The sequence below is a fragment of the Monodelphis domestica genome, chromosome 2, assembly GCF_027887165.1.
Source record: "Monodelphis domestica isolate mMonDom1 chromosome 2, mMonDom1.pri, whole genome shotgun sequence".
Lineage (NCBI taxonomy): Eukaryota > Metazoa > Chordata > Mammalia > Didelphimorphia > Didelphidae > Monodelphis > Monodelphis domestica.
In genome coordinates, this window is record NC_077228.1 from 393,150,024 (window position 1) to 393,222,112 (window position 72,089).

At 36.2% G+C, this 72,089-nt stretch overlaps 2 protein-coding genes across 4 annotated transcripts; both read left to right on the forward strand.

Moving 5' to 3' along the window:
* The first annotated feature begins 16,181 nt into the window (after positions 1–16,181).
* FABP7 (fatty acid binding protein 7) lies at positions 16,182–20,844 on the forward strand. Its single transcript, XM_001369562.4, has 4 exons — positions 16,182–16,558; positions 17,101–17,273; positions 18,245–18,346; positions 20,502–20,844. The coding sequence occupies exons 1-4, from the start codon at positions 16,486–16,488 to the stop codon at positions 20,550–20,552; spliced, it is 399 nt and encodes a 132-aa protein (XP_001369599.1). The 5' UTR covers positions 16,182–16,485; the 3' UTR covers positions 20,553–20,844.
* Positions 20,845–24,028: 3,184 nt separating this feature from the next.
* SMPDL3A (sphingomyelin phosphodiesterase acid like 3A) lies at positions 24,029–55,828 on the forward strand. Of its 3 annotated transcripts, none has more exons than XM_001379980.4 (9): positions 24,062–24,400; positions 32,008–32,221; positions 33,557–33,701; positions 37,729–37,825; positions 47,710–47,888; positions 49,147–49,327; positions 50,764–50,888; positions 54,090–54,407; positions 55,655–55,828. In XM_001379980.4, exons 1-8 carry the CDS (start codon positions 24,277–24,279, stop codon positions 54,405–54,407), a joined length of 1,383 nt encoding a protein of 460 aa, XP_001380017.2. In that variant the 5' UTR covers positions 24,062–24,276; the 3' UTR covers positions 55,655–55,828. The 3 variants fall into 3 exon arrangements, with proteins under 3 accessions (XP_056674672.1, XP_001380017.2, XP_056674673.1); XM_056818695.1 differs by lacking the exon at positions 24,062–24,400 and adding an exon at positions 24,626–24,711; XM_056818694.1 differs by having other exon boundaries at positions 24,029–24,400; positions 54,090–55,828.
* Positions 55,829–72,089: the final 16,261 nt, after the last annotated feature.

Genomic DNA, 72,089 nt, shown 5'->3' on the forward strand with positions numbered 1-72,089 from the left:
GAAGGTTTGAGTAATGGGCTCCTAAAACTCTGTTTATTAGACTGCTTGACCTACTTCAGTCATCCTGTGGTAGTGAGGGAGTCATGGAGACCTCTTTCACTTTATTGGTTATGCCAGCCTAACCAACAAACCTGATACAAATACTAAACATATTTTTAACCAAAAATCAGTCTCTTGAGATAATTTTAATCATAACAAAAACTAGATTAGGAAACAATTTTCTACAATAATTCAACTTGTTAATTTGACTACCTAATCCTTTTTTGAACTGGTCACTTTTCCTGAGCACCTATATTTCACATGATTGAAATGTCCTTTTCATTTGTCATACCATTTAATATATCAGAGTGTTTTATTAAAATATCGTTAAAATGCCAAAATAGGACATTCATCAGGGACATGATGGAAAACAGAATACACAGGGCACTAGAAATCATTGGTCTGGTTTGTTCTTAAAAAATGTAAGGAGTAAGGTACAGTGAAGAGAACAATAATTCAAATCCCTTTCATTTTGCAGATGATACAACTAGCAAGCAATAGAGCTAGGAATAGCATATCTTGAATTCCTTAAAGCCAGCGGTTATTAACCTGGGTTCTGTTAATCAACATTTTTTATCATATAATTGGTTTCCTTTATAATCCTATATATTTTATTTTATGCATTAAAAATATTCTAAAAAAGAGTCCATAGGCTCCATCAATTGCCAATGGGATTCATGACACACAAAAAAGTTAAGAATACTTACACTAAGCTATAAAAAAAAAACAGATAATGTATGTGAAGGGATTCGAACATGATTGAAATGACGGATCCTTGAAGTATTCAATTAACAGCATTTTATCTTCACTAAGGACTTATTCTGATGCTTCATTAATGTCTAGAAGTAAGCAAGGGCACTTAAAGGCTAGTCTAGTGGAATACAAGCCCTGGTAGCTTCTATCAGGTTGAAAGTATATGAATATGGGCTGGTAATGGAATATGTGTGTCATTTGAGGGCCAGCCCAATTAGGTTTGGAAAGGTTAAGTAATTCAACTCAATACAATTAAACAAGTGCCTACTTTGTGTCAGACACTGTGGAAGATACTAGGGATACAAAGATAAAAATAAATAGCTTCAGCCCTTAAGGAACTTATATCCTACTGGATTAAAAAACATATAAAGAAATTAAATGCAAAATATATACAATGTACATGTATGCCTGGCTTCTAGCTTGTTACATATACATATTAAAGGCAAGAATGTGCTTAGGGAGAAGTAATTTGTCCTTGAATCAAGGCACATATTTTTGTTCTTATACCTTTCCCCCTCTCCTTCATTTGCATTGGAGACCAAGAGTTTGATACTGAGAAACTGGCTATTTGAGGGTGCCTGAATCTGAAGAACACATTGTTCTCAACTGGGTCCTGACTAGGTGCAATTTAGCTTAAAGAAATAAAGCCAAGAGCCACAAGGCGTTTCTTAACCTAAGTAAATATGAAGCTTTTGTCAGAGATAATATCTTTAATCAGGAACTTATGGCTAAAAATAGACAAACTTGAAGATGCCATCTTTCTGAGGTGGTTCTATTGAAAAACATTTGGAACCATTTTCCTTTGTGCTGCCCTTTCTCCACTAAATGCTCTGCTAGGGCCATACTTCTTCATGCTTTGTTAGCAAAAGCAGAAACTCTACAGAATTTATAGTCCTGCTCCACTGGATGAGTTTTGAGGTAGAATTACACTCATTCAACCAAAGTAGAAAATTCTAAAATTGAGATCTGCAGAATTTCTCTATGTCTATTCCCTCCAGAGGTGGAAAGTAAAAGTACAAGGGAAAGCAAAGGGAAAGCTTGCCTTCTTCCACACTTTTCTTTCAATGAATGGCAATACAGACTGAGGTTTCTTCTCAGTCCCTATTGAAGGTCTCTCCTAATTTCAAATCAGATTAGATCAGTTCTTCTGAATTCTCCTAAACTCTCTATTCTACTTTGGATTCAAAGCAGGATGCCTTTGATGAGATGACTCATTTATATCTCATTATAAACCAAAATCCTTATTTCTGCCATCTATTCTATAACCAGGAAAAACATTTATCCCATCATCCTTATCCCCATTCTCTCAAGTCTCCCACTCCAGGGTTCAAATCAAATACCATTCAGCCCTTCTGTGTCCTCTGGAATGCCTGTTCTATTGGCAAAATCTTCCCTTCCATTCTAAATATTTTTCTTCCTCATCCCTCCCATCTACTACTTATTACTGAAACCTAAAGACACCAATTCCATGACCACTCTTTCCAATTCTGACTAAACTCATTCCCCTTAACTCATTGTTCAGAGTGAGAGTTGAAATACTCATTGGTCCCCATCGCCATATCTAGATTCTCTGTTTACCTCCATCACTTCTCTCCTTCTTTGAGATTTATGCTCTTCATATCTAACTACCAAATTAAAATCCCGGTACCTAATATCTCTAGGCCTGCAGATCACTCCCTGGTCTTCATGAATTTGGTACATGGTTCACAGTTTTTATCTCTTCTCCAACTCCTATCCTTCTAGTAAATGATTTCAACAGTTTAGTAGAAAGAACTTAGGATTTAGATTTAGAAGACCTGAGTTTGACTTGCTGACTCTGCCATAGACTAGTCTGACTGACCACAAGCAAACAATTTAACCTCTGGGGGGCATGGGGACTCAATGCATGTTGACTCTCTCAAACACTGTAACCACTAGTCCCTCAACCTATTCACTTCCCATGATCATTTCTCCACTACATCTCAGCTACACACAAAATGTAATACACTTGACAATGCCATCACCCATGATCAAGAATTCTGAAATCCTCATTTCTGACTATGATCTATTAGACTATCTTTTTTGCTTTCCCTTCCTAAGCTCAATTTTTATTCACACCTTGACCCCTCAATTTTCTCCCAGATCACCTCTTCTTCACTAGCCTTTTCCTCATATATTCACCAATGGGTAAATTAATTCAAAGCTACACTATCTTTTCTTGAACTTCTTTAGCATTTCACTGACTATATTATGCCAAGTCTGAGCCTTGGGTCATTCCCATCATTTGTCACCTTCATTCCTACCTACATGCTGCTGAATTAAGGTGGAGAATAACATACAACCATTCTGACTATGTTCACTAAAACTTTTGTTTCTCTTGCAAATTACTTCATACCTATCAAATTGGCCAATATGGCAGTAAAAGAAAGTGGTAAATGTTGGAGGGGATGTGGCAAAATTGGGACACTAATGCATTGTTGATAGAGTTATGAACTGATCCAATCATTCTGGAGGGCAATTTGGAACTATGCCCAAAGAGATGTAAAACTGTACATACCCTTTGATCTGGTAATATCACTAGTGGGTCTATATCCCAAAGAGATAATAAAAAAGGAGAAAAGAACTACTCATACAAAAATATTTATAGCACCTTTTTTTTTGCAATGGCAAAGAATTAGAAATTGAGGGATGTCCATCACTTGGGGAATGGCTGAACAAGTTGTGGTGCATGTTGGTGATGAAATACTATTGTGCTATAAGAAATGATAAGCAAGATGATTTCAGAAAAAGCTGGAATGATCTGCATGAACTGATGCAGAGTGAAATAAACAGAACTGGGAGAACATTGTACACAAAAGCAGCAATATTGGATGATGATTAGTTGTGAAAACTTGGTTATTCTCAGCAATGCAATGATCTCAGACAATCCTGAAACTTACGACCTCCAGATAAAGACTGTTGGAGTTGTCTTTCATATTAGTTTTTTATGAGTTTATTTTGAGGTTTTGTTTATGTATGAGTTTGTCCTTACAACAATGATCAATATGGAAGTATGTTCTGCATGACAATAAAATAAAATAAATAAATTAGTTAATTAATTGAAAAGACTCTTTTGTTTCTCAACCTCAACTTGGCCTTCACTAGTGCCAGGCAATCCTACTATATCTCCTACATTAATTAATTATCCTACTAACTTTACTTTGATGGTGCTGCTTTTTTTCCTCTAGTGTTCTTAGTATTTCCTCAGTTTCTTTGTCTTACCATTAGCCGAAATGTCCAAATCTGTAAAAGATAACTTCTTAGACTTCTATTAGGATCTATGTGCAAGTCCTAGTACCCGTATAGTCTCTACACACTATATAAATGCAAGTGATTTCATGAAGGAAGTACTAATACCTAGAAAATAATCAGAAAGGACTTCATGCAAGCAGGAGCTGGCACTTGAACTGAATTTTAAAAGGAGTGAAAGATCCAAGAAGCAGAGATAAATAGAGCGAGCATTTTGGGGATGAGAGATAGCCTGCCCAAAGGCATAGTGAATTTTTTAGACTAGGTGGAGTGCTAGGCTTTGCCCCCACCCCACCCCCAAGACTGAGTGCCATGCCTTTCCCCTTCCTATGACCAGGTGCTGTTCCACTCCCCTCCACTGAGTGCCAGGTGTGCCCTGGTCCCCCTCCTAATCTACACAGGGAAGGGGGAAAATGCTCCCATTGGGATGCTGGGCAGAGGGGTAGATGAAGTGAGGAATGTCCTCAGCAAGTGAAGTGTAGTGGGGAAGGGATGTGGTCTGAGCACTCCAATCCCCTCTAGCTCTGCTACCTATGATCTACCCACCCTACCCCATGTGCATTCCCATTGGGCTGCTGAGCAGAAGGGTAGGTGAAATGAAAAAATTTCATCAGGTGCAGTGGAGAGGGGGAGGGGAGCAGCTTCACCCAAGTCACTCGGCCTTTCTAGTAACCAAATCTGTGTGTGTGTGTGTGTGTATGTGTATGCGTGTGGGGGGGGCATGTGCCCACAGAGAGCACTCCACATGCAGTCTTTGGTACCTATGCCATATGTTCACCATCACTGAGGTAGGATATATAATGCCATGTACAGGGAACAGCAAGTAGATCAACCTGGCTCAAATACAAAGTACATAATAAAGTAAACTAAGTTCAGAAAGATAGATTGGAATCAGATTATGGAGGGCTTTGAATGCTGACTAGAGTAGTCTGTATTTTATACTAAAGTCAATGGAGAAACATTGAAGTCTCTCTCTCTCTCTCTTTCTCTCTCTCTCTCTCTCTCTCTCTCTCTCTCTCTCTCTCTCTCTCTCTCTCTGTTTCTGACTCTCTCTAATGAAAGTAAAAAAATTTTACTTTCATTAGAGAGAGTTTCTTGGGAAACATTTCCCTAGATAAAATAAGAATTGAGAATAAAGCAATAGAATTGTGTGTGTGTGTGTGTGTGTGTGTGTGTGTGTGTTACTTCCTTATTGTCAACAACAGGATAAATAAGAATGATTCTGTTTTTTAAAAGGCCTCTCCCATCTTAGAGATATATTACCAACACAAAGAATTATAAGACTAACCATTGAGAAATGTATTTCCCTTCAAAACAAAACTGACTTAGCAATTTCTGTGGCCACAAGACTTGCACATTCTTCCTATTTCCTTTCTACTGCAGAATGCCACTGATTGGCTATGGCATTCTTGCTTCCTGTGAGGAAGCCTGGAAAGCTAAAAAAAAACCCAATCTGTACTCTAAGTTGAAATTGCTACCAGGAAACTGTCTTCCTCAATGCCCTAATAAATTTATTTTTCTTTCCATCTGGCTACTCTCTTCCAGATAACCAGTTTTTCAAACCTCTTGGTGAGTGAAATTTCCCCCAGGCTCTCAAGGAAATCAGCCTCGGAAACTTCTATAATATTTCTAACTCTCTCTATATGAATTTATTATCTAATGATCCTAGTCAATCTTAATAAGTTTACTGAAAATCAACTAAGTCTAAGTTAATATTCTATATTCCTTACACTAAGAACCTACCCACTCCCCAAACACACACACACACACACACACACACACACACACACACACACACAGACATACCAACACACACCAGCACATACACACATATACATGCTTCTTTTTCTTATCTCTTCATTAAAGTCAAACTTTGTCATCATAATTACACAGAATTCTGTTTGGGTCATTCTTTCAATTTACATTGCTGGGGTCAATGTCTATGTTGTCTTCCTGGTTCTGTTTACTTCATTTTATATCAGTTAATACAATCTCTGAATTCTTCACATTTTTTCATATCTTATATTATAGCAATATTCCATTACATTAATATACTGCATTTTATTTAGTCATATCCCAATCAATGGGTATTTGTTTCCAGTTCTTTGCTATTATCAGTACTGCTATAAACATTTTAGGAGGTAACTAGGTGGCTCAGTGGATAGAGCAATGAGTCTGAAGTCAGGAAGACTGAAGTTCAAATCCAGCCTCAGACACTTATTTGACCATGGGCAAGTCATTTAATCTCTATTTGCCTTAATCCACTGGAGAAGGAAATGGCAAACCATTCTAATATATTTGCCAAGTGTGATATTGAAATCACTTTTAAAAGACTGATATATATTAATTTAAGGTCACCAAGGATTTTACTTATGAAAATTCTAAATGAAACACTCAAGTCAGAATGGAGTTTTATGGTAGTTTAATCACAACGGGAGTAAGAAAGAAGGAGAGGGAGAGAAGGAAAGAGGGGGACAAGGAAAGAGGTTAACTCAACCTTCTGGCAGAGCCAGAGGGAGTTTAGGCCTTGGAAGACCAAGGTAGAGAAGGGAATCAGTCCTTCACTCATGTGACTGATCTGAAGGAAAGCTGCCTGTGGGCCTCCTCCCTGCTGAAGCTCCTAGAATGAACTGGCCCTAGCCCTGTCCATAGGAAGTGAGCGAACTCCAGAGGCTGTTCTTTCCCTCACTTCCTGCACCTCACACATGCCAATGGTGGCTCAAGCTTGGCTTAGGACAGCCCAGGTGGGCAGTTAGTTATTTCTGATTTGTCATTGACTAGCACATGCCCATGTAGTGTGGGTGTGCACAATTTTGGATGCTAGACCAAGCAAGATGAAAGAGATTTAAAGATCACACAAGGAAACCCCATAGACAGTATGATCCACAGGGTCATGAAGAATAGGCATTACTGAATTGCAACAAGTATTTTGGCAGATATGGAACCTTTACTTTGACTCATGGCTCATTTCTCATTTCCTGAACAATTTTTGACAAATAGAGAGTCCTTCCCAGAGCAGTTTGTTCCCCTAAATTTATAGAATAACCCCATTAGACTTGTTGGGACAGAACTAGAACCTAATGATTCTGTGTTCTCCTAATGCCAATCCAGTGATTAATAAGTATTTAAGTTGAAGCTAAGTAATATTAGGGGTGCCTTAAATAAAATTCAGGGTTTAGGTGGAGAATGTGCTAGATCAGAGATGTTGAACTCTTGGTCCTTATAATCCATTTCTATTTGAATTTGACACTACTATACTAGATGGCTTCTCTGATCCTTCTCAACCATGTTAATTATTGTATGTTTTTTATATTCTATAGACCATGTTCTCATGCCATTATATTCTGATTTATGTGTGTAATGCCTCCTCTAGAGGGGAAAAGTAGTAGAAAATTACATGGTTTGGAGTCTGACCTTCCCTTCCCCACCTCCCCCCAAAAAAGTCCTTTAAAGGCAGAAAGAGAAGAGAGAAGGAAGGCACTTCCCTTGCAACCCAGTGATACAGTGAAGTAGCAGAAACAGAATGATGAGAGTATGGTGGGGGGCAGTGGTTCACATGGCTTGTGAAGCAGGAGCTGGTATGACAGTTTGAGCATCAGACAAAAATGAATCTTTTTTCTCTTCCTAGCCACTAGGAGAGGATAACAAAAGGAGGAGAAGGACAGTCTATTCTATGATGGGAATAAAAGCAATTCAGTTTGTAGTTGACCTGCATTGATTAGTGCAATCAATGCCTGCTTCACCATCTTACTCTCTTCAGCCCTTCCAACTCTTGCTTGCTCACTTTACCTTTCTTGTCCAGGGCTTGGGGGCGGGGGGAGAAACAATTTATCTCTGGCTCAAATTAACCAACTAGCTCCAGATCCTCTCTCTCCAGTACTTGTGCCATTCAGTTATGATCCTAGACCACAAGAGGAAGCATTGTGCCCCCTCTCTGTACATCCTTTTTTTTTTTTGAAGATTCTTTTCTAATCCTTCCATAGTTTCAAAAAATGTAACAATTTTTTTTTGCATTAGGATTTCAACATAATCTGCAAATCTTAGCTGACAATGTGGAATCAGACTATTTCTAAAATAGAGGCATTATTATGACAGTTACCAATTTGAAGAAGTAACCAATAGCATCAAAAAGAAAAAGAAAAAAATTTGATGATAGAGTAAGTCATTTCATCTCTATTAACATTTGTGAAAAGTTAAAGGTTCAATAAGTGCATGATGCCTAAACTAGTATTTTCTGTCTGGATTTCTTTACTTTTTTTTATAATATTAGCAGCCACATTCAGATAAGATGTGAAAGTGCAGTAAGAAGGAAAATGTGCAATTAAAGAGGGAATCAAATCAACAAAACCATCAGAAAAACTGAATTTACAACAAAATTAGAACTTTAGAAGCTTGTGTTTACTTAGAAGAAAGTCACCAATGTGTTTATTACAGATGGTTTCTCTTCTGAAGACTGCTTTCAGAGGGATTTTTCAAAGCAGCTGGACGCCTTGTAGAGATGACATTTACAAAAGAGCTGCTTTTGGTATGATTTTTTTTAAAATGTGAATTTCATTTTTTTTCTCTATAGTACATATTACCATCTGCTTTGCTGCTGTACCCTAAGCATCATGGGGCCTTCCCATCTGCCTTAAGATGAAATTTCTTTTGTGTGTTGTTTCATCCTAATAGAATGTTAGCTGCTTGAGAGCAGGGACTATGTTACTTTTGTACTGATACCCCTAGCTCAGGGCTTTAAACATAAGTGCTTGTTGAATGGTTTTTCATTCATTCATGATATTATTTAAAAAGAATTGGATAATACATGATTGAAGTTCCTTTTTCCCATTTTTTTATTCCTGTCCAACACTGTAATTCACAAAATGGATTGGGTGGTTGGTTTGAACTTGTTTTTGATTAAAATACAGAAAGAACGAAGGTAAAATAATATATGGCCTAGTGTTGAAGCCCTGAAAATTTAAGAAGCACTGCTCATACCTGTATCACACACCCATACCCCACATTGTTACAAATGTAATAGAGGACAAAAAGCTTCCAGAAGTCTTTAATAAATGTGGGGAAGAATGCAAGATATATGCAAGAATCAGACTTTAGCTCTTCAGTAAGAAAGAAGATCAGGTTTTTTAATTCTGGAGACATTTTTGACATATTATTGTGGTCTATAATGATATCAGTTTTTCCCTAGAGTACATAAGCTTTTACTTCTGTATAATAGATTTCATCATCAAGTTCCACAAAAACCTCCACTGCTGACAATCATATAATAAACTTGATATGACAATATATTCTCTGATAGGTCATATTCTTTTACTAGAAATTGAATCATTTTCAAATGAAATAAAGCATGTTGGGAAAAATAGTGTTATTATAATTACCATTTTGTTTGACAAAGTCAGGAACTAAAAGTATGGAAAGTAATGAAAAATACTTCATCTCTCTTAATGGATTAGGAAACTTCCCACCTTACTCTCTAGAGACTTAATAGTTTCTTTTATAAAGTCTTCTAGAAGGCAAATATAAAGCATTTATCGATATGTACGATTAAGAGAAAACATTAAAATTATTCTAGATACATAGGACTTTACTCTAGGTCCTCTATTTTAAAACAAATTTGTTTTCATTCAAAAGAAAGAAAAAAAGTTTCTCATAAAGGTGCCTGAATTATGCAATCTACCCAAACTGATGAAGATATTTTATACCTTCTCTTCAAAATATATCTACCTACTGCCTCTTAACTTCCTATTATTAGTTAGTTGATAATTATTATTCAGAGATGACTTCTGTTTTGAGTTTGCAGAACAAATGGCATAGTTCTGCAAAGCTTGGGATAACAAACAAATCTGTCCTGCTTTCCAATTCACAAATGCTAATTAACTACTGTAAGCAAATCAGGAGTCTCATTGGAAAGAATATTTCTATGAATTCATTTTGGCAGTAGGAACATTCCCACAGATGGCATAGTAAGAATCTGTCATATTCTTGTTAATAAAACTCTCATATCTGAATTAACATCAAAGTGTCCATTCTTTGCTTTTATTTTCTTCTTCTTTCTTCTTCCTCTATTTTGAATAGAAAAGTAAGAATGATTTTTGAGAAAAGTCTAACTTCCCCAATAATCCAAGAAAGGAGAAACCTGGATACTGTAATGAAAGTAATATGGATATAAGTTCAGTTCAATTTAGTAGTATTTGTTAAACACATGCTATATGCTAGATACTGTACTAGATTCAGGGATTCAAAGATGTAGAACATGTACCAGATTATGCCTTGATCAGGAAATACAAGGACAAAATATGAGTCAATTTCCAGATCACGTTTGCATAGGGAGACATGTTGGCATATATGGGACAGGGTCAAACCAGAAAGGTGTCAAGAGGAACCTTCCAACTCAGAGACTGAACTAAGCCCTTGGGCTATATACTAGGACAAGAAGAGGTCTGTGGGGCAATTAGGTGGATAGAAAGCCAGGTCTGGAGTTGGGAGGAGGATCTGTAAAGATTAAAATTTAGGGGAGACTGAGGCAGGTAGAAATTAGTTTCTCTCTGCAAAGAGTATTATATTTTTAGAGGTTTATTAAAGGTTATAGATTAAAGAATATACAAGTAAGAAACATGTGCCTAGGCCAGAGGCCTAGACAAAATAACCTCACATCATGCAAGAGACGCCCCCGCTCCAAAACGGAAGTCCAAAAAGAGCCAAGCCCCTTCAAAAGCCTTTGAATCAACTTAAATCCCTTCTCGATCTCGGCCCAGGTGAGATTACAAGGCATTCTGGGGAAGTGGAGCAAAGGCTCATGGGGATTGTAGTCCTGTATTCGAGTCTATTTTTTACATTCCCCCCTTTGATCGTTTGCAAAAAATTAATTTTTTTCCAAAGGATCATGAAAACATAATCAATTTAAAGATTACAATAATTGAGGATAAGAGAAAGAAAGAATAAAACCAATAATTACTGGACGCGTTGACAGAAAGCCAGTTAGGGGGCAGTCCCCTTTGGCATGAAAGTATGCATGCAAATAAATGTTCATTAACCACACCCAAAGTTCATTTTGTGCAGTTCGTGGTCTGGAGGCTTCTTCATGATGGCTTCTCCAACAGTTCAGTTTCTGGATTCAGGGAAGTAGCATCTTCTTTACCTAAAATTCTTCTCAAAAGGAATTTAAATTTTGCAATTTAAATAATGATATTTTTTTACATTCCCCCCGTTAAGAGGGTGATATAAAAAAAAAGGATCACTTAGGGATGCATGGCTGAGGTATGAGGTATATGAATCAATTGGCAAGAGATATTAAAAAGACATCAGAAAATCCAAAAGAAAAGAAAAATTTCTGGATGAAAATATAGACTATCAAAGTCTTATGTGTAAAAATTCCAAGTAGAAGAAAAATAAATCTATAACAGGTCCTTCAATCAGGGCCCAATCAAAATGATCTAGGTAATGATGCATTTACCCAGTCAGTGCCAGGACTACAGAAAGGTACCACACTATGAGAGGCAGAAAAGGGGACCAGATTATAGAAGCCAAGTAGGAGCCAAGGTTTTGGGGATACTCATCTGTGAGTATCCCATCTTGCTCCTATTGTAATTAAACTCCAAAAAAGGCTGACGGCTGACTTGAGTTTTTCATTTAGGAATTACATAGCTGATTCCTTGGCGACCTTAAATTAATATATATCAGTCTTTTAAAGTGATTCCCTTGTAACAGATCCAGGTTCAAATCTGACCTCAGACACTTTCTAACTGAATGATCTGGCCAACTCACTTAACTCCAAATGTCTAGCCCTTACTGCTCTTCTGTCTTGGATACTTAATATTAGTTCTAATACAAAAAGGAAGGGTCTTTAAAAAACGAGAAGTATAAAAGATCTGAGATCTAGTACAGAGGAGCAAGACATTGTGAAGATGACAGAAATATATACTAACTGACAACTCTGTGTATCACAGGCTGGATTACAGATCGAGTAGGATTCAGGAGGACACTGGTATTTAGAGATGTTAGATGAAGGCAAGAAGAGGTTGCAGGCTTAAGGCTATGTTCTGGGCAAGGATTAGGAACAGAAGCAAGAGCAATTTTGTTTCTCTGACTTCAGATGTAGAAGAAGTCATAGATCTAGCCTCTGATTTAGTATGAATTCTAAACCAGAGTAACCAGCACAGGTTGCTTTTACTTAGGGGGTATTTGTTAAAAACCCTTACCTTCCATCTTAGATACTGGGTAGGTTCTAAGGCAGAAGAGTGGTAAGGGCTAGGCATTGGGGGTTAAGTGACTTGCCCAGGTCACACATCTAGGACATGTCTGAGGTCAAATTTGAACCCAGGACCTCGCATGTCTGGGCTTGACTCTCAATCCACTGAGTCACCCAGCTGCTGTTCATCTTAACCTGCAGAACCTTCCAACTTGTTGAAGGCATTGGGTAGATAGTAGTCTACCAGAATTTTATCTAGGGACAAACTCCAAGTTGTATTGTTCAAACCCAAATCCAGGTCAGGATCTTGCAAAACTCAGACTAAGAGGGCAATATTCAAAACTGGATAAGACCTCTTTTGGGGTACACTGAAAACTTTCAGGTCTCCAGACTGAGCTGCTCCTAAGATACTTAAATAGCCTAGGACCTAATGCCCAATGAAAGGAGTAGAACTTAAGAGAATAAAAAACAAGGCTAAGCAAAACCCAGACATTCTCTCCAGAAATGCACAACTTGTTCCAATATAAAGTCCAAAATTAAAGTGAAAAAATGAATATACAAGGAAAAAAGAACCCTATCATTAAGAATAATTAATTGACAGGAAGATGAAAGACACAAACTGAGAAGAGAAAGACTCTAAGTCATCTACAACTAAAGCCTCCTAGAAAAACACAGCTTGAGCACAAATTCAACTAGAATTCCTGAACGAAATAAAACAAAAGCTTAAAAAACAAATGTATAAATGAAATGAGAGAACTAGAGAAGTATAACAGAAACAAGAACTATGAAGAAAAGACTTGGATAGAAATGTAACTGCTTAGCACAAGTGGCAACCTTGTACCACTCTGATGGCTTCCTATCACCTCCAGTATCAAATACAAAGTACTGTGGCATTCAAAGCCCTTTAAAAATTATTCCTTTCCTACCTTTCCAGTCTTCTTATACTTCCTGCCTGTCATGTGGTTTTTTTGGGGAGTGGAGGATAGATCATAGTTTATTTATTTATGGTTTATGGTTATATTTTTTCCCCCTTACATGTAAAAACAATTTTTTTAGCATTCATGTTTTGATATTTTGAGTTCCACATTCTCTCTCCCTCCCATCTCATCCCAGTCCCTGAAATTTGCTATTGGCATATATGTGTTATCATGTAAAACATTTATATATTAGTCATATTGTGGAAGAATATATATATTTAAAAAATCATAAGAAAAAGTCAAACATGGTTTCCTTTGATCTGCATTCAGACTAGCAGTTCTGTCTCTGAAGGTAGATGTCATTTTTCATCACAAGTCCTTTGGGTTGCCTTGGTGGAGTGGGTAACTAAATAAGCATTTTAGCAACACATGAAAGGGTTAAATATATCAACTCACATAATTATGTTATATCTTATTGCCTTTTCCTATAATTTTCCTGTAAGTTTCATGTAAAAACCAATATTCTTTACTCATCCCTAAATCCTTATTCAAGCACTGGCAAACTTGTAAGTGCTGCCTAAGAGGAGAGGTGAAAAGGTAGTCATCATATTCAGGGTCCAGCCATAGTTTTTTTCTATTAGTGGATCATCTTTTCATGTTTCTTTTATCTTTGAAAAATCCTATCTTAAAAGAAAAGACAAATTACAAAAGGGGATAAAATTGGATCCTAATGTGCTTCTTATAATAATCCTCTTGGATAGCATTTTACCATTCTGCTCTTGTGTTATTGTAGAATGGAACATGAAAATTATTTACATCTACTAGGGTCAGCTAACTGAGAAATGCTTACCTACAGAGTTGTTCTGTAGCAATTTGTACTTCTTAGGCTGCAGGAAGATATCACCCTCACACATCTTCAGAGACTAAGACAATGTAATCCAGAAAGACAGTATTCAATGTCTTTCAGTAGATATAATGTATCTGGATTTCAAAGGCCTTCGATATTGTTATGATGTCCTTCCAGGCAAGATGAATAGAAGATATTTTCCTTGCTCCTAACAGTCCTGTGAGGTAGTTGCTATTGTTACCTTTATTTCATAGATGAGGATACAGAGGCATAGAGGTTAAATAATTTTCTCAAAGTCACACTGCTTGTAATATAAAATACTTGAGAGGGGCAACTATTGGCAGAATGACAGAAGAAACTCTATTAGTACATTTCAGAGCATAGTTTCATCCACTGCAATATTTTTTTTGTCATTTCCTTATGTAAAGAAACAAGATTTTTTTTTTACTTTATTGTACACTGACAAAACTGGCCATCATAAGGGGCACACGTTTGACAATGGAAGGTTCAACCCCTTTCCTCAAAATTTCTGGAACTGCTCAGGAGATCTAAATCAAGAGTTCTTAATCTGGAGTCTGGTAAACTTTTTTTTTTTACATTTTGGTTAACAATATTTCTATATTATTGGTTTCCTTTCTAATTCTATGTATTTTATACATTAAAAAATAATCCTGAGAAAGACTTCATAGACTTCACTAGCCTGCCAAAGGGGTCCATTACATGGAAAGGTTTTGTTTTAAGTGAATCGTTCTAGTTTATTGACAAATCAGAGTCTGTTCCTATGCAGGACCAATCCTGACGATTTGGGAGACTCATTGCATAACATGATCAACCTTGGGTCTCTGCTGATTGATGAAAGCTCATACTTTTGACTCATCTCAGTCACTTGATCATAAAATCTTCCTTTTATGGCACCCTGACTCCCCTATCTCCACCTCTCATCTTTCCTTGGGAGTGAAATAATCAAATAAATACCATTGCATCTGGGAAGGAGGCATATTCATTTGCCATATGGTTCTATTCCCTCTCCCTGTTCACCTTTTTTTTAGCTCTTCATCAGTCATGTGTGTTGTCTCCCCCTATTAGAAAGTCAATTCCTTGGGCACAAGGGTATCTCTTTTTCTGAATTTGTATTCCCACTCTTAGCATAGTGCTTCAAACACAATAAAGGCTTAATAAATACTTTCCCCTTCATTCATGGTGATTTTGGAGCCCCTGGGGAATACTAATAGCTGCTCAAAATTCTCAAGTAGTCTTAGAAATATTTTGTTTTAACATAAGTCAGCTTGACTTTTTATAAGCTCTACTTTTCTTGAGTAAGGGCTTGAAGGGGAGGGCTACATTTGCAGTTAGACACCCGGCAATAGCTATAGTATCTTTAACTTCTATTCTCTCTTTGCTGACTTAGCCTGATGGCCTTGGAGAAATCATAGGGTCCTATAGAGAAGGTTTGTTAGGATTTGATGTTTAAAATGCCTATCATTATGATACCCTTTCCTGCTAGTTCTAGACAGTTTTTACTGTATAGTCTGGGAAAAGAAGGGAAAGTAGTACACTTTGCCCAGACCTCTTATTTCCTTTTTCTCCTGGTAACGAACACACTCATCTTATCCTTTCTTGGCTGATTTCTTAGTGCAATTTAGCTCTCTCTTTCTTGCTAAGGACAATGATAGCTCTAAAATTTGTTTGCTTTGTGTTGGAAGGGTGCCAAAATAGCTTTAGCTCATTAATACTCAGGGCAACATTCGACATATAGGAAAAAAGGCCTTTTATCCCTTTCTTGTTTAACTTTATTTCATCTCATATTTGACACACACACACACTCCCCTCCCCCTCCATGAAATAAAATAAAATTAAAACCAGGAGGGATAAATGTCCTTTTTTCCAATGGGGGGGGGGGCAGACAGAGAGAAGTCTTTAATATCCTTTGTTTTAAAAAAAAATTGCCATTACTGTAATTTTCTTCGTGGGACTCTCATTTGTCACCATCTTCACGTTCAGCGGAAATCAATCTGAATGTCCTATTGTGAGTTTTTCTTTTCCCTTTTCAGAGCCTTAATGTTACTATTGCCAAATTTTCAAGCTAAACCTGAAAGACCCTCTCTCATTTTTTTCCCTTCCTTCCCTTCCCCCCAGGGCTAAGAAGGCCTCCCCTGCCTAGCCCCATCAGGGATAAGGGCTACAGTGTGCAGGGTGGGTGGTGCCTGCCCTACTCTGCTGACCTAGTGGCCTGAGCCAATCACAAAGAGGATTGGGCCCCTTGCTCCTCGATTCCATTCCCCCTCCCCATCTCCAGGCTCCTAGAAAGAGGGACAGAGGAAGGGTGGGGATTGCTGCTCTAACACTTGCTCTTTGCCTGCCTCTTCTACAAATAAGAAGCCAGAGCTGAAGTGCTGGGGGATTTTCTAAACCGTAGGGCCAGGAAAATCAGGCAGATCTTAGTTGTCTCAAGCTAGAGAGGGAGGAAAAATAAAAGAATGGTGGAGGCTTTCTGTGCTACCTGGAAGCTGACCGACAGCCATAACTTTGATGAATACATGAAGGCATTAGGTAGGTAAAAGAAGACTCTGAAAATCACTCTGTGTGTGTGTGTGTGTCTGTGTTTGTGTTTGTGTGGCTTCAAATTCCTTTTTTAAAAACTATTGTTATATGTGGAAGATTTTAAAACAAAAAAAAGGCAAACCTCAGGTTTCCAAATCGGAGACTGGTTTTTTTTTTTTTTCCCAGCAGATTAAAGGACTGAAGGGATATTAAAAACCCTTATTATCGCCCTCTTTCTTCCTAAGACTTGACTCTTCTGATTGGATTGTGTATTCCACTTCAGGCTAAAAAGAGCTTGCAGATGTTTGAATTTTATCCTCTTTTCATCAGTTTCAGTTATTTTAGCAGATAATGTCATGTTACATGATTAAATAACTGGTTTGCCTTAGGATGTGTTGATTTCCAAATGATATTTGGGAATGAGGTGGGAAGGAATCGGGAAAAATATGTACAGGTTTTGAAAGTTGACTGTTAGGGTAAGCTTTCATTACAAATCCAGTAGCTTTTAGAGATCTGAGAGTAACCAGTATTGTTTCTCCTTGGTGCTGAAGGAGTGGGCTTTGCCACGAGGCAGGTGGGGAATGTGACTAAACCAACAGTGATAATCAGTCAAGAAGGGGACAAAGTGGTGATCAGGACCCAGAGCACCTTCAAGAATACGGAAATCAGCTTCCACTTGGGAGAAGAATTTGATGAAACTACTCCAGATGATAGGAACTGCAAAGTAAGTAATTCAACTTCTTCCCAGAAAGGGAATAAAGGAGGTGGTGGGGGTGGTGAGGTTGTTAAAGAAGGAAATTTAAGCTTTAAGATATCAGGATAATTAACTTAACTTTCTCAAAATAAGAACTGTCCAAAAGTAGAATGGGCTGCGTTGGAAGTGGAAGTTTCTCCATTTTCCAGAAGAGGCTGAATGACCACTTGTTGGATAAATCTATATCCATCCAACAAGCAATTATCCCTTTATGTATGTATATGAATGTGTATTAATACCATATATATATCTGTACGTATAAAATATTATATATATATATGTGATATTCCAAGGTTTAGGTAGGATTAGATGCTTGCAGAACTCTCAACTTTGAAATTCTGTGTTTAAAAGCTTCCCACCTATTTCTTTTCATGAAGGATTTAATTTTGCTGGCGGGAAGCACTGAAAGGAATAATTCTTTCATGGGAAGACTTCCATTCCACTTCTGGTGCTTGGGGTACAGATTAATTTCCCTTGTCCATGACTTATTTTGAGTTTTATCTCCAGTTCAAATTTTCTCTTTCCATTGAGGACATAACCTATTCTTTCTCCTCATTTTCTGCATGAGCCATATTTCTCAAACAGTGCAAACTCTGAAGTGTATACTCAAAAGAAAGGATGCATTCTTCCTAACCTCTCTGAGAAGATGATATGAGCAATAATATAATATTTGTTTTATTTCAAGGCTTCATTTAGATGTAAAGGGCATAGAGGTGAATGATTTGGTATGAGATTTTAATATCTGATACATGAAGGCATTGAATTTTTTTGAGTTGTATATTTTTAGATGTACCAATATATGCCAGAATAGTAATGCATGTGATTTGTTATAAATATATACTTTTCTGTTTGCTTCCTTTTAAGCTAATGTATTCTACCAGACCAGATACCTTAACCATTTCTATTGTTGTCTTGGTTCTTTGTGTTTTTATTCTTCATAGTCTGTTGTGAGCCTGGATGGTGACAAGCTAGTTCATGTTCAAAAATGGGATGGCAAAGAGACGAACTTTGTAAGAGAAATCAAGGATGGCAAAATGGTCATGGTGAGTAATAATAAAACATTTTCTGTGGAATTTCTTTGGTTTATAATGTGCAACACGGGTAGCAAAATCATATTTGTGTAAAAAGAATTTATTTCCATAACTGTTGTGGGTAAATCAGGAGAAAAGGTAGTATGTGAAAAGTCAGTGCAGTTGTATATTGAATATAGTGAACTTGCTCTTGTTAGTAATTGTTACAATGTGCAAGTAAAAGGTCTTTGGTAGAAGGAAGTGTCTAAACCTTAAATGAAATAAAATTCTACATATGAAGTGTGAAATGAAGTATCAAAATATGAAAGAGATTGGTAATTATTTTGTAATTAGAAGAATAGGCTAGTTGGTTGCCATAAAAATTAAAATTTACCTATCCAATGCAATGCTTAATGAGAAGCAAGAAAAATTTATCATTTATATGTATATTTAAAATATTGGACATAATTTAAATGGACATTTGATTGATATTCAATTGATTCTATCGATATTCTATTGACATTCAATACTTTTATTAATAAACAAGATAAAAGTATGTGCTAGAAAAATGAAGAAAACTTATTTTCAAATTTAATTCCCCCAACTAGTTGAATAGAAGTGTCCTTATAAATATAAAAAATGATACACTGTTTTGACCCACATACTTTGGATAGCTTATTCTATAATGCAGGACAATGACATTTTGGAGACACTCATATATTTGAATGAACTCATTCATTCTTTGTAGTTTTTTTTTTACATAAATAAAAAAGAGAATCAAAAAAGAGTTAATTACTTAAAAGTTTGTGCTATTTTAATAATTGGCTCAATCATCATTATTTTGCAATAAAATGAAAAAACTCATTGGATTGCTGGGTGCAGAAAGAAAGGGGGAAGGGAAAAGAAAAAATATATTATATACCAGGAACTAGACTTTCCTTCCTTACCTAAGAATGCATGAACCTAGATAACATTGACCAAAGTTAGATAACACATTTGAGATCCTACTCCCAAATCCCTACTATAGGAGCCTAGATATATATATATATGCAAAGTAAGAAGCACTACAAACACTGGCAGGCAATGCAATATTATCAGGCCCATTTTACATAAGGCAATCAAAGTGATTTGTTTTCTAAACTCATTCTCGATTTGCCCAATATGACTCAGATAGTAAAATGATGGCTCTTTTGAATCTAATTTCAGTATATATTTCCTCTCATGCCCATTTTAAATAAAGGTTTAATTGTTTTCAGCAATAAATTATAAACCAAATTTCGATAAAAATAAGCAAAGGAAAAGTGACAGAAGACAATGATTCACTGAACTTGATCTAATGATGTCATGTATATTTGTACCTGTATACAAAATCATTGATCCTAAAGGAAACTGAGTTTGGCAAAACACATAAACACCATTTTCTTCTTTTTACTGAATCCACATACTAGAAAATACAGGTTAATAATTTGGACTACTTTAGTCATATTTGTTATCACAGAAGATTGTACATTAACCTGATGATTTGTGTCCTGCTATACCACAAACTACATTTTTGTCCAGATAATTTTTGAGTGATTGTGTTTAATATCTGCCAAAAATTTAGTGATACCAAACTTAAGAAGTTATGCTTTGTAAACAGGTACAAGAGAGTTCTAGTTTGGGATCTTTTTTCCTGTGTGAAAAACGACTCCCGAACTACCATTATTTATTCCCAGCAGATAGCTGAAAAAATCATTTTGGTACATCAGGCCCAAAGGTTAGGTCACTTCAGGTTCCCTTAGTTAGACAAGCAATATGATAAAAGATAGAGCAACAGAATTGTCATGAAGTGACCAGGTTTCAAATCTTGGCTCAGATACTTTTTAGTGATAACATTCAATATCAGCTATTATTGTTTTGATCATTTAAGTATAAAATTGTTTTCTGATCTGACCTGGTTCCCTTGCAAAATTTATCTGTTCACTTTGTCCATAGAGACTTACAATATGTATACATGTGAAAGAGTTAAAGCCATATAAACCTTAAAAAAGAAGTAGAAGACTCAATCCCCAACTGTATAGGCAAATTTTTAAGTATATGAGTTTTAAGACTCTCCTTATAGTTTAGGCTACAATTTAAAATTTTAGGAAAGCCATCATTAATATGTTTTTTCTTGAATTAAATCACTTCTTTCTTTTTAATATTTTAGACTCTTACCTTTGGAGATGTGGTTGCTGTTCGTCACTATGAGAAGGCATAAACAGCATCATGATGGTCCGCTGTTCAGATGAACATTTCAGGAGAAGTTTTTGGGGTTTTCCTGTTACTCTGATAGAATGCCACTGTTCTACTAATGTGAATGCCACTGATGTTGACCATGAAGGTGATGAGCCTTTTAAAAATGTTGCTCATGTCAATTAGCCCTCTTGTAAATTGAATACCTACAAAATTTTGCATGGTCTTTGAACCACATTTTTTAAAAAAGAAAAATGAATAATTTTTTATGATTTGTGGGGAAAAATCAAGTCAAATAAAGAGAAAAATGGTAGAAATATGTGCAGCTCTTTGAATTAATATAAGTTCTTTGGCTGGGAGTTAGGCATTAGGGAAGCTTATAACAAATTAGTCTTTTATGAAGGCTTATAGTTCTTAGAGTGTCTTTGTATTGAATGCCCCCCCCCCAAAAAAAACAAAAAATACCCCAAGCAAGTACACTGAAGTCTTGTTATAACACTATCCTTAGAGTCAATGCCAAATTATAGATGAGAATAAAATGAGAAACTTCTGAAAATTAGGCCCATTTATATACAAAGGCCAAGATATATCTGCTATCTTGTATTCCATGAGATTCTGGGTCATTAAAACTAGTCTCAAGAAGCAAAATAAGATTTTCACATTTTTTTTGTTTAAAAATCATTGTACAAAATTATACTTGAATGGAGAGGAAACCTGTCAGTTAAGATTTAAATCTAAAAATCATTTTTGTGTATGTCATGGATTGCTTTGGCAGTCTGGTAAAACCTATGGATACCATCTCTGAATAATATTTTTATATATAAAATAAAATATATATTATTATAGTAGGAACCAATTCTATTGAAATAATATTTATATTTTTAAAAACCCCAGAAGTTCACATATCCCATGTTAAGAAACCAGTAAGATATCCTCTTGAAAGAATTAATACTTTCTCTGGGTTAATTTCTAGAGCAAAAATACAGGATTTTCATTTATTATTCTCTTGATTTCTTAGGGAACCCATTCTGTGCGAAAAGAAAAATAAGAGTAAACCATTCATTTTCTGGGAAAGATACATTTCCATTTCAATGAACATAGCTGCTCTAAATCCATTTGAATTGTACATTAAGAAATATTTGAAAACTTTTATTTCAAAATATTGTGAATAATCTTTGTAGGTTGCTGAATTAGTGATGATGATGTCTGGGGAAATAAGTTTGAAATTCAGAATGAGGTTTTGAATTAACATAAGAATGAAAATAACTATACATCCAATCAGTTTACTAGCTGATAAGATAGAGACCTGTCTGACTAAGAAATCCCTATAGTTCTCCAAATACTGTGTCAGCACTCTGTCATAAGGCCTGAAATGGGTCAATGCAATAATGTTAGCCACACCATGTCCTGACAGCTGTCATTTTTAACCCCTGCCTGAAGGATGATCAATTCAGATCTGACTTATGATGTACTTAAGTGTAATATTTGTTTCCCATCTTCTCCATTTCCAGAGATGCAAAGTTGGTGCCTGGGTTTCTTGAACTGGACTGTGATTTTATAATACTAGCACTCATTTCCATGACAATGGATTTCCTTGTGTCATGGAGTGAAGGATGAAAACTTTCCTTTTCCCTGATGGGGGACTGCTAAATGGGATGGACAGAAAAGCTAAGCTAAACTAGAATGGTAGCATTAGTGATAGGATTTAAATGTAAAATAGCTTATAATGGCAATCATCCCTCTCTCCTTCTAAGTATTTCCCCCCTCAAATGTTTACATAGAAACAATAGAGCATATTTATGTAACCCTTAATTTACAAAACACTTTTTCATAGCATTCTTGTGTATTCAGTAGTATACATATTATTACCTCCCATTTTAGACATGAGAAAACTGAATCTTAGAGAGGATGACTTACTTGCCCACTGTTGCAGAGTCATGCAACATGCAATGGGGCAAAGGTAGGAAAAAGACTTTACTGATCTTTTTACTGTACCATATTGCCTCTAAGCACCTCCAAGAAGTTAATTTTTTTGTATGTTACTGATGTAGGTATTTACTATAAAGAAAAGCAGTGTCAAACTTCAAATATCAAAGGCAATTTAACCTATGAGTGATTTCTGAAAAATCAAGGTCTAAAAGGTAAAGACTATATTAAAAGATGTGGCTAATACAGAGCAGTCATGTCCCATTACAAGCTAGTTCAAAGCACCAGACCCTCCTATTCTGCTCTCACCAACAATGTAGCCACTGACCCTCCAACCCTTATTGGGAGAAATATAGATCTGCAAACAATTTATAAATATGTATACCATGTGCACCACTAGGTAAGGTATAACTATGAAAGAAATAGGTAGGAAAGAAGTCAGAGAATATTCTATACTGTTTTAATTATGCCTTTTATGGATGAATATTCATTTTACACATACCATGATGTCTCACAGATTTTAGGCTGTATTATGTTGGCTTATCTATTTCACAGAGAAACAAACTGATAAATTTCACATGGAATTACATTTCTAACTTCTTTGTAAGTGACATTAATGATGGTTCAAAAGACATCTCTCCCAACTCACTTTATCTCCTCCATTTGTTTAATATTTGTATTAGAATCCCAGTTGCCAATCTATATTCTCCATTTAGTTCTCCTGAAAGTAGTCATTTATTTCTTTTCTTTCTCCTAAGGGGCTTCATTGCTCACAGTTCCTTCCCATACTTTTAACTTCAAAGCTTCCTTTGTGAGTTGAGTTTCCAAGTACCATTTTACCCTAGAGTAAAAAAAAAAAATAGCAATTTGATTCTTACTACAGTTTTGATTGTGGTTTTAGCATGTCCCTGGATGGACTTGAATATAGAGCTCAGTAGCTTTGATTTTCCGATTTAAAACCCTGTTCACTGGTCACAATACCTATTAGATTATAGGATAGCAAAAAAGGCGTTTCCCATGAGTAGAAAGAAAGGCACTTACAGGAAGAGTTTTCTGTGGATAAGAAAAGAGGAAGGCATTTTCTTTCCTAAAATAGTTCCACATTCTGATAATTAAATGTGGGGGCTGATTATCTTTAGGACTTTTCATCTTCACCGAGAAACAATCATTAAATACTCGATACTAAAGAAAGGGGGATTTACACCTCTATTAGATTACCCAGCTAACTTGCCCCAAAGGGTTTTTAGGAGAAAACAAAGTCTGTTATGTCCATTTATGAATTTCCTTATGAGTCTCAAATATAGAGTAGCAAAGGTCCAAGACACTTACCATTCCAACCTCATATTTTAGCCAGTTTTCAAAGGCCAAGAGGTACTCTAGGGATTTGCAAGGTTTTTTAAGAAAGTTGAAACAATTCAGAGAAAAGAGCCGTTTGGTTGGATAGATCTCGACGATATAAAGGTTTTTGCGACATAGTGAAATCAAATGCTAGTATGCACAGACGACAATAACAAGTATGAAGAGATTCAAAAGGACCGAACTCCTGGGAAAGGGGTGGGGGTGGGGCGGAGATATTTACAAATGGAGAACTAGACCTCAGAGCAGAGAACTCGAGTTTGAACCCAGAAGGCGTCAGACAGTAGCTCCTGTAGCTAAGCTGCTTAGCTCGGAGCATAGCCGGCTTTGGCCACAAGTGACAGGCTAGCGCAGATCCTCCAGCAAACGCCCTCCTTTTCCCACCCCACCCCTAGGGGCCTGACCTAGGGCTCGAGCTTAACAGCCCATACTTTGCGGCTTCCTGGGCAGGCTCCAAAGCCTGGGCTATGGATCTAAGGGGTACGTTCTCCTGGGCATGCTGCCTGCTGAGCAGTTTATATATCTCCTCTGCCTTTGCTCTCCCAGTCGGGAACTCTTCCCCTGTGGCCGAAATTCAGGACCCAGCGGTGGGTAAGTGCTCTGCCATGCCTCCCTAGAGGCTGGCTATGGAAAACCGCAGGGAATAGGAGTTCCGGTGCTGAAGTGTTCAAATAATTTTTAAAAGAGCCTTCCGGATTCCCTTGAATTCATTTGGCTGAAATGGTGGGGAGGGCCGAGAGACAAGGCAGGTTGGAAAGGGGAAGGAAAAAAAAGTATTTGAGGGGAGGGGAAGGGGAAGGGGAAAAGAAGGGGAGGGACCCCAGTCTGCCTGGATCAGGAGGGAGACTGCGAGGGAGCCGCGGTTGCCCTAGTGAAGCTGTCAGTCAAACAAAACTGCTCTGGTAAGTGAGTGCCAAACGACCAAATAGTCCATTTCATTCTTTATCAATGCGCAGTCACTGTTTTATTACCTTTGGCGCTGAGAATCGGAGGTAGCCAGAAACATTTTCAGAAAACAAAACCTAGGATGCTTTCTCCCTCTAATTTATCCAGTTCCGCAGGGAAGGAGGAAAAATTGGTGAAAATGCACCCTTCCCTTCCCTGTGATCTTACATTGAGCTGGCCTACCTTCTTTCAGCCCCACTAAGGATGGATTGAATGTTGAGGTTAGTTATGTTATCTAAGTCGAAAAACTCCAAAGATCCAGACGTTTCAACACTTTCCCCACTCCCAGCATCCCGGAGTTATTTCAAAAATGAAACATTCCCGGAAGGACTTGGCTGCTTCATGGAGGTAGCTGTCTCTTAAGCGTGTGCAGTACTTAGCCTTGAAGCAAACATTGATGCCTCTTGAGCAAGTGATTATTCTCCTGTAGTGTTGGGGCACATACTTGTGCCTGGCTGCCAAGCTCCTATGACTCAGCTATTTAGCAGTTAAAACAAGTCGGTTTCCCAACTTCAGTGAATGACAGACATAACAAGAAAGTGTCTGATGATTTCCCAGATGTTAGCTGCTCCTTTTGTTTCGTTGCTACACTTTGCAATTGAAGTTGACTGAGCAGATGCTCCACGTCACTCACGGTGCCAGGCCACGGGGGTGGTGGGGGGAGGGAGAGCAGAGTTCACATAAGTGAAGTTCCCTGCCCTCGGAAGCTTCCATTCTAGACATTGTTGTGGGAAACGACTCTGTTCTTTGGAATTTAAAGATACAAAGTCTCAATTACTATAAAAGAACTAAATAAAAGTTGATTTTAGGGATTTAGTTGGACCTTGGCCTCTAAAGAACTCGCCTCAAGGTCAACATTTTCTCTTGGGGGAAAGGAAAGATAAAGTTTACCTAGAAACCTGGAGGTGAAGGGCAAAGGGAGAAGTATAGTAGTAAAGTGTTTGTTTTTATCTTCATTTTATTCTAGTAACAAATTTACACATAAATTTTCCAAGGTTACGTGATTCATGTTCCTTCCCTCCTCCTTCTTCACTCCCTCCTCCCAGAGCTGACAAGCAATTCCACTGGATTATACATATATTATTTCTCAAAACGTATTACCATATTATTCATTTTTGTAAGTGTAATCTTATAAAACCAAGCCCCCAAATCATATACCCAAATAAACGAATGATAAATCATATGTTTTCATCTAGCAAAGTGTTTGAACGCCTAAAGTGGCTCAGCTTGGAGTCCGGTCTTCCTTGAGTTCAAATATGGCTTGAGGCATTTAACTGCAGCCAATGCAAAGGGTACTAGGATAAGAATTGGAATATCCTGTGTAATGAATAGCAAGAAAACCAGTTTGGCCAGCAAGCCACTAGTTCATGAGGGGAAGCAAAGTTCAATTAAGTCTAAAAAAGGATTCTAGGGCAAGATTGTGAAGGGTCAAATAGGAATTTGAGGTTTTTTCCAAAAGGTAATGAGAAGTAGCTTAAGCTTCTTGAGCAGAGTTGGAACTATGCTTGTCCATAGTTAAAAGAATGAGTAAGTATTGTTGGCCAGAATTTATAGCATCATAAGTTAGAATTGGAAGTTATCTGAAACCTTCCAGCATAACTCCTTAATTTTATAGATGAGGAAACTGACATGGAGATATTGTGACTTGTCCAAAGTCTCACAGGATTTAATTGCAAGTTGACTTGAAATCCAATACTGTTCCCAAAATTTTAATTTTAGAGTCAGGATTTGAATCCAAGTCTTCTGACTCTAGAGTCAGTGTGTTTTCTTTGTGATCATAATACTATTGAACTTGAGAGGATTAGTAGGGAAAGACTCAGAGAGTAGCCATGTAATCAAGTCAAAAATATTTGCTGGTCCACTTTTGCCTGCTGAAATAATCTTGGGTAGCATTATCTTATATTAAACCTTTCCAAACATTTAAATGGATGGCATAGTGTAAAGAGTAGTGAATAGGGAGCCTTGATGCCAAAGAGACCTGTATGCAAAGTCTGGCTCTGATAATATATTAAATATATAACCAGCACTTAGCCCTGGATCAGTTTAAATCATTTGTTGACTGATCTTGGGCCAGTCATTTTAAGAACTAGTGCCCAAGGCAACTCTCTCAATTACAAAGTAGCTTTTAATCTGAATTGGTAAAATTATAGGAGAAATTGCTCTTTGGAGCCTCTCCCTTCCATCTTCTTTATCTGCCTTTTCCTGTTTCCTCCTCTTTGCTTTTCTCCCTCTCTTCCCACTCTTTGCCCCTCCCTCTTCATAGGATACTTTGCTAATTTACTATACAGTAAATCTTTTAAAGACTGACTTGATGTCCTCCCTAAAGCATTCCTTATTTAATCTGCATATCCCTTAGTGACCATATCCCACCTCTTCTTTGCTGTATTACTTTAATGTTATTAAACATTGTTTTGAATTTCGAAAGCTTGTAATATATTTCTATTAGAGTAAGTCTAGTGTATTACCCAAACTTTGTATTTGCCCCAAATTTTCTTCCTACCCCAATCTTAATTTTACCGTTAACCAGTACAGTTTTATACTTTTCATCTGTTCTTGAATGCCTTGTATTTTTTCCCCATTACCAGGCATTCTATGCCTATCTCCAGGGCTGAATTACCTTCATCAGCCTCCATTGTTCATATTTTGACTGTTAAATGAAGCAGGAGGAAGTTATCAAGATTTTGCTGGCCAGATCTACTACAAATTGACATTGTCTAATCTCAGTTGTGTGCTCACTGATGCATGGCAATCCTTTCCCCCCCTTCCCTAATGTATTCTTTCATTCTTCCTTAATAGAATCTGTATTCCATTTCCCACAGAGATGCTTCCAAACCTTCCCTTTTCTCTTCTAGCCTCCAATGATACTCCTCCCTCTTTATTCTCAGCTGAGAACCTTTCTTACTTTACTGAGAAAAGAGATGCCATTCTTTGTGAGTTCTCTCTTGTGCTATCTATTTCACTATCTCTTTGGTATCATCCCTCATTCTTTCTTTTACCCCAGTGCCTGATTAAGGGGTGACTCCTCTGCTCACCAAGCTTAACCATTCTACTTTATTTCTTGATTTGATTTCAAAGCATACCAGGTCTCTCATCTTAAAACATAATAAAAACACAAAAACTAAGTTTCACTTGATTCTACAGCCACTCAAACTATCATTCTTTATCTCTTCTTTTCACAGTCAAACTCTTAAAACGTTTACATTTATTACTTCCTCTTCTCAATTATTGCAATCTGGTTTCCAGTCTATTCCTCAATTGAAACTGATCTCCAAGTTTATGCTAGCTTTCTAATTGCTGATACTAAAAGCCTTAAGTCCATATCCTGCTTGACCTCTATTGCTTTTGACACTGTTGATCATCCTCTTCAGATATACTTTTTTTTAAACCCTTACTTTCTGTCTTAGAATCAATACTGTGTGTTGGTTCTAAGGCAAAAAAGCAGTAAGGACTAGGCAATGAGGGTTAAATGACTTGCCCAGGGTCACACAGTTAAGAAGTGTCTGAGTTCAAATTTGAACCTAGGACCTCCCATCTCTAGGTCTGGCTCTCAATCCATTGAGCCACCCAGCTGCCCTCCTCTCCAGATATACTTTAACCTATCTGAATGTATATGTCATTGTTCTTAGTTTTCTCTTATGTGCCTAGCCACTTTTCAACCTCTTTTGCTATATCTGTATACATACTCCTACCTGTGGGATGTACCCTGAGGCTCCATCCTAATTCCTCTTCTTTTTTCTGCTCTAAACTTTCAATATTTTGAAGTCTGAGATATCAGTTACTCTCTCTAAGCAGGTGGCTTAAAGATAGCTCTCTCTCTCTTTATCTCAAACCTCCAGCTTTATTCTCTCTCCTGATTTCTCTCTAATTCCATAACATTTTCCTGTCCTCTTCCCTTTCCACTTACCCAGCCACCACTCTAATTGAGGCCTTCCTTGTGTGTCTTTGGGCTATTCAGTTAATTTTCCTTCCATTATCTCATTTCTCTAAACTGGCCTCTGTACATATAGCTGCCAAACCGATATTCTAAAAATACAGGGCCAACTATATTACTACCCAGATTTAGAAACTTCAATGATTCTGTTTTCTCTAGAAAAAACATGAAGTTTCTTTTTAAAAAGTCAAAATAATAGCATGTCAAGGTTTGCACTTTGTATTGATTATTTCATTTGAGGCACTGGAAATGATAAATACTGAATGACCACAAATGAAATTATTTGTTTTCTAACAGGCAGGTAATGTCTATATATTGCTTGTGGGAATCACTTCAAAATCATTGACTTATTGGAGAAAATTTAACAATCAATCCCAGTTTAAAATCACAAGATGATGTGAAGTTGAGATGTCTATATTCATCTATTTAAATGAGCTGTCTACACACACACACACACACACACACACACACAGACACACACACAAACACACATACACATACACACAACACTGAAAGTAGATCAAATAACAGGAAACTAATCTAGAAACTGCCCCAGCTGGCAAACAATTGATTGACCAGTAATTTGTTATGTGAATTTTTCAGGTCATTTAATCCTTTTAGCTTCAGTTTCCTTTTTTGTAAAATGGGATTATTGGATTAGATGTCTCCTAGGTTCCTTTCAGTTTTGAAATTTTAGAATTCCTCCTTAAAGTACTCTGCTTAGTATACTTTATAAAGCACAAGCTTAGTAAAAAGAACCATGGATTAGGTTTCTAAATTAGAGTACAGGTTTTATCTTGGACTAATTTTGGGGAAATCACTTGCTTCTTTATAGTTTTCTTGTCTATAAAATATGAATATTAATGCCTATACCATCCTTCTTACAGGTTGTAACCTCATTGTATTTCATATATAGTTTGATTTGCCAAAGTTAATCTAGAAGTAGAATGTCATAGTTATATGGTTGGAAGAGATTTTGGAGATCATCTAGTTGAGCATGACCATTTTACAGAAAAGGAAAAGGAAATCTAGAGAGTTGTCAGGGTCATACAGGACTCTTCAGTATGAATAGGAATAAGTAGAGTGAATTTAAGCATATATTCAAAATACTTTATTTCAGAAAACATAAACAAGGTTGCTATATTCATATTATAGTGTATTATGTAATCATATTTGGTATAAGGTGTTATATTCAGTAATGCATTGGTAAATAATGATTATGAAATTTGAAAATTCTATTTAGTTATTGGTTTTTTCTTCAACCCCCACCACTCTCTTGTAAATTGTTATAACCCAAGTTTTGGTTGTCTTCAAGGTAATCTTTGGCTTTTTTTCAAATTCCAGGTATGTATTGAGTAGGATTTGTGTTGGCTCAAAACAAAAGTTGCAATGTCTTAAAGATTTGGAGTAGAGTATGGTTTTTTTGATCAACATTCTCAAAGTTGTAGGCAGGGGATCATTAACTGACCAATAAAGGTTTCTTATCATTCTTGGTGATCAAAGTCTGGTTAGACATCAAAATGATTAGATATCAAATGGCTAAACATCAAAAACCAATATTTTTATAAAGTGGAAATGACATTAAAAAAGAGGAATTAATATTTGCTTTGCCACTCTATCCTAAGACCTTGGAGACATCTGGTTCAAAGCTGAACCTTTATGAGTTGCTTCCCATACTAGTATGTGTAATTTGAGGAGCAGAGATTAACCCCCTTTTTTTATAATTATATCCCTTGTCTCAGAACAGTGCTTTCCACATAATGTACTCTAAATAAATACTTTATCATTTATTCACTCTTGCTGTAGATACCCAGTTCATTCCATTTTCTTTATAATGATTTAAAAGGGCACTCCCTAGACAATATGCCAAGAGATTTGGATTCTAACTTCAATCTTGCTACAATCTAGATTACATGGCTAATTACCCTTGGGCTTCTTTTTTTCCCCCTCTCATTTGTAAAATGAGGTGTGCTGACCCAAGGTGATTGCTAATGTTTACTTCAGCTCTAAAATTCTGTGGTTTTAAGAGTAAATAGCTCAAATTTATAGAGTGTTTAAATTTTGCAAAGCACTTTACAAATATTATCTTGTGTCTTCACAATAACCTTGGCAGGTAGGTGCTATTATTGACCTCCTTTATACAGATGGGGGAACTAAGAGAAATTAAGTGACTTGCCTAGGGTTATATAGCTAATAAGTATCTGAGGTTTGATTTAAACTCTGGTTTTCCTGACTCCAGGTCAGGATCTCTATTCACGGCGTGTCTGCTACCTAGCTGGATATAGATCAGTGATAGTGATAAACTAAGAAGTCAAGTCATAAATATTTTTTTTTTTACATTTGTCATGTGCCAAATCCTTGCTAAGGGCTGGAAATGACAGTGTTTAGAGTAACAGTAATAAAATCATATTTTGACAAGTGTCTGACTATCAGTCTCTGTTGGCATGTGCACAATATACACAGATACACTTGAAACTTTTGTGTTTCATACAACTGAATGTAGCAGTCCTTAGTGGAGACCCTCACTACATCCCTAAGTGTAATATTTTTGACCCTCAGGGTAATTCCCAAGCAGGGATAGAATCAGATGTTTGTTAATCTAAGTATACTGCACTAGTTTTCAGCAGCTCTATTGGAGCAGAATTGGCCTATTCTCCTTTACAATTGTTTTTCTTAATAAGGGAAGTAGAAGGAAAACCTAGAATATGGGCAGCCTAATATTAGGTAGTTTCCAAGAGTCCTAAATGGAAATTCTTACATTTAGGCTAAAAGCTGCTGCTATAAAAATTGTATTCATTCTCTGTTAATCTTAGGTATGGCTTCATATGAAAAACTAAGAGACAGAGATCTCATTCCAGACTCTACCATTAACTCAGCATATAACACAGGGCAAAATCATATTACCTTGCCATATGAGTTCTTCCATCTCAAAAAATGCAAATAATCATACCTGGAGAATAAGTCTTAAATCTTTCAAGGAAACATGCTGTTAAAGCACTAGGCAATATTACTATCCTCCCACAAGGGTGTCTCCATATATTTCATTATTCAGATTAGATCTTAAGATTCACACTATCTCTGAACCCATCAGTTGTGGTTCAAGTTTATGAGTCCCATTGAATTGTCATTTTTCCCAACTGTCTTTTGTTTCCTAACCTACTGACATGGAAAGATTGCATTTAATTGCAAAGCACAGGAGCATACCATTTACTCAAATTTTCCTACTTTGTCATGTGGGGAACTGCTTCCAGTTTTCTTATAAAATTATGTATGGAAACTTAGAGGAAGAAGAATTTCAATAATATTTCCTTTCAAACCATAGGACAGTTTTGGCACGTGACTGACTTACATCTAGACCCTACATACCACATCACTGAAGACCACACAAAAGTATGCTCATCATCCCATGGGGCAAATGCTTCCAATCCAGGCCCTTTTGGAGATTTTCTATGTGATTCTCCATACCAACTCATCTTATCAGCATTTAATTTCATTAAGAGCTCTGGACAGCAAGCATCTTTCATGATATGGACTGGGTAAGTGATCAGTCAAACAGCAGCCAAAATTTATCCAGCATCTACTTTATGGGAAACTTCAATAGAATAGGAAATAACTTAAGAGCATAATTTATATAGACTATATTTCTTCAAGTGCTTTACATTTATCTGGTTCAATAACAGTAGATAAAATGAAGATATTTTTTCAGAGATTAGAAGAGATATTGAGAATGCTGTTCTTAAGTGTGAGATAAGTACTACGTTTTTTCATATAGTACCATATGATTTTTCATATAATTAAAATGATAGCTATGAATTGTGAAATAGTGCCTTTGAATAATGTGTTTTACAGAAAGTATTGAATACACTTGATCACTGTGATGATAGTTCTCATAAGAAGGCATGGAATATATGTTTTATGAGTTGTAAAATAATTTTCTTCTATAGTCTTTCTATTGTACTCATTATTAATTTATTGCCTGTGTATCTAGTACCTAAAAAAGATAGAAAATCAGAAGGTTGCTTGTTCTCAGAATCCCAGAGTTGGAAAGGACCTCTGAGAATGCCTAAACCAAACTGAACCTGAACAGAATTGCTCTCTATAACAGACTCTAAGAGAGGTCATCTATGTTTGTTCAAAGATCTTCAATATAGAGTTCCCATTAGCTACTAGGGTGGTCTATTTTACTTTTGGATAACTCTAGTTTTTAAGAATTTTTCCTTTAGAGCAAATTCCTGTCTTCTTACCTGCACTTCTACCTTTTGATTGCTTAATTTTACCTTTTGGGATTAATAAAAAAAAAAAAACTCAGTTCTTCTACAAGATAGCTTTTCAAATGCATGAAGAAAGGGATTTCTCTCTGGGATCTTTCTCTTTCTTCTCTCTTGATCCTTGTGAGTCAGTGACTTAGCCCATGACTCTCCCATACACCTGTTTGCTTTTCATATTTAAATATTTTCCTTTGATTTCAGTGTCCTTGGTCCCTCTGGACTGAAAAGACCTTTCTTTTTCCATAATGACTATTCACTTTCTATATTACTGTTTTAAGATGATCAAAGTCTGTCACTTACATTATCTCATTTATTTTTCACAAAACCACTGTAAAATAGATGCTATTATTATTCTCGGTCCTATTTTGTGGATGATGAAACCTAGTATGGAGGAGAAGGAAAAGCAAATAGTTTTGGCTGTGTTGGTAAAGTAGTGAAACATTTCGGTAGTAACAGTATGTTTTGGAATATAATTTGCAGCAGCTTTTCATATCATGATTTGTAAAAATTATATATCTAAGATGAATGGCAAAACTTATAAAGTACCATTTTTCCTTAATTACAATCTGTTTTATTAATTAATAAGCACTATTTTCTCTACAGGGATAGTCCTCCTCACATTCCAGTTAAGGAACTCTCCACGGATGTAGTCATAAATGTCATTGGCAATATGACAACCACCATCCAAAGCCTCTTTCCCAATTTACAGGTTTTCCCTGCTTTGGGAAATCATGACTACTGGCCTCAGGTAATTTTATCTTCCATAAAATTTAAAATAATTGTGATCTTTAGGGTTTAAAGGTATAACTCTCAGGATTTGTTATTGACTGTTTGATAGGAAAAGAGGTGGGATGGGGTAAACAAAAAGAAACATACTATTAATTTTTCATAATGTAGAGTCACTTTTCTTGATTCTTCAGGGATTAATAATCTGTTCTGAGTTTACTAGAGCCCTTTTAATTAACTTTATTCTCATCCTCTAATTCCCTTTTGAGTCACTTTACTTTTCTTATTGTTTTTATGGTGGGGAGGGAAGGAAAGATGATAAATCAACAATTTTAGGCTTATATCTTGTCAATAAAATTGACAGTGGATTTGAAACTCTTGGTTAAAATCATATTCAGGAATTATCTAAGGATTCAAATTATTAGAGCTATTATAGTTCCCTATTGCTACAAATTAAAATAAATGTGTTACAGGTTGTTGTAATATATGTTTTAGAATCACTGCTGCCACTAGCAGCCTCACACCATCCATGGGCTGTGCTTTGATCAGAAGGACTTGGGGCCCCCAACTTCTCAACAGTTTCATGCCCTTTTGAACTCTCTCTTCAAAGTTCTTGATTAATTAAATTAAATGTTGCTGATTGATTACATTAAAAACAAAGAGTTTAATTCTCTTTTCATAGAATGAAATGTAATTTTCAGTTGACTTGTAAATACTAAGATTTAGTACTGTGAAGGATGATATGGGGAACTGTGAGGCAGCAAAAGATGATTAAGTCTTGGCAGACAATATTCAAAGATGTATGTTAAATTCAATGTATTTTTTGTTTGTGCTTAAATGTGATATGGATGTTAAGCAGTGTCATGGGTCATATTTTGGACACTTTCTCTGAAAATGTGTTCTAGTTTATATTGGGCATCATTGTCTCTTCCAATTAGAACCAATACCACTAATTTCTTGTTAATAATGCCAAATACTATCAATGAATTTTTCAAAACAGAACATTGCATGTTTCCTAATAGTCAAGCCAACAAACATTTATTAAACACTGGAGTACACAAGAAAAGGCAAAAATTATCCCTTATCTTGAGAAGCTTACATGGGGAAGCTCTAATGGGGAAAATAACAAGTGAAGTGACCATGTATTAGTAAAATACAGACAAAATCATTTTGAGAAAAATCTCAGAGGGAAGGCACTAAGATTATGGAAATATGGGAAAGGATTCTTATAGAAAGTGAAACTTCATCTAAAACTGAAATGAAGAAAGGAGACAAATGAAAAGAGGTAGAGAGTTCCAGTTAAGTGGCACAGCCAGTGAATATGGGTGTTGAAATGTTCTAAAGGCACCTGGAGCTCATATGAGTCTAAAGATTAGAAGAAGGTTAATACTGGAGATAAAAAAAAATATGGTAGTTATAAACTATAGGAATGAATGAATTTACCAAGAGAAACAAAGAAGATCCATGTACAAAAAACTTAAGAAGCACACAGCATGAGGACTCAGGATTGTACAGAGACATTGAAGCAGATTTAGACATAACCCTTAGTTAAGAAGAAAAAGAAGCAACAGTAAATTGTATCTGAAACTCAAAGAGAAGAGAAGATTTTGAAGGATGGTGTGGCCTATCAGCATTCAGTAAAGCTTGAGTAGACTGAATAGAACCTATGAGAGCGTCATTTGCCTTACCATATAAAGCCCCATGTTCCTGAATTCTAGTTCCTGAATCTTTTTGGTAAGAGAGCTTTAATTTTTCAGTTTGAGAAATGAGCGATAGAATGTTTAAAAATCTCAACTTTTGTTTTTATGCTGTTTTAATTGTGAACATAGCAGCCACTCTGTAAATTTGCACTCATAACAGAGTTAAAAAAAAAAAGAAAAAACAGTTCAGAACTGATCAAAACATCAATCATGGCTGTTAGTGTATGCAATGTATGTGTGATTGTAGTTCTTTCAATTCATGTAATCATTGTATGTTTATTAGTTTTCTTGCTTCTGCTTACCTGCTGCATCAGTTCTTATAAATTTTCTTGTAGTTTTATGAACAGCTGACATTTGTTTCTTTTAAAAATGATTTCATTCAGTTTTATTAATTTTATGCTACCTTTGTTTATGAATGTACTCCTCATCTATATATAGCCCCTCCATATAAACAAGAATATGAAAGATGAGAAAAAATAAAAAGGACCATTGTATCCATTTTTTGATATGTCCAATGCTTTATAGCCATAGATGTTTCCCTCATTTGTTCATTTTATTAAAATTATTTTTGTCCTACCATCATTAGTAGAATAAATTGTACTATGAAAAGCACAGAGACAACTTGTTCCAGAATTATCTGTAAATAATAAAATTGGATATTAGGCAATAATGATTGAGATAGATACTATTGAATTAGAAGCATCATATCTAATGAAGACATGCAAATATTTACCATAGAGACACAAAACACACATGCATATATTCACATCTCCACCCATTACAACAGAAGAGGTAAGTATTTCCTTGGCAATCTTTGAAATTCCTTTTTGCTCCCACCCAAGGAAGCAGTCTGGGTCAGGGTCCCTAATTAATCAGTAGATTTTTCCCACACCCATGTACCAGTAAAGCTGGGTGAGCCTAGTGCCCTTCCTTTTTAAACTCCCTTTTCTTGGCCTTGGTTGTGACACACCCAGAAGGCAGTGAGGTAGACTGGATAAAACATGGTACAAAAGATCTTCATTCTGGTTGCAATCCTCTGATTGTGGTGACCATGAGCAAATCATTATTCCCTTATCTATAAAATGAGAGTTTGATGTGTGATATCTAAATTCCAATTCACCTCTAAAAATTCTATGATTCTAAAAATCTAAGTGCTTTATTATGTTTTGACCCAGCACATTAGACTCTCCACTTAATCTCAGTAAATAGGATCTGACCAAGGAGGTTTTAGAGTTATTATGCAATGGATTTTTATTAAATACCTTTTTGGGATGTCATTCTATAATATTCTATCAAGTGACCTTGACCTCTGGCACAAAACAAAAAACAAAATGAGGTAATTAGTTCCAGTTAGAACAAACTGTCTAGTTATTACTTAACATAAATATACATAAGTTTCCACCATCTACTTGGCAATTAGGAAAAATCATCTTGAACTAATGGCTTGGGTGTCACATCAGACAAAGACTAGGATGTTGTATTTGTTTTGGAATGTTGGTCTATATCTTAGTGGAGTTTCCATCAATTTTATATAGGTGGGCAGTCATGAGGCAAAAACATAGCTGCCACAAAATGTGAATGTATTACAATGATTTCCTGATTCTGAAAGTGTCTGTAGGGTTTTAATTTACATCTCTATTCTTTAAAATGAAGGTGTTATGTTTTTGAATTATTTATGCCAATAACAATATTTTCTCCATGAATATAAAAGAATTCTTTGAGAAGGTCAAGCTGTGTGGAATGGTAAAATAAAAACAGCTGTAAAGAATCTCCAGGTTACGAGACAATGTGGGGAATAATGATAATAATAAAGATAATAATAATAGTCATGATATTGATAACTAATTTTCAAATAGTTCTTACTATGTGCCAAGCACTGGGCTCAGAACTTTAATGTTATTTCATTTGGTTCTCACAACAATGCTGGGAGGTAGGTGCTATTATCCCCATTTTACATATTAATACATAAAAGTCTATGATTTCATCAATGTAGGGAACTCCAAGTATGGAAATTTCCTTCCTCAATGAAAATTGGTAAGTGTCAAGAGATAGTATTCAAACCAGGTCTTCTTGACTTCAAGTCCAGCACTTTATTCACTATATCTACATTGCCTCAGATAAAGAGCTTGCTAGAATAAATCATGAAAGGGAATATATTGCAGGCAAATCATAGGAGCTAAAGGAATCAAATTAACTTCTATAATCATTAAATGTTTAGAAGATTGTATGTGATTATGGTCATAAGAATCATATTTGGCTTATTTTAAAAGTTGTTCTACCATCATTCTTTTTCATTCATGCATTTTAATCAAACTTTAAATGGTGCCTTATGTTGTTATATTTTATCAGGACCAATTGCCTATATCCAGCAGCAAAGTATATGATGCTGTAGCCAACTTCTGGAAACCGTGGTTATCTGAGGAAGCCATCCATACTTTGAGGAAAGGTAAATTGTGAGAGCTATGAAGACCTTCTTTTCCATGACTTGAAAACATGTGATTTAGACTTGATCCTTAATTAATTATATTTTGTTGGGTGTGTCATTATAGCCTCAAATAACTCCAGTACCCTGTTTTACTGGAAATCTGAGAGCTGTTAACACTGCTTTAGTTCAGCTGTTGTGAACCAGTTTATCTTGTAGGTAATTCTGTCCTCTATCTCCTTCTCTTCCTGAATTTATTTTTTATTTTAATATTAAAATGATTATAAATTTATTTATTACTGTATGGAGAAAAATGAGAATGTGACACATGAAACAAAAACTGATATGGATTTGAATATGAATATGAATTTTAAAAATAGCTCTGAAAGCAGTGTAGTAGCCAAGTCATTTAAAAAGTGTGAACATATGCAAGTCCAACTTTAACCAAATAGCCACAACTTTGTGAGACATGTAAAATGTAAATGGCTGGGCTTTTCCAATGGAGAATGGGCTGGTGAGATGCTGCAGATTTGAAAATGGGCATACAGGAGGTATTATTATTATGTCTATAAGGATAGATAGTATACCATCATGCCCTGTTTGATAGATGCCCTAAAAGTAGGTTCTTTCTTTTATCTCTTGGCCATTTAGGGTCTATTTAAATGATAGATTAACTAAACACCAAAAAACCCTAAATGAACTTTCTAACCTAACCATAGTCTCCTAGAGACAGAAGAACTTGTAGAAATTTCAAATCCAGGCAAACTGATGACTAAGTAACATTCTTAAGGAAAGTGTAAATTGAAGACTTCTGGAGGCAGTAAGGTCAGTCAGCCAGCATTTATTTAAAAGTACTTTGTAGGTCCTGGTAATGTATGTTAACTAAGAACCAGATGGGTAAAGATGATCAAATTAAATGCTAATAGGAAAATGGAGAAACAGGCCTAATATGATATTGCTAGAGCAACTGTGAGTTGTTTTAGAAAACAAGATGGAAGTATACATTAAGAGCTATAAAGCTGATCATGCTCATTGAACTAGGGATCCCATTACAAGGATTGGACCCTAAGGACATTATTAAGAGGGTAAAAAGCAATGTATGAAGGAAAATATTCATGAAGCTTTTTCTGTTACATCAAAATAACTGGAAATAATGTAAATGCAATGAATGGAAGAATGGCTGAATAGAGGGATATTTTAATGTAATGGGGATTGTGTTATGTTATTAGAAATGGCAAATATTGGAAATATAAAGAAAATAAGGGAAACATGAAGAGATGAAAAAAGAATACGAATAATAATCCTATGATTACATAAAAAAAATCAAGAGCAAAAAATATCCAAGGAAAACAAATCCAAAGGGAACTCAAAAGCAGAGGATGTTTATGTTATCATATACATATAATTTACATATCTTAAAAGAAATTGTAAGTGATGTGGAGTTTGTGGTTTTGCACATAATTTTTAATGCATTTGTTTAATTAAAATTTTTCTTTGCTGATGGTGGTGGTGGTTATTAAGTATATAATAAAAAAATAAAAGCACTTTGTTTCAGGCACTATGCTAAGTTCTGGGGATATAAAGATGAAAAAACTCAAGGTCTCTTTTCTGTAGGAACTCACATTCTAATAGGAGAGATAACATATATAATGCAAGATATATACACTAGAGCTTGAAGGGAAGACTTGAGATGGGGAACCCAGAAAAGGCTCCTGAAGAAGGTGGGATATCAAAGCTTCTGTTTTGAGAGAAGACAGGGAAGATAGGAGTCTGAGACAAGGAGAAAAGCCTTTTTAACCTGAACAAGGGACCATCAAGACTTGTGCAGGGATTTGAGAGATGGAATGCTTTAAGAGGCAGCAGCTAGGCCACTATATTGGATCATTGAGAGTGCAGAGGAGAGTAAAGTGTAAAAACAAAACAAAACTAGAAAGATAAAAAGTGGTCAGCTTGTGAAGGGATTAAATGTCAAAGAAATGAATTTATGTTTGGCCTTGAGGTAATAAGAGCCACTGGAGTAGAGTATTTGTCAGATCTGTGTTTTAAGAAGAACACTTTGATAGCCCACTGGAGGGTGGATTGGAGTAGGGAAAGATTTGAGGAAGAGAAATGAATTAGAAGGCAATTGCAAGTCTAGGAAAGAAGTGATGGGGGTTCTCTGCAAGAATGGTTGATTTGATGAAAGAAAGAGAAAAGGGAGATAGGAAAGATGTGAAGGTTAAAGGCTGTGACTTTGACAAGAGATTGTGAGGAGAGTGAGAGAGAGAAGAGGCATCTGGTAGTATATTACATGTAGCAAGACTTGAGTGAGGTACAACTGAATTTAAACCTTTCCTCTGATATCTACTAGTTGAGTGACCTTGGACAGGTATTAATAACATCTGTGACAGAATTATTGTGAAAATAAATGAAAAATGTATTTGCATTTATATACATGTAAGCACACATATATGCATAACATATATGAAAAATATTAATACTGTGCTCTTCATTTTAGGCTCAAGTCTGTCAAAAGCAGTTCTATTTAATTTATCATGAATCCTTATCCAAGCTATTTCTAATTTGGTGAGATGTTCAAAGAAGCATAGTATCCCATTACCTATGATATGATGGAAAAATTTCAGTGAACATTTATAGGAATCTTGAAAGAAGAAAAAAATATGTTAAAATATAGTCTGGGTTTAAACTTATTCAAGAATAGTTGAGTAGCCAAGCTATCCCCTTCCCTCTTGGAACACTTCCTATACTCCTGGAGTAACCAAAGGAGCCTCCTACCTCCCTCCTTTCAATACTAATCTCCTTTCTCAATTGAGAATGGTGAGTCCTCAGGCCAATTTCTTTTGGTAGGGAGGAAATGAGCTAAGCTTGATTATCATGACCCTTAATACATTTTTAAAGCCATTCCCCACCCTCTCCTATCACCTTTGCCTTCTGCCTATTCTAGAGAAATTAAAAAAGATTAAAAATATGCTTTCACACACATAGATACATATCATTAAAGCTCTCTGCAATTTTAAAGCATTTTATAAATGTTAGAAATTACTATTGTTGCCAGAAAAAAATGGACTAAAGAAAAGAAGGATAAGGAGAAATAATCTTAAAATATATGAAATTAAATAGGGTTAAGTTACAGAATGAAAATTTTAAAGTTTGCTACTTAGAAGACTTGTTAAGCATTGGAAATAGGATTTGGAGACTGATTCAAGAGTTTCATTCTATTAAAGCTTTAAAGAACAGGTCCCTCTGGGCAAACCACTTAATTCCCATTGCCTAGCTCTTACCATTCTTCTGCCTTGGAACCAATGCACAATATTAATTCCAAAAGAGAATGTAAAGGTTAAATAAAAACAAAACATCTCAGATCATGAATTGAACTTGCCCTTGACTCTTTGCATTGTACACCTTCTCTAAAAGCAAGTTTCTCACCTGTGCAAGGAAACTTTGACAAAGATCTCTCTGTCCATGGCTTTTTGACCAGATAACACCATAACAGGAGGTCTCACTAGAGACCTTAGCTTGATGCATCATTAAGTAGGAATTCCCCCCCATGAAGAGACCCAGTTTCATTTGATCATATTACAAAAATTTACATTTAATTTTTTCAAGTAGCAAACATCTGTTTTCCCCTTTCCCTCCTTCTCTCCCTCTTTGTCTCTTCACCCTTTCTCTCTTTCACACTCACCACTACTGTATTGGAAATTTTTTAAAAAACCCTTGTAGCATTATATCATTTTCTCAGAGTACCTGTTAATAGATATTTAGGTGTTTTATTGCATAGAATGCTGTACCTGAATTCATATCTTACTAGCTATGTGACTCCAATAAGTCATAGTCTCAATCTGTCTCAGTTTTCTCACCTATAAAATGGAGATAATAATAGCACCTAAACTAAGGGGTGTTTAGAGTTTTTTAAAGTTTAAGTCACTATATAAATACATATTATTAGTCATCTTTAGGCTCTTGAGCATCTTTACTTGACCTCAACCACACCCAGAGATGATAATATTCTTGATTTTGTTGTCACTCAGAAGTGTTTCACCTCCACAATCCTGAGCTCTGGCTTCTTTGTGACTATAACTGTATGTCTTTCTTTCATTCCTCTTATTGCTGCCTCCAATGGCTCCAATCCTCCATTTTCCCAAGTTATCCTCCTTACCTGAACCTTACTTTTCTTCTTTCAAAATCTCACCCTTGTAGTTCACCTGTTCTATTTTATGCTGTTTTTGACTCTTGCATCAATTGCTTTATTGTCCTTTTGAAGCTTATTACTTTCCATATCCCAACTTTATCCACTCCTCCTCAAGAGATGTAAAAAGCTCTGCTAATAGAAAGTGACAGAACTTTGCTGTGTCTACTAAAATTTTGTCATCTAGGGCCCTTACAACTGCATGCTAATCCTTTTGCTTGCTCTTTTTTCAAGCTACATACCCTTCCATCTCCTCCTTTTCTTTTAGCAGAGGACCTTTATCCATACTTCACTGAAATAATTGAGGCTATCCATTATTAAATCCTTATCTTCTCCAGTTTCAAATCATTTCACTATCATTCATACTTTTCCTCCTTTGCTTGAGTACTGGAGTATTGAAATTGAAAAATTTCAGCCCCTCTTTGCTCTTGATCTCATTCCTTCTTACCTCCTCTGGTATCGTTTGGTCATCCCCCCATTTCTCCTTAATATTTCACCTTTCCTAAACGACCAAGTCCTTCCCTTCTGCCTTCAAATATGTCCAGATCTTTCTCATTGGCATCATCAACAGTCAGTCAATGGATATAACTAGTTCAAAGCAAAGGTATTTACTATGATGGCTTAGTTAAGAATGGTAGAGTAGCTACAAAGCATCCCTCCCTGTCTCCCATAAATGTCAGGCTTGTGTTCCCATAAATAAGGTTCCCATGGGAAGAATGAGCACATACTTACTGTACAGTAGTAATGAAACAAATTTGTTGGGAAAACATGCATGGGCTACTCACACCCAGTGTCCTTTTCTTTTTCTTGTCTCTGATCACCAAGGTTAGCCCTCCTTTAAATTCATGGTTTATTCTGCTCTCTATCTCAAGATATCAATCTCCTTGAACTATCTCTTTGTATTCATATCTGTTTCTGCTCCCTCAACTATGCCTCAGTGGCAAACCCTTGCACTCTTGGTTGGAATGTTTGATGCTGGGTCAGAAGCTCTGGGACTAGATGACTGGCGGAAGGTCAGACCGAGAGGAATACCCCTCTCTTCTCATGCTATAGGCATGAGGGTCTCTTCCCCAAAGCAGTTCCTGTATCCAACTCTCCCTAAACCATCTAGGGTCATCAGTAATTTTCAATAGGACAGTGGGTGTTCCCCTTTCTAACTCATTGGGGTTATGATATTCAGCATTAGTAAAGGGATAACAGAATGTCAGCACATAGTTAAAGTATTCCTCTATGTTTATATCTTGTGACTGTGTCACCTGAATTGGGGTGGAGAAACCAAATTTATCTTATCCTTGTAATTAGTCTCCTTACTGTATAATCTTCCCTTTCTAATCCTCCTACACAATGGCCAGATTGATATTAATAATGCAGAAGTCTGACCATGTTACTTTCTTGCTTAAGAAGCTTTAGTGGTTCTCTATTATCTTTTTTTTTTAAAAACCCTTCTGTCTGAGATACTAAAGTCCATGCTAAATATTAGTAGGCAATTGGGGTTAAGTGACTTGCCCATGGTTATATATCTAAGAAGTGTCTAAGGTCAGATTTTAACCCAGGATCTCCTTTCTTCAGGTCTGGCTATCTAGTCTATTGTCTTCCAATGCAATAAATACAAATTCTTCTTTTCAATTTTTAAAGACATTGATAATACCGTCCTACTCTCTAATTCCAGGCTAATTTTACAAATACTCTCATATATTCTTCAGTCCAGCTAGACTTGCTTATTTTTTTTCCTCACACATTTCTGTCTGTGCTTTTACACAGTCTGTTCTTCATTCTTATAACATCCTCTCTCCTCACCCCTATTCTAATGTGGCACAATTCTTTGTGCCTCAGTCTTTGGACTTCAAAGCCACATGAAGATACATCAATAGATGATAATGCACAAAGACAATAGTCATTCTCGGCTTTGGAGAGAATACTACTAATTCTCCTCACCTCTGCCTCTTGGAACTCTGGTTTTCCTTTAAGGCTAAGTTAAAAGTTCCACCTCTCTTCAAGGGATCTTTCTTGATTTCTACAATCTTCACATTTTATAGATAAGGAAACTGAGATAAAGAGATTCGGATATGCCCAGGGCAAATAACTGCCAGAGAAAAGATCTGATCTCCCCTCTTTTTAACTCAGAGTATGATGTTCCATCCAATGAGCCACCTAGCTGCCTATGTATTTATTTATTTTTTTAAATCTTTTATTGATTATCTATAAACATATATCTTTTAGTAGAATGTCAGCTCATTTTTGACAGACACTGTATTTCTTCTGAATTTATTTCTGTAGGGCTTAGCATAGAATTTGGCATAAATATCTGTTGACTGATAGACTGACACCAAGGTCTTCCCATAGTTCTTAGAGAATCTTGTTGTAATGGTATTTTAAATTCTATTTAGTCTTTGCTATATTTTAGTTTCTTTGTTTTTTCTATTTTACATTAATTTTCTTTGTTGGGTTTTGTTTTGTTTTGTTTTTGTTTTGGTCTCTACTATAGGAAACAAAAGATGAATTGTAAAAGGGTCATCTCTAAACTTGGAAAGATACCTTTTTTTGCCTCTTTGGAAAACTATACAAGGGCATCTTAAGTTCCTTGTTACATGTCCCACCCTGACCTGTGATATTTTCTTCCACCTAAATGACTTCCTTTCTGGGGAAGCCAGCCCCAAAGATAGCCTAGAAATACTGCTAGAATACTGTTGCATGATTATTCTTTGTATTTATATGTTCATAAAATTTCTATCTGGAAGTAAAGTTAGAGGAAACCAAGGCCCAGAAAAATGAATTAACTTTCCCAAGATCTCACATAGTCAGCTACCTACAAAAGATGTAAGCTCAGGTCTTCTGGCTCTAGAGCCAATGTTCTTTAAAAAAAAAAAATTCATTTTTTCACTATATTAAAATACCCAGTTAATTCCCTCTCTTCCTCCCCTCACCCCATCAGAGAAGACATTATTTGACAAAAAGTGTTTTAAGATATATATATGCATATATATATGACATAGTATACACACATATTTATTTAAATATATATATATATATACTATGTCTTACTTATTTTTTTTCAGTTTTTTCTCTGGAGTTGACATACAGAAAAGTCATTCTCCAAACAGTATTTCTTTTAGTTCACTCTTTAATGTTCTCTTGGTTATGCCCATTTTGCTTTTCTTAATTTCATGTAGGTATTCTTATGTTTTCCAAAATTAATCTGTTCATCATTCCTTAAGGCTCAGTAGCCATAATACTCATAATACTCCATTAAAATCATGCTACCACTTGTTTTGCCATTCCCCAGTTGATAGGCATCCTTTCAATTTTTAGTTCTTTGCCACCACAAAGAGAGCTCCTATAAATATTTTGGAATATATAATTATTTTCCTTTTTTCCTGTTCACCTCATGAAATAAACCCAATATCAGTATTGCTGGGTCAAAAGGTATACATAGATTTATGACTGAGGATAATTCCAGATTAAAGGGCCAATGTTTGCCCTGTACCATACTACTTCTTAGTACAGTGTGACTCCCTCTATCCTTTCTACTCTACCACTACCTTGTCATCTGTTTACCATTAGGCTAGACTTTAGAAATAAAAAAATACCCTAAATGACCAAGTTTGATTCCTTTTTATCTTGCTATTAAACAAACTAATTTTTTTCAAGATGTGTCATATAGCCAATTTCTTAGTTACATGATATGTTGTAATAGGACCAATAGTTTTCTGATATATCTCCTTTACTCCAACCCACAACATTTTGGGAAGCTTTATTTGAAAGAAAACAAAGCTGCCTCCATGATCTTGATTGGTCTTAGCTTCTTTTTACCCAGCTTCCTGATCATCAAGAGACATGAAAATTTTCAGCCACATGTAGTTGGCACCTACATGGTGGATGCCTAAGACCATAAGGATTACCTTACCCTGATGATTGACTATGAGATATATTTCCAGATGGAGATGAGTGTGACTAAGGACAGATTATGCATATTCTTGATTGTTTAGGACAAGGTAAACCTCCTGTGTTAAATGTTGAGTGACTTTCAAATTCCTCATTTTGTCCTAACATCAAACCTGAAATAATAAGATTCTGGCTTTAGAGCCAGAATGTGTGTATAATAAGGGTAGATTAAATTTCTGTCTCATTTGGTTAGGTGTAGTCAGTTCTGTCTTATGGTAGGTTATAATTCATATGTGCTTAACATTTTCTCTTCCACAGTCCTCAATGATAATGGGTATAGACCCATATGTGTAACTTGAGGTTGTAGAAGTCAGCTTTTCAAAAATAACTTCAGTAGAAAGTTCATATTCATTTTTCTTTACTACCATTAACCACCCCTGTAGTAAAATATATATCCTGTGGTAGAACACTGAAATTTCAATTAGGATACCAACTTTGGATCTCATCTGGGCTCTTTGTGTGAATTTTGGCTGATCACTTAATTTGGGGGGAATTATTTCCTCATCTATAAAATGAAGAGGTTGGAGAAGATTAGTTGTATAGTTTCTTTCATCTCTAAATCCTATAATTATATGAGATAAAAGAGGAAGAGAAGTAGAAGGAAGAAGAAAAAAGGAAGAAGGAAGAGGCCAAAGAAAGGATGACAATGACAGAATGATTAGAAAATTCAAGGAAGAAAATATATTTTAAAAAAGGGGGACCAGTGTCTATAATTATGAAGGAATATTTGTACCTTCATGAAATTATTTCCCATTTTATTCTATGGGATTCTATTACAATCTCCACTATTAGAAAGTTTCATCTTAATATTCCATTCCTCCTATACCACAATACTTTCTATTTTATACTTCTTTCTCATTTTCCTTGAGCTCCCTCCAAAACTCCTTGACATTCTCTACTCTGTCCTTTCTTTCTATCTCTGATGAAAAAGTAGTCTTTCTCCTGGATCTCATATATTCTCCAAATAATTGTCCATTTGTCTTATTTCTCTCTAATCCAGTAGGTATTTCAAATTGGATATTGATGAACCATCCAGATTCAACAAACCCCAAACAAAGCTCCTTGTTTCCCCCCTTTAATAAGATCTTCTTCTATTTATTGATGGTATCACAATCTTTCTAATTAACCTGATTTTAGTTTATTTTATACTAGTTCTCATTCACCATCACTGACATATCCAATTATTTACTGAATCTTGCTGACTTTATCTTTACAACATCTCTCAAATATGACTCCTGTCCATTCACACAGCTACCATCTTAGTTCATACCCTCATGACATCACTTAGATCAATGGTGTCAAACTCAGTTTGAACAACTATAAAATGGGATTAAAACAACACTAATCTTAGGGTTGTGAGGAAAAATGAGATAATATTTGTAAAGCACTTTGTAAACCTTAAAACACTATGTAAATACAAGTCAGTATGGTCAAACAGAGAGCCTAAATCAGAATTTAATACTGTAGTTTCAAAACTCGGATTTGATCTGTGATTTCATTGACCTGAAGAACTCTCAGTAAAGACACACCATCTACCAATGCAAGTCAGCCTCTGATCTGTTATGTTTAGCTTTTAGAATTCCAACTAATTCATTAATTAATTACATTATAGCATATAAGTTTCCCTATTCTGTATCCTCCTAATGGCAAGCTATGACTGTTCTTGAAGGAAAGTTATGAGGATCAAAGCTCCATTTTTGGTAGCAGATACATATTCTTATTAAGGACTTAGTTGTGTGTGTGTGTTTTCCTGTAATGGGTGTTTAATTTGTTTTCACAGGTGGCTTTTATTCACAGACTGTTCCATCTCATCGGAACCCTCAGTCCCTCAGGATCATCAGTCTAAACACAAACTTGTATTATAGCCCCAATAATGTCACTCTCAACCAAACTGACCCAGCAAATCAGTTTGAGTGGCTGGAGAACACACTGAAGAGCTCTCGGCAAAATAAAGAAAAGGTTAAACACCGTGCTGTCCAAACCCTTCAGATATTTAAGCAATTGGGCCAAGGAGTGATAGGTTAGGTAAAAAAGAAAAGAAACTTTGGGAATAGAATAAAGATCCCAAACCTGCTGGGCACATCTTAAGGACACAACATAGAGAACTAGATCTGAATGAGTGTTAACTGGAGCTGAAAAAATAAAAGGGAGAGAAAGGCAGACCTATTTAGGGAGTATGAGGTGGGGGGATAGTTTTACCGTCTCCCAGCATGGGGTTTTTCTTACTCAAATGACAGGTGCTAATGATGATGCTTAATTAGGCACATTCAGCAGAGGAATTTAAAAAAAGGATGTAGCACAGAGGAGTAGAGAAAAGATTGAAAATCATTGTTTAATAATTGTTAAATTATTTTTGTTTAATTGTTAAATACTGACTTACAGTCAGTATTTAATGTTTCATAAATCCTCGCAAGGATCATTGGAGCAGAGTTGGGCATTGGGCATCTGGTGGACTGCTTGTAGAGTGATAAATAAAAATATACTGTAAAGTATCCCAGTTTCTCCATATCCCTAGGGGCCACCACTAAGGAAAAGAATAAGATCTAACAGGAAGCACTCAAATTTTCTTTTTGTATTATCAGTGACTATTTTAGTCAATATGTGTACTCTTGACAATCCTATTATATACAGTAACAATTTTTAACTTGTTCTAGATAAGTAACTTGCATGAAAGTTGAATGTTACAGAGGGAAGGACATTGCCTGTAGAGTCAGTCAGACAATCTGAGTTCCAGTCTCACCTTTGATGCTTATCACCATTAAGACCTTGAGCAGATCACTCTCTGCATCAGTTTCCTTATCTTTAAAATGAATGAGCTAGACCAAATTACCCCTGAGATCCCTTCCTACTTCAGATTTATGAATCTATAATCCTATGAATAATTTATAGCACTATCACACCTAGGCATCTGTATAGTTCAAATGGGAAAACAGCTTAAAACTGTTTATTGAATTATTCCCGGATAATTTCAGGGGAATGGCTTATTAAAACATCCCCCCCCCCCCCAATAAAACAACAACCAGGTTATAGTACTGGGATCCTATATATTTCAAATGATTTTATAATTAGACTTTTTACAATGAACATAACTTATTTAGCATGTCTCAAATACTTAATTCTATTCCAGTGGGTGGTGGTGACCTTTACTATACAAGGTCGATGAGAGAGATCTAGGTTATTACTTACAAATATGCTTTAATGTATTTGTTTTTTTCAGGTATATGTGATAGCACACGTCCCAGTGGGATATCTACCATATTCAAGAAATACAACTGCTATGAGAGAATATTACAATGAGAAACTGATTGGTATTTTCCACAAGTACAGTGATATTATTGCAGGACAGTTTTATGGACACACTCACAGGGATAGCATTATGGTCCTTTCAGATAGCAAAGGTAATGTTGGACGGTGTGTGTAAACTGATACATACTCTCTGCCAAACAGCTAATGTGATACAGAAGATTACAGAATTGTAGTTCATTGAAAGCTATGCATACTGAAAGGCACAATAACTCAGATTCCCCAAATCCCATCTTTTTCTGTTGCCTTTTGGGTTTCAGCCTACAAGTAGAAATTATACTATCTACTCTAACATGTTATGATAGGAGTGATTTTACTTTTATACACAGTAGTTTTTAACTGTATAATCTCAACATTACTTGATTGGCCTCAGCAAGAGAGCCCCTTAAGCTCCAGCTAAGTTAATTTTGTTTTAGAATAAATGTTATCCTTGAATTTTGAGGTATTCTGCTTACATTTATTTCCATTGCTCTTAGCTTGATTTATTTTAAAGTCCAAGGAACTTGGAGCAAAGTTGTTTTTTTATTAGTTGTTTAAAATTTAACATATTCAGCAGCTAATCTGCAATAAATCTCTCAATTAAGTACTGACTGATATTGTCACTGTTTTTGCTTAAATCAAAACCTTTCTTCATACAAAAAAGTGTCTTTGCTTAACCTGGCCAAAGAGGAGGAGGGAACAATCATTTTATGGCAAAAATTTCATCTCCACTCCAGGAAAGATGTACCACAGCCAGCAACTTTATTTTGAAAAGCCAACTCTGCATCTAACTGGTGCTTTGTATTAGTCTAAAGGGCAATGCTGTTTTCTTTGGCAGTGCATTAAAACCTTGGCAGAGGGACAGGAAGGAAAAATATGGCAACTTATGGGTCTTCTTGAGTCATGTCATCAGACTGAATGATCAATCATGGTGTAAAGTATTGAGAATAGCCTGGATATCTGATATATCTAAATTCTATATATGAGAACAAAAATCCATTCTTAATTCAATTATGAAGTAGATTTATACATTTCTCTCCATTTTGCATTTGAGAACTGAAAATACTGGTTTCTAATTATATAACAATTTATCAAATTATATATGCAATATATGAATATGTATATGTACGTAAAATTGCACATGTATATACATTATATATAAAATACACATGTTAGCAATCAATAAAAACACACACATATATATTTAATAGAAATTGGAAGATATTTTTCTTTTGTAGAGAAATGAAGAAATGGTTATTCTCCCTCTTTGTACCTAAGACCTTATTTTAATTTGTATTCTCTGCTTTTGTTGTTTTTTCCTGCAAATAAAGAATTTTGAGGAAAATGGTCTGTTTCTTTAGGGTATTGTGACTTGTTTTCCCTCAGGAAGGAATTCAGAACTATAAAAAGTGCCTACTACTAGTATAGCATGTGAATAAAGTTCTTAATATGTATCTATTGGGAACAGAGTAAGTGAGAGGTACAGGATAAACTACTTGTACTTTTAAGACCTTTGCTTAATATGGTTTGCATGCTTATGTGCTTTAACTAGGAAATCCAGTCAGCTCCTTGTTTGTGGCTCCTGCTGTGACACCAGTGAAGAGTGTAAAAGAAAAATTTACCAACAACCCTGGAATCAGACTGTTTCAATATGATCTTAATGATTATCGATTGCTGGTAAGTAGACATTATTCAAATAGGGATATGATTGTGTGTTTTGGTAGGTTTCTTTAGGTTAATTAGGATTTTTGAAAATTCTGATGTAAGGAACTATTGCTATAGATCTCATTTAGCAACTGTCTAATTTATAGTATTAGAGAATTTCCAGAGTCATTGGAAGATTAAGTGACTTGTCTAGAATCAGATGTCTAGTATGAGTCAGAGGCAGAACTTCAACCCCTTTCTTCCTAATTCTGAAGCCATCCCTCTTACTGACTCTACGAATTGTCTTTTAGGCTATCCCTACAACACAAAATATTTCAGTGTGAATGTTGTAATATATGTAGTCTTGTGATGTCTTCTGTATCTGCTTATATAATTTTTAGTTTGCCATGGAAGTTTACTTATTTCTTTAATGAGCAAACATTTATTAAATACTTCCTTGGACAAGACCCATTAGGGATTCAAAGACAAAATGGAAAAAAGTTCCTGCCCTCAAGAAGCTTACATTTTACTGGGAGATATCACATCTAAAAAAATAAGTAAGTCCAAGAGAATTTTAAGAGAGAGAGAACACAAACAACTAGAATATAGTTAGGAAAGGTTTTTCCTAAGAGGTTGCATGTGTTTTGAGCCCTCAAGGAAACTAAGGTTTCTGAGAGATGGAGGAAAAAGAAGTGTTTCCAGCCTAGATAAAGTCTTGAAGGTTGGAAATGGGGTGGTCACCACAGGGAACAACCTTGTTCTTAAGATTATTTTGGCAGCTATTGTTTTGAAACATAATTGGAGGAAGGTGGATTAGGAGACACATTAGGAATTTAGAATTAAAATTTTGAGCTGGAAGGAAGATAATTTAGAAGTCCTGTAGTCTAGAGATCCAAACATTCCACTGAACTGGTTTAAGGGGCCTATAATATAGATGTTGGAACCAGATTTAAATATAATTGGGAAATATTTAACAAAATGAATACAAATACAGAATATCAGAGATATTGTTAACTTGTAGTTCTCTGAGTCAAAATGTGCCTGCAAAGATCATTTTCTATTTGAGTTTGACACCTTTGATCTTGTGCAACTTTTTCATTTTACAAATACTTTTTTAGGTTAAGTGATTTACTCAGGATCATCAAGGTAGTAAAAGTAGGAGACTTTTTTCTTGTGTTTAATCACTGCCCTATTAAAATTATCTCCTATTTACTCAGTGTTTCCTGAGGCCAAATAATTGTACCATTCTTCTGAAGCAGAAGCAACATGGGAATGTATTCTGAGCTATGGATTTTAGGTTTAACCCTTTGTAGCCTTAGCTAGGAGTACTTCAGTAGAATCATTTCTTTTTCTCAGATTGAAGCTGATATAATTCCCCCAAAAGTTTTAGCCTTTGTCACTTCAGAGCTTTCCTCATAGAAAGAAGTTTTATAATTTGTTCCAAGATTTTCCTAATCAGTCACTGAGCTGGTTATATTGTAACCTAACATTCACATTCAGTCTTCTCCTTAAAGCATTATAGATATGCTTAACTATTTTTTTCTTGAGGGTAGCCTAATTTTTTTAAACCTACAATTTATAAATTCTAAATTGACTTGACTAGAAGATTTAAAAACATATTTAAGCACAACTATAAGTAGTTCATATAAAAAAATGTTTTCTCAACAGAGTTTGAGAAATGAACTTGGAAGATGTCTACAGAAACAGTCAAAGGCATCTGAGTACTATATTTTAATAGCAATTTTATTTTCCCCCTCTGAGTGTGGCAAAGGACTTCCTTCTAATATTCCCACTGGTAAAATATATTTTCATTCAAGAAGACCTGGAGCATGCGACTCTAGCTGTATCTAGCCACACAAAGTGAAACGGAGAATTAAAATAATTAGTTAGCAGTCTGGCCCAGTATAGCCTTTTTTGGCCTCAATTATCTGGCCTTTTGTAATAAAAGTATTTTTTTGGCCTGCATCATCCAGCAAATTTTATCAATTCTGTAGCTCACTTTTCTCATACAGATTCAGCTTCTGTAAATGAAGAACTAATAATGTGACTTTTTAGGCTGAAACAAATAACTATGGTAGAAAATGCCTAGAGAATTTTTGAAATTATGGTTCTGTATAATCACATAGTACCTTCCCCTTAGAATAAAAGATCACTGGGGTAGCTAGGTTGCTCAGTGGATAGAGATAACTAGGCTTAGGGACAGGAGAACATGTGTTCAAATCTAGCCTCACATACTTCCTAGCTATGTGACCCTATGCAAATCACTTAATCCTGTTTTTCTAGACCATATCTTACTTCTGCCTTGGAACCAATACTTAGTATCAATTCTAAGACAGAAGGTAAAGGTTTAAAAAAAAAATAAAAGCTTATTATAAGTAAGGATAGCTTCATTCTTTCCATTTATATTATGGTATTATAAACTTTAAAGTGCTATATAAATGCTAGTTGTTATTATTATTTTTACACGTGTCCCCAGCACATAGCACAGTGCCAGGCACATCTTAGGCTCCAAATAATGCTTATTGATTGCTGGTTTGATGGTACATTGGTTGGAGAAAAGGGAAGAAAGGGTTTTTAATGGAGCAAAGGTACGGTTTTTAAAAAATAAAGAATAAGTTCCATCTTGGTTCCTTTTTTTAATAGGTGTGAGCTACAAACATCCAATTTAATCTTATCAGCTAGCAATAACTCGTACAAGTCTTAATTGGTGTTCTCATTGTATAATAATAATAATAAATAACATTTAAAAATAGCTTATGATTAACAAAGTACTTTTTGCCCATCAGTTAGGTAATTGGCATACATATTATTATCCCTACTTAATAAATGAGGAAAATGAAGATCATGAAGGTTAAATGCCTTGTCCGTTGGTTTTTGGAATTAACAAGGCAGGGACTCAAATCCTGGTCTTTTGAAAGCAAGCCTAATTTTCCTTTCATTTTAACACAATGTTCTCCTCTTCCCTGATGGTGAATATGGATATATAAATAAAGATTTGTATATCTATGTATATATATATATTTAAATTATATTTTATTTGATCATTTCCAAGCATTATTCGTTAAAGACATAGATCATTTTCTTTTCCTCCCTCCCACACCCCCCCACGCCCCATAGCCAACGCGTAAATCCACTGGGCATTACATGTTTTCTTGATTTGAACCCATTGCTATGTTGATAATATTTGCATTAGAGTGTTCATTTAGAGTCTCTCTATGTATATTTTAATTGCAGGATACTTGGCAGTATTATTTAAACCTCACAGAGGCTAACATGAAAGAAGAACCCAGCTGGAAGTTGGAGTACATCCTGACAAAGGCTTATGGGATTGAAGACTTGCAACCAAAAAATTTATATGAATTAGCTAAACAATTTACAGTCTTAGATAGTAAACAGTTCTTAACATATTATAAGCATTTCTTTGTGAGTTATGACAGTGATATCATGTGCAGTGGAGATTGTAAGACCTTTCAGATTTGTGCAATTATGAATCTTGACCAGGAATCATATGCAAACTGCTTGGAGCAGTATGGCCTTTGGCACATGCAATAGGTATGTCTGATTAAATGATTAAATTTGAATGATTAAATCTCATTGATCTATTTATGAAATTTATAAATTACTGTTAGATAAATGGAGATCTTTTCCTTTTAATTATGCCCAATTTTTAAAATTTGTTTAACATTCTGATTTTTCATTATTATTGAACAGTACTTATGACTTTGGGATGTGAATTCTCTCATTCCCTTGGCATTGTTATTTATTCCCAGACTAGAGGAAATTGTCATTTACACAGCAAAGCAAATTACCACTACCCATGTTGAAGCCACAGGACCTATTTTCAGTGTCCTTCAATAAAAGCTTTATAAATAATCTTGTCATATAAAAATATTTGAAAAACTAGATAATGCAAGATTTGCTTACACTAACCTACAAAATGGGAAATGGGAAATTTATTCTCGTCTTTCCATGCAATTGGCCTTAGGTAAAACCAATGAATCTATTTGTGCCAGTTTCTGCATCTACAACTGAAAACTATATTTGGGTCTATGATCCAATTCATCTTACAATATATGGGAAATAGAGCTATATGGAGCATTTTTTGTCTTTGGGGATTAGAGGAAAAGAATTTCATTCATGCTTCTTTCACTTCCCACTGTACCCCTACCATACCAACTCTATGAATGTTAGAATTTGGGGGAAAGACTTTCAAAAGATCATGTTAGGATCTTAAATGGGATCTTATAAGAGAAGAGGAAAATGAGTTCTTGTTGTGGGTGGGGGTTTATAATTGCCTTTTTATCTATATTCTCTTAACTAGACCACAAATTACTTCCTCATTTAATATCCTCTTCTCCTGCTGAGAGTAAAGTTATACTCTAAAGGAAAAGAGGGTAGGGAAGACCAAGTCAGTAATTTTATAACAACCAAAGAGAAGAATTATGTTCAAGCATCTTTAAAGTCTTGACTTGATGGGTTAAGAAGTTTTATAAATACAAGATGTTTTTATAGTAAAACAAAATTATTGCAACTTCATAGGACTGGGAAAAATCAAAGTCCAATAATGCATACAATGAATATGGAAAACACTACACTTAACTAATCATTAAATAATATGTTTTTGTTTTGCAATGGGTTTTAAAAGTTTTTTTTTTTTAAATGAGAATGCTGAAAAAAATATTTTGTATACATACTATGGGAAAATCACTTGATATGCACCTTCAGCTATAAAAAGTGGCATTCAGGTTTTGTGCAATATTTCTTTTATTACTGAATAATAATTTTTTTATTTCCCATAGGAAAATTGGAACATGCAATTTAAATAAATTATTGTGGAAAACTGAGGACCATTCTGTTCAGTACTTGGATAATATTTGCATTCTTCAGAAATACTTGACAATTATAATGCCTATTTTTATTGTCATTTCAGGTTGTGTCCAAATATACAATAAATTATAATATATTCGCAATAATTCCTGTCTTGACTTTGCCTCATTCATTGGTTGATAGATCTTTAAGACTTTATTAGCTTAATCTTATGACTGAATTTAAAGCTACATTCACCTTCACAGACCTCAAATGAACAAATCAATTTAACATCTACTATGAAATACACTTATTTTCACTGACTGACCATTTCCTTGAATTGACTTGTTTAGGTAGTTAGAGAAATAAGCATCCATGTCATGATATCCTTGACTGTAACTAAATAACGCTGAAGTCAATGTTCAATTTAAAAAAAAACTGATTAAAACTATTCTGACATGTTATAGATGTAAGTATCCAATGACTACAATCATTTACTCATATGAGTATGAGATGAGCTGTCTGAGGTATTAAATAGAGATTCTGTTTTGATAGGGTAACTAGTTACTCTTCTAAAGTAAGGGGCAACCAGGTGGCTCAGTGGATTGAGAGCCAGGCCCAGATATGGGAAGTCCTGGGTTCAAATTTGGTCTCAGATACTTCCTACCTATGTGACCCTGGGCAAGACACTTAGCCCCCATTGCCTAGTCCTTACCACTCTTCTGCCTTGGAATCAATACACAGTATTGATTCCAAGAGAGAAGGTAAAGGTTTAAAAAAAAAGTACTGCAGTGATGCTGTAAGATGTATAAGATAGAGGTGACCTTAAGTTCTTAAAAGCTGAAGTAATGGAACAAAATGATTGGTCAAACTGAAAAGATTTCATTATGGGTCCAGGTAGTGGACTGTATGCATCTTGTCTAGCCTAGCTAAACTAAAAAAAAATTATTCTGACTTAAATGCCACTAAAATAGACCTTTTCATGTACATAGTAGAACAGAAGAAGAGGACTATACATGAGAAATGTAGATCTCTTGTGTAGAGATTACTTTTTAAAAATAAAATAAATTCAACCTATAGCTTTCAAAGTTGTCCTTGTTTTTGCCTTTTTTCTGGTTTTCCATCTCTCTTCTATGCATTAAAAAATGTCTCCTTCCTTCCTTTCTTCCTTTCTCATTGGGGAAAAGAAAAAAAATGGAAAAAAACCTTTTAAACTAATATCAAATAAAGTGAAAGAAATTCCCCTCATCTCTCTTAATAGGCAGATAAAATGCTTTATCAATTCTCCTCTGGAATTTTAGTAGTTGGTCATTTCATTGATCAGAGTTCTCAAGTTTTTCAAAGTTGTTTTTCTTTTTAACATTATTATAGCATAAATTGCTCTCCTGTTTCTGCTCCCTTCATTCTGCATTAGTTTATACAAATTTTTCCATGTTTCTCTAAAACTCCCATTTGTAATTTCTTAGTATGCTATATATAATATTTCATTATATCTAAATTTGTTTAATTATTTTGCAATAAATGGGCACCTCCCCTTAGTTCCTAGTTGTTTTTTTACTAAAAATAAGAATTGGTATATTCTGGTACAATATAGGTCCTTTTCCTTTTCTCCTCAAAATTTTTAATTAAAAAAAAATAACATTTATTGTTGTATTTTGTTTTCACATTGCCTACAATTTCCCCAACTTGCTCTCCAAGAATCCTCTTTATGAAAAAAAAATTTAGAAAGAGAAAAAAGAGAATGTCAGCAAAATTGATGAATGCATTAAAAAGAACCTCCCAAAATTTATGAAATGCTTCATGTCTATAGACCTCGCATTTCACCATCCTTTGACTCTTTCTTTGCTGACTTTGGAGGTACAGACTTTTAAGTGATATAGCTGAGTCAAAAGGTATGTACATTTTGGTAGTTTTTAGATATAGTCCCAAACTGCTTTCCAGAATGGCTGGACTAACTCATGGATGCATCAACAGCAGCTTAATGTCACTTTCCCCTATTTCCCTACCTTTATATCGCAGTTTACTTGTTGCGGCTTTACTGTATCACAGGTTTAAAAAAAAAAACAAACTAATTCTGTATTACAGAGTTTTCACTATAGTGCATGATTTTGCAGAGAATGAAAATGCAGTACACCATTACTGATTGGACAAGTTTGCCAGTGTGAAATTGTACCTGGCACAATATTGGCTGATGGAATGAAAGGTGACCAATCGCAGCTCTGTGTATCCTGGGCACTGATTAGCTCAGTGACCGTAAGTTAACAAGAGCATGGAAAAGGTTTAAAGGAGAATGGGAAGGGTTTATAAAACCTTAAAACAGGGGTCCCCAAACTTTTTACACAGGGGGCCAGTTCACTGTCCCTCAGACTGTTGGAAGACTGGACTATAACAAAAAAACTGTGAACAAATCCCTATGCACACTGCACATATCTTATTTTAAAGTAAAAAAAAAAGGGAACAAATACAATATTTACAATAAAAAATAAGTAAATTTAAATCAACAAACTGACCCCTATTTCAATGGGAACTATGGGCCTGCTTTTGGCTAATGAGATGGTCAATGTCCAGTTCCATATTTGTCACTACTATCTGTAACAAGTGATGCAAGTGTGTATTAGTTAGTCTAGATCTGGTTGGAGATTTGAGATGTTTCATTCTGTAAAAAGTCTGTTCACAGACATAAGTGTTGCCAAAGATGGTTGCCATTTTGAGTGCATGATTCCTGAGATTAGGATATGTCTCAGAGGGGAGAGATGCATAGAAATTAGGCAAGCTGCTTGACTTGAATGCATCTTTCAGAGAGTCACAATTCTGCAGTTCAGCCAGTTCCATTTGGTAAATTGTAACCACATTTTCAATGTCAATAGAAAATGGGTTACAGAAAAGCTTTATGTCCTGTTCATGGAGATGAAGCTCTTTAAATCTGAATTGGAACTCCTTTTGCAACTTTTCCAGTGAATCCACACATTTACTACATAGCAATGCTTGTTAGTGGATGAGGCAGTGTATGGCTTTTGGATGAGAATGGTTACGTCTATCCATCTCTTGGTTAATGCGAGCAATTACTCCTTTCTTAGACCCCACCATGCTAGGAGCACCATCAGTTGTCACACTGGCTAGTTTAGCCCGGTCCAGCTTCAAATCCTTCACAGTTTGGGAAACCTTTTCATAGATCTCTCCTGTAGTTGTTCCTTTGATGCTTTGCAGTGCAGCAAGCTCTTCTGTGACTTTGAAATTGTCATTTGTCCCATGAATAAAAATTAGAAGTTGTACAGAATCACGAACATCATTGCTCTCGTCAAATGCTAAGGTAAAATAGGAAAATTTTCTTGCAGTTTTGCAAATGGTGATGCAAATTGTCTCCAATTTCTTCAATCCTTTGTGTAATTATAGATCCTGAAAGACTAACTGTACTAAATAAGTCTGCCTTTTCTGGATACATCTCTTTGGCAACGGAAAGAATGCACTCTAACAAATTCTCCCTCCACAAATGGTCTGCCAGTGCACGCTATCCAACTTGAAAACTTGCTCGCAGTGATGAAATATTTAGCTGCTTTTGCTTCACAAAAGTATTTTGCTGAGTTGTCAATGTATTTTTCAGTTTAAATATTTAATCTTTTGTCACATCTCTGACCAAACAATCATATTTATCTTTATGTTGAGTTTGATAGTGTCAACGCAAATTGTATTCTTTGAACACAGACACTATATTCTGGTATATCAAACACACAGCTCTTTCCTTGTACTGCATGAAAAAGTAATCATAAGTCCACTGTACTTTGAATATCCTATACTCTGAGTCAATTTTTTTCTCTTTCTTAATGTCATTGTTTCCTAGGGATTCCAAATTGCTATTAGTAAAATATCTATCTATCTATCTATCTATCTATCTATCTATCTATCTCTATATTTATATCTATATATCTATATTCAGCTCTACAAAAACAATATACCAACAATAATTTTGCTCACACAGAGGCATATAGACTGCACTGCCCATCAATACAATCTGATCGGTGTCCTTCAATTGTGAAAGAGGAATTGGGAAAGCATGCAAAAGGAAGAAGTAGTGGCTGAGTAGTGACCTGTCAATCAAACAAAGATTCCATTTGGAATGTTATTGGGAAACTATTGAAGGTAAAAACCAACTGCTGACTGAATTCTGGTTACTACTTCTGCTGGTTGTCATATACCAGGGAAGGAGGAGCTGATTTATCTCTTGGACTTGGATAATCTCTTTGGCTTGCTCTGTTCATGATAGTGACTGAACTACCAGACCTATCAATCATTCTTCTCAAGTTGAAGTCTATCCCAATATCCTCCAACTAGAGGGCAACCATTAGTCAAGGGAAATCCTTAACCCTCTTACTTCCATTCTCCATATTTTTCTGCCTTCCCCAAATAAACCCTTACTTAAGATAAAAGAAGATAAAATATTTTCATTTGAAACATCATAGCTCACCCTGAGTGATTTAGAAGGAAGAGGAAGAAAGGGGGAGGGAAGCTGAAGAGGCTGAAGAGGGAGGAAATGAGAGGAAGGGAAGTATAGAGGGAGGAGGGGAAAGACAGAAGAAATAAGGTAACTGCCTGATTTGTTAGTGATCTATTAACAATCAAATATACCCCCTTGTTATTATCTATTACACAATGCAGCCTTCCCAGTTCACATCATTTCAGTCTGTATTTGGGGGTTTGTTTAGTTGTAACCGAGGGGTTCAGTCTTTTAGTGTATATATGTAGAGAGAAAGAGTGAAGACCCCCTTCTCAAAGCAGGGGTCAGGGGGGACAGCATATGTAATGGATTGGCTCAGAGAAAAGAGAGGGGTTTTGAAGGTTTCCCCCCTTCTACCTTCCCTCCTTAGTTATGGCTGCTCCCCCACATTTGCTCTTGTCCCTCTTGTCCCCCCTCCACTACTTGAGACCAAAGGGTCCCCCCTTGATCTGTTCACTCACATTCACAGCTTGAGGAAAAGATAACTATTTAATGTCAACTTAACTCAATCAGGATAATACAAAGGAAAACCTGGCAGGGAAAGAATGGGAGAGAGAAGTGGGGAAAAGGGGGTCCTTGTCTCTATCTAAACCCTTTCCCCTCCCTCCTCGACTTTGAAGGGAACTCAGGCCTTGGCAGCCTGAGCCCCCTGAGAGAAAGTCAGGTTGATTCACCCTGGGTTTGGCCCCTTGGCCACAGTTCAGACTCAGGGCAACAGTAGCTGAAGTAAAGTCTGACATATTCAAAATGACTTTTCTCAGGTTTTTCTTCTCTGGGCCCCTTCAATTGAGAAGTGTTGGGGGGAAGAATTTCCAGTCACAAACAGGAAAAAGTGGGTAACCGTCAGGGGAAAGTCTTTTCAAACGTCTCTCTTTAGCTTCTCTGGATTGAGAGACCAACTCCTCTCCTAGCCAGAATCTTCTCCCTCCTCCAGATTCCAAACTCCTGGGGCCCCTCTGCCATCGAGGTGATCAGTTCCACACACTCTTCAGCCTGACACTTTTCTTATGTGCCAGCCTCTGTCACAAGCCTCACTAGTGGCCATATTGGTGGAACTTCACTTTTACCTCAGGCTCACACTGATGTGGTGCAGGAATCGGCACAATTACAGAGCCGGTTTCTCCACCACCTTTCCAGTTCACACTACCCTGTGTGAACTGCACTGTGATCTGTGAACTCACACAGGAATCTGATCGCATAGTTAAGACTCATGCAATCAGATTCCATGGCAGGAGAAAAAGAAGGCATGACACTAGTGTGTGTCCTCTCGTAGTCCGTATTTATGGATCTGTAATTATAGACTGTAATGCAAAAACCACATGCCTCACTTCCCCCACATAGTACAATGGCAACCATACTCCCCCATATGTACAACATAATGGCCCCTATAACCTCCCTTTGCCCAAAAATCTCTCCCCACATTGCTACCCAATACAATGGCCCCCATACTCATCTGGGAGAGTATGGGGGCCATTGTACTACCGTGTTTTCCTGGAAAATAAGACATTGTCTTATATTAATTTGACCCCCCAAAACAGGGGGTATCTTATTATTTATCTTATTTTTGCCTGTTTCTAAGTTTTGGGGATTTGTAGGATATATGGAAGATTTGCTTTTGCCAATTTCTCTGTTGTGATGCTGGAAGTGGTTTGAGGATTTCTGAGGCAAACCTATGTTGTTTGCTCCCAACTTATATTTGCATGTGAGAAAATTCTCTAAGTATCTTTTGATTTGTTCCTTTGGCATCCATTACTCTCTTGTATGCCCCTGTGTGTTTCAAAGATTTTATCTTTCATGTCTAATACCTCTTTTTGCAACTCTCCCTCTCTTCCTTTTCTCTTTCCTACTGTCTTAAGTTGCTGTTTTCAACTTCTGCTTCCCCAGATTCTTGGGGAGTAAATAATCCCTGCAAAAGAATATCCATATCCCCAAAATCTGGCTCATAGAGTTTAAAGGCATGTTTCAGCTCCTTTATACACCTAAAAGGCTCAGTACAAAAACAGGGCATTCTTCTACATAATGCCTCCAGGTCCATGGCTGAAAAAGGTTTATGGACTTTCATATGGACCATGCCTGAATCTGGAGTTATTTTTGCAAAATCTTGTAAAGTCATGATATTTTGTGCCCCTGCAGCCCCCTCTGTTTGTATGGGTTCAGTGTTGATTTGTCTGCCATGGTTTTTTCTGTGTAGAGCCCCACAGTTAAAGCAGTTGAGGTGACCTCTTCCTTATCATTGTCCTTTTCAGTGTCCTTGTTTGCCATAGTGTAATTTCCCATCCCCAACTTGTCCATTTTGGTCATAAACTCTTGGTACATTTCAGTCATGGTGGTCATTTGAGTGAGAATCCTTTCTAATGTATTGTCAGTGTTGTTATTCTTGCCCATAATCAGTCTAAATCCCTTTTTCACAGTGCTGTAGAATTCCCATGCTATCATTGCTGATCCATATATGTCAGGAAACATTAGCCATAAGTTCTTTATTTCAAATGTTATCTGTTTCAAGTATTTAGTCATATTGACCACTTTCCCTATAAAATCAGAAATGATGTTTGTTATGATTTCATATAGCAAGTAGTAAATCTGTGCCAGCATGAGTAGCACTACACAGGTCCCAAATATTTTTTTGATACATATTATGTGTAAATATACCCCAACCTTACCACTTTTTACTGTAAAAACTTCCCATAGGAAAAAAGTTGACTATTGCCTTATAAGCACCTCCCCCACTCTTGGAGTTCTACTGACAGGATTCTTTGTCCTAAGATGGCTACCCCTCCCTGAGTCACTTCTAATTGCCAGTAACTGTCAGGTCCTGTCCTACACTAATTAGGGTGCCAACTATAAAGGAGAAGATGGTGGGGAGAAAGAGGGAAAAGGGGTGAGAGAGAATGAAGGGATTGTTTCTCTCCTCCATTACTTATGGGGGAAGATAAGCCAGGTCCTGTCCATTTGAAAAAAGAGTATGGCTCCACAGAGGTATTATCTAGGAGATGGAGGACAGAAGACTAGAGTTGGATTGCCTCAATAAGATGGCAAGATGCCTTCCTCAGAGGAGCCCAGGGCTCCTGAGATCAAACCTATCTTTGAGAGGCAAGATGATGATCTCATACTTCTGCTTCTCAAAGGGACATTCACTGTCAGTCTTTTCAGGGGTTTAGAAATGGTCAACTACCAAGGAGAAGATTTCAGTTTCCTAGGTCAGACAACACTGAGTCACTGGGGTCTGGAAGTCAAACCCTCTCTTGGTAATAAGTGTGACCCTCCCAAACCTTTGGGAGGTCACAGGAGAGGACAAGATTTCAGCTTGAAATCCTGTCTCAATGATTTCAATTCTATGATCCCCTTTGTTATGTTATTTAGAGACAGTTCCAAATCCAAAGTTCTAAATTTCAAATGATTTATTGAGGTTGAAATAGGAAGGGAATGGCAGGAGTATGAGGTAGGAAAAATGGAAAGTGGGTAAAAGGAAACCCTAAAGATTTTCCCCTCTTGCAGATTGACCTTTCAGAGTCTGGAGGTCAAAGACTTCTGAGCCCTGACCTCTCCTTTTTGCCAAGTGCTTTTTTGCCCCTACTCTCAAACTAACTAGATCTTGACAGTTTAAGTCCAGGGACAAGTAAGGGAGAGAGAGAGAGAGAGAGAGAGAGAGAAGAGAGAGAGAGAGAGAGAGAGAGAGAGAGAGAGAGAGAGAGAGAGAGAGAGAGAGAGAGAGAGAGAGAGAGAGAAGAGAGAGAGAGAGAGAAGAATATCCCAGGGAAGGATCTAAATGGTTCTGGTCAAAAGTTCAAATCTACAATCCCTCTTGAGGATTTTAGACAGCTATAGTTGAGAGTCTTAGTGGAGATGTTTCAGGGTCTCAGAAGGGAAAATAAGTATCAAATAAATGGGTTTCTTCTCAGCTTTCAGGAAATTCCCCTTTCTCCTCCATCTCCCAGGCTGGAAGTGGCCCCCTCCTGTCCACTGGCTCCAAAGTTCCGATTCCTCTTCAGAACTCTCAGCTTTTCTTCACCCTCTTCCACTCTGTCTTCAGCTGGTCCCTCCAAGAGACTGGCTTCTCTCCTAAATGCAAAATTTCTCTTTCCTTATTTTACATTAGCAGGTAGTTGGCATGTGGGACAGAAAAAAAAAATGTGGACTAGATACACACATTTTGGAAATATTCATATAAGAGATGATAATTTAACCTAAGGATATAGGGGAAATCACTAAGAGGGGGAATACAGGGAAAAGAGGGGGTGCATGTCAAGTCCTTGGGGGATAGAGTATGGGAGAAGAGTTCCACATGACTTCTGAGCTTTCTTCCTACTTAAATGCTCCAAAGTGGTAGAATGTTAGCATGTATCTTAAATATTTTCAGACTTTTATTTATGATGTACTGAGGGGATATTTCTTATATAAAATACTCACTAGGTAAAACCAACCAGTACCTTAGCTTTCTAAACAACTCTCAACACATAGATTGCCAGTCATGGTCTTTAATTCTCTATTCACTCTTTCAACTTGCCCTGAGCTCTGGGGGTGGTATGGTACATGAAATTTTGGTATTATTCCTAAATATGAGTACATTTGTGATAAAAACAAATCTGTAAAATGTGTTCCCCTGTCTGAATCAGTTCTTGCCTGTAAACCAAAATGAGGTATGATCTCTTTTAGAATTACTTTGGCAACAAAAGCTGCTATAGTTCAACTTGTTGGAAATGCATTTGGCCATCTGTTTAGCTGGTCTACTTTGAGTAAAATTTGTCATGTCCAGCTTTAGGCATTTTAATGAAATGAATTTGGAGATGTTCAAACAATGTGTAGGTTAAAAGACATCCCCAAAAACTTTTCTGTGAAAGATATTCTGGTTATATGCTTGTCAAATCTTACAGGCTGCACATACTTTAGAGGCAATGTTGTTTATGCTAGGAGCTATCCATACTTTCTTTACAGAATCTACAAAGCCTTGGATTCCAAAATGACCATTTTTATGGATGGATTGGCAGATTTGAGGATAAAAAGTTCTAGGAAGCATTGATTTACCTTTGGATATTACCCATATGCCATTAACCTGTTTAGCCTTAAAGTTTTATTTCCATTTTAACCTATTTTTCATTATATTCAAGGGATAAATTTGATTCATTGATAATTGCCAAATTTAAGATCAATTCATGGACTTCTATAGCAGTGAGTTTTGCAGCAACATCTGCTCAGTGGTTTCCTCTTGAAACAGGGTCAGTTTCACTTGTATGGGCAGAGCAATGTACAACAGCCAGGGTTTCAGGTAGTTGGAGAGTTGAAAGAATCTCATTTGTAATCGTTTTGTCAGCTGATGTTAAGAAATCATTTTGAAGCCAAAGGGTACCAACAGCATGACATATTCCAAAGGGATATTTTGAATCAGTGTATATTGTTGCTTTCTTGTCTCTTGTGTTTATACAGGCTTATTTTAATGCTATTAATTCTGCGCCTTGTGTACTTATATTTGATGGGAAGTGAAGCTGACCATAGAGTGACAAATTCTGTGACTACAGCTACTCCAGTGTAAGGTATAACATCCCTCATAAAGGAAGAACCATCCATAAACAAAACTAGATCTGCATTTTCTAAAGGAATGTCCAGGAGATTGTCATAGAGCTTTTTCTGCCATAGACACTAATGATTCACAATTATGCAATGGTTCTTTGGTGATTGGTAAATCTGGAAGCAAGGTTGAGGAAGGGGTTGAGTGTTATTCAGCATTTTTAAGTGATGTTTTCATTGCCTAATAAAGTTATTTCATATCTTGTAAGTCTTTGGTCAGAGAATACCTGTGTTCTATTCCTTAGTTTTTTGGTTTTTTTTTTTTAAACCCTTACCTTCTGTCTTATAACCAGTAGGCAGAAGAGTGGTAAGGGATAGGCAATGGGGGTTAAGTGACTTGCCCAGGGTCACACAGCTGGGAAGTATATGAGGCCATATTGAACCTAGGACCTCCCATCTCTAGGCCTATTGGGCATAAGCTTTTGATCTCACTCTGAACTTAATCATGTCAGGGGCTAATCAAATTCTAGCCATAGGGTTAGATTCAATTTTTTGATCTCACTGTGTATTTGATCCAAATCAGGCACACCTTTGATTGCCTTGTCTTGGAGTTCTGCCTTAGTTTTGGGCAACAAGCTTCAGGAGTGGGGGTGGGCATATTTGATCTGTCTCCTCACCCCAAAGTGTGAAGTATGTTCTCATCCCAAGCCCAGACTGGAATTCCTGGCTTTGCTCTGGGCCCACAAGGATCAGCTCACTTCAGCCCAGACTACTTTGGGCTGTGATTCTGGACTTCTCCATAGGTTTGAAATTTCAAAGGGTGTGGGCTGGCTTGTAGCACCATTTGCCCAGGCGGGATCTTAGGATCTGAATGTTGGTTTTGGCTAAACTTCTGAACCTGTGACAGCAAATGTGTGGTGCGAGTGTGTAGCTTGCTCTTCGCTTGCTCTTCCCTCTTTGCTACAGTCTCTTGCTGGCTCTGCTCTCCTTTCACTCCAGTGCCCCAGATGTTCTCTGCCTACTTTTTTTGGTTTTTCTTTTCTTGAAAGTTGAGAAGATTCTAGGTTTCTCCTAGCTGACTCGCCAAAACTGTAATACTTAAAGGAATCGTATAGAATTGAAGAGGGACAGGGGATAAGGAAGGTTTTATAACAGGGAATGGAGGACTTGAAGGGAGAAAAGGAATATGGCTGCCTGTGAGGTAAAAGGAGATATCCCCTGCTAAGAGGCTATCTTTGAAATTAGGGTTCCTAAGAAATGGGCCACCTATGATAGCCTGAGGGGATTTAAAGATTGATTGATGTTGAAGATACCCCTGGGCAGGTAAGCATGGACTCTCCTGAGGGACAAGCCTCTTCCCAGACCAAGGTCACCCAGCAGGGGTCCGATAAGGACCATTTATAATTGACTGACTGTTCTGAGGTTCAGCTCCCTCTATGTTCCCCTGAAGTGATAGTCCTCTTATCTGACTGCAGATATTTACATAAAGATGACTTTTAATAATAAGTTTGGATTTGGGAGGGTATCAGGGAAGAGGGAATTGGGATTTCCCTAGATGGGGTTTGAGTCTCTCTCAGCTTTTGAGCTGAGGCCAGACCTTGCAGTCTGGTGGGGGGTTTCTTTTATTCCTGTCTATGCTAATCTGTGCTAGATAAATTCAAAGTCTTTAGCAATAGACAGCAAGAAGAAGAAAAGTTCTGACTTTCAGAGCTGGTTGGGCCTGTCTCTTAGGGCTGACTCCCCTAAAGCCTGGTCTTACAGTTCAAACTGTTCCCCTCAATTATTTTGTTAGATGACACCATCATAGGAATATAGGTAGAGCACACAGTTGGAGAAGATCCAGGAATAGAAGAACTTCTTCTTGAAAGTTGTTTCACTCTGCTCTCTTTGTTGGTGTTTTTAATTCCTGTATTCCTTTTGTGGTGATATTTTAATCTTGATCAGAGAGGATTCTCACAGTGACTTGGAGCAGCTCTGGTTTACTCTAAAATCTTGGCTCTACCCTTTGAAGTCTCTTTTCCTGTTAATTTGTTTCTTTCTTCTTAATTGTCTTGATAGAAATTGTGTCTATAGCTTTCCACTTTAATGATTCCTAATCCTATAGAGATTATCCAGAATTCTTGAAGTGTGACAATGAAGTATGAGTTCTAACTGGTTCTACTCTCCTGGGCAACATTTTTTTTTTCCCTGAGTATGTTACCAGCAAAAAGAGAGCACCTTCTTTCTAAGGACCATTCTACTTAAGTTCAGAGAAGCTTACTACCAGTATGATGACCATAAAGTAATACATTTTATGGCCATAAAAATGCACAAAAATGAGACAATTGGAAAGTCTAGAGGTCATCAAGATCCAACTTTCTCATTTTTTAAAAACCCTTACTTTCCGTCTTGGAATCAATACTTTGTATTGGTTCCAAGACAGAAGAGTGGTAAGGGCTAGGCAATGGGGGTCAAGTGACTTGCCCAGAGTCACACAGTTAGAAAGTGTCTGAGGTCAGATTTGAACCTAGGACCTTCTATCTCTAGGCCTGGCTCTCAATCCACTGAGCCATTCAGCTGCCCCCCAACTCTCTCATTTTTACAGACGAATAAACAGAGATTAGAGAGGGTAAGCAATTGAGTTAGTAGTTCCTCAGTTACTGGGGGCAGCTGGGTAGCTCAGTGGATCGAGAGCCAGGTCTAGAGATGGGAGGTTCTAGGTTCATATCTGGCCTCAGACACTTCCCAGCTGTGTAACCCTGGGTAAGTCACTTATTTGCCTAGCCCTTAACACTCTTCTGCCTTGGAACCAATACACAGTATTGATTCCAAGATGGAAGGTAAGGGTTTCAAAAAACAATCTGAGGTAGGATATGAACTTAGGTCTTCCTGACTCCAAGTCCAATTCTCTATCCATTGTACCACAGTTTGACAGAGGGGCAAAAAGAAGGGTTAAGAGACATTATATCTTTAAATTTTTAAAAAATACTGTCTTAACTATTATATTAACTACCTATTAGATCCTGGTCAATGACTCAGTGTGCAAAATAGAGCAACCAAATCATATTATTTTTGTTAGTCAAGTTTTAAATAAAACCAGAAAACAAGAAGTTTCAAATAAATAGAAAGATGGCAAAGTTAATCTTCGAGGCAAAAAAAAAAAAACCCAAACAATTCCAAAATAGATAGTTTAATTAGGTGTCCATGGTACTGCTAAATAACAGTTCATAGATGACTTGGCCATTTTGCATTGCAGTACTCATAGTGAGCATAACGAAAAGGCCACTGTTTGTGATTATAGTTTAATTGCCCACATCAATTCCAGAGTATAAGGAGAAGAGTACATTACATGAAAAACTCAGTAAGATCCTCTGAACTTAATCAACATGTCTTTTAATAATTAGGAACTACAAAGAAATGGTAAGAGATGAGAAAAAAATTTGGAAAATAAGGTTCAAGAATAAGAAATATGTGATTAAAGATTGTACAGAGGTCTTCTGTCTTTTTATCTAAAATACCCTTACCTTCTGTTTTAGAACCAATAGTGTATATTGGTTCTAAGGCAGAAGAGCAGTAAGGGCTAGTCAGTGAGGATTAAGTGCTTTGCCCAGGGGAGCACAGCTAGGAAGTGTCTTAGGTCAAATTTGAATCCAGGACCTATCATCTCTGGGCCTAACTCTTAATCTACTGAACCACCTAGCTGTCCCTGGAATATTTTCTTTAAGCAGAAAATTGGGAGGTACTTAACGTGTCAAATACTGATAAAACTTCTTGAAAATAAAATTGATTATATCTAAAAAATAGGAAATGACTCTTAAGTGCTATAGAAATAATTTCCACATCAATTTTATGTCTAAAGTCTTATCATGAACCTACCAGATCAAATATAGAAATCAATATCTCTTTGGGAAAATAAAAAATAAAAATGAGATGTGGTATGCAATCAAACAGTACCTACATGATCTATTGAGACAATTTATTTACACTAAAAATCAGGTCAAATCAACAAGCATTTATTAATCCTGTGTTATATGCCAAGTATTACACTTTCCCAATTGTTTGGGGAAAAAAAGAAAAAAAAAACTCTTTCCTTGATGTGTTTATAGCCTAGCATAGAAGACAACATGCAAACAACTATTTATGAACTAAATACATAGAAGATAAATTGGAAACAGTGTTAGTACTGGATGAATTTGAGTTCCCATTGGAAAGGAGTTCAGCAGGAAGGTCCTAAGGAGAATCAGGAAAAGCTACTTGCAGAAAGTGAAACTATAGCTGAATCTTAAAGGAAGTCAGGGTAGCCAGGAGAAGGAGAGAGTTGGTTCTAGCCAGTGAATATATCTAGAATTAGTATATTGACTATCTTGTGTGAAGAACAGCAAGGAAACCATTTTAAGTGGACCATGGTATATTTTGGGGTGAGGTGGGGTTAAGTGTAAGAGGATTGGAAACTTATAGAAAGGAGTCATTTAATGAAGTGCTTTAAAGTCAAAGAGAGGATTTTATATTTGATCCAAGAGGTAATAGGGAACCAATGGGGTTTACTTTATAGGGGAATCAACATGGTCAGATATGTGTTTTAGGAAGAATAATCAACTAGAGTGGAGAGAAACTTGAAGCATTGAGACCAACCCACTGGCTACCACAATAGTTCAAGAAAGAGGTGATAAAGATCATCAGGATGGGGCCAGTGTCAGAGGAGAGAAGAGGAGCATATATGAGAAAGGTTACAGAGTTTAAAAAAGGAGAGGACTTGACAAATAATTGGATACCTACTAAGAAAATGTAACTGAAGTAAAGAAATTGCCATAACAAAGAGACAAAAGAGCCTAGAAACTATCTAATACAGAAAGCTTTTAGTCTCCTTGTCAAGCAAAGAGCTGGGGGTAATCCAAGGACAATCTAATTTAGAAAATGAATTCTGTCAAAAATTTTTATAGTAGAAAATGATGGAACATTATAAATAGGAATATTTCATAAAATAGTAAGAAATTTAGGATGGGAAAACAAGTTTATGGCAAGGTTGGAAAGCTCCAATTTAGCTACATCATTTCCACAGCATTTAGTACAAAGCTATGGGAAGACAATTAAATATGACAAGTGGAAATGATCTGTCAAGATTTCTGTATAAAAGTATTATCTCTATCAATGATATGGAGACACTATCTTTGGATTTAAGTAGAAATGACACTGAAGAAAACAAAATTGGGAGAACCATGAGACCAAGGATATGCTTGAAGTAAGTCTATTCCTAGAGGTGATATATTTTTAATGATATTGAAGTATTTGTTCTCAATACATCTGAAAGACAAAAGGATGTCCAAAAGTTGGGTAAAAATTACAGATATAATTATTGTTAAAAAATAAGTGATTGAGAAAAGCTTCCTATTTTGTTATCTTTATAAATTATAAATGAGAATAATATACACTTTCATTTGGTGAAACCTTAATGAAAGTTTGAATGGGAGTGTTAACTTGGAAATAACACAGAACTACCAAAGTAGTCAGAAAAATCCAAGTCTTTAATCAGGAATAGGGATAGGGTCCAACACTGGCCACCACTCAGAGCCCAGCACCACATACCACACAAGGCCCACACCCTGGGGACTCTGGGAACTGTATCCCTAGGAGAAGGCACCACACTAAATGCCAGCTCGGATGCCAACTCTGCCCTGGGAGAAAACACTGTGCTAATTGCCAAAGAGAGAAGGAACTTGTGTGTGGGGGTCTCATACCCTCTGGAGAATTTGCTATGGGCAAGGTTGCAAACACAAACCACAAACAGGGTACAAACCTCTTTGTAGTCAGTCTCAAGGGTATCACCTAGGGATCAGTTATATCACATCAAAAGCAAGGGTCAAACTCAGGAGCTGGGCTCCTGAGAGAAAACAACCTACCTAAAATCAAGCTGTTTGAATTTTAAAAATAAAAAATAAAAGCTGTTTTGGGTGTCAAAAAAGTACAAATTAATATTAACTTTCCAAGTAGAATATGAATACAAAAAGCATGGTGTGGTTCTTAACACTAATTTCAAGGGTACCATAGATGCAAATGAATTAAGACTGCAAAGGAAACTGTAAGGGGTAAATTTAGGAGTTATTGACTGAATATATTATACTAGTGGTTGCCAGGGATTAATTCAATCCCAATAAAAATGCTCAAGTCAGTCTTGGAATTTTATGGTGATTTAATTACAATAGAGGGAAGGAATTAAGAAGAGGAGAGAGATAAAAGGATACAAGATTTCTCCAACCTAACCTAAGCCAAGGGAAATTCAGAGAATTCAGCCACAAGGCCTCCTCAGAAGATTAAAACTAGCTGGGCTTCCAGCCAAGAGGTCTACTCTAAGATGAGGGTCCTCCTAAGAGGATAGTGCTTTAGGAGGTAAAGGAAAAAGGAATCAACTTAACCACTCACCCAGGTCGCTCAGGGAAGACGCCTCACCTAACCCACGC

Bases quoted from the DNA above. Each gene is read 5' to 3' on its own strand.
- SMPDL3A (XM_056818694.1), top strand. From the start codon at position 24,277: ATGGATCTAAGGGGTACGTTCTCCTGGGCATGCTGCCTGCTGAGCAGT. The intron at 24,401-32,007 runs GTAAGTGCTCTG...TTCAAACCATAG, and splicing joins AATTCAGGACCCAGCGGTGG to GACAGTTTTGGCACGTGACT. The intron at 33,702-37,728 runs GTAATTTTATCT...ATATTTTATCAG, and splicing joins ATCATGACTACTGGCCTCAG to GACCAATTGCCTATATCCAG.
- FABP7 (XM_001369562.4), top strand. From the start codon at position 16,486: ATGGTGGAGGCTTTCTGTGCTACCTGGAAGCTGACCGACAGCCATAAC. The intron at 17,274-18,244 runs GTAAGTAATTCA...TATTCTTCATAG, and splicing joins CAGATGATAGGAACTGCAAA to TCTGTTGTGAGCCTGGATGG. The intron at 18,347-20,501 runs GTGAGTAATAAT...TTAATATTTTAG, and splicing joins AGGATGGCAAAATGGTCATG to ACTCTTACCTTTGGAGATGT.